Source organism: Alnus glutinosa, chromosome 11 (assembly GCF_958979055.1).
Source record: "Alnus glutinosa chromosome 11, dhAlnGlut1.1, whole genome shotgun sequence".
In the NCBI taxonomy this organism is placed as follows: Eukaryota; Viridiplantae; Streptophyta; class Magnoliopsida; order Fagales; family Betulaceae; genus Alnus; species Alnus glutinosa.
The window spans coordinates 9,321,213-9,385,970 of NC_084896.1; the positions used below are offsets into that span (position 1 = coordinate 9,321,213).

Below are 64,758 nucleotides of genomic sequence, written 5' to 3' on the forward strand. Positions count from 1 at the left end.
GAAGTTCTAGGTGAAAATCACCCAAGAAGCCTAAAAAAAAAAAAGAAAACGGTGCCTAGGGCGCTCTCCAAGCGGCCTCTCCAGAAAGAAATGAGAAAGAGGGGTATTTGTAGAGCTAGCTAGGGTTTTTGCATATCCAGGTCAGCATAAGTGCGCTCGATCGCACTTTAGGTGTGCTCAAGCACACTCAGGCATTCGTCAGGGCGCTGATGGCTGTTGTAGGCGCGTGCGCTCGAGCTCAACATGGATGTGCTCGAGCTCATTTGGGTGAAAGGCGTTGTTGTGGGCACATGCGCTCGAGCTCATTTCTAGAAAATTCAAATTTTCAGTCTTTTTGCCTAAAAACCTCAATTTTTCTCTCAATGTCCTGTAAAACACTAAAACTAGCAAAAAAATCAGAAAATAACAAAACTAAGGGTTTAACGAATGCAAATTAAGGGGTCTAAATAAACAATATTTGTGACTCATCAAATACCTCCAAACTTACATTTTTCTAGTCCTTTAGCGAAACAAATTGAAAAACAAAATCAAAGCATGAAATATAAGTCCTCTTTCGTGGGAGAGACGGTTGCATTTAGCATATGCAACAAGCCTTGTAAACCCTTAGAACTCCCTAGTGGATGTGTGAAGTCTCGTGAGGGTTTGTCAGAAATGATACCCACAAACATTGAAACACTATGTTGTCAACAAGAAAGAGTTTTCACACAAACCATGGTTTATACATCATTAGCATGCTTAAAAAGACAAACACCATCACCAACATCAACAGGGGATTCAACATTGAATCACTCATAAATGGACAATTAAGACGTCACATGTTCTCAAAAGTTTAGAGTGAAATTAACATACAATCATGAGGTTTCATCTTAATCTCAAGATAAGTACTGGTAGCCGACTTGACTACGTGGATTTTAAATTTATATATTGAACCACTTGGCAATAGTACGAATCAATTGTACTATAGTAAGGGTTATCGAACCACAGAGATTTGAGGTTGTTTTGCATAACGGGATATTCGAGGGAGTGTACTTAACTTAACTTAACAATAAAACTAAACTCAAGGTTGTAGAATTTAAGCTACAACGAAGAAGTAAGAAAAGCGGAAAATGAAACAAACTTAAAGAAACTTAGGGAAATGATCTTATCCAATCCTCAACCAACGGAATGCTTAACGTCTATATGAATCTTCTTAAGATGCATGAAATGAGGCGTAATGGGTGTCAACCATTACGACGATCTCGACATGAAAATACTTTGGTTAAAACATAATGTAAAGCACCTAGTTTTACATTAAACAACCCCACGTAAAGATTAATCTATAATTAAAAATGTTTACACTACAAAAGGTGTGGGGTGATTAATGTTCCCTAGCTTACTACTTTATAAGACATCCTAATAAGCATACACAATACATGAAAACCCTAATTAGGTCACAATGATAAGGTATCTAGTTTCACACCGATCATATCACGTAAAAGTTACACTATAATTGAAAAACGATTTAGACTACCAAAGGTGTGAAACGACTGGTGTTCCCTAGCATACCCTATAAGGTGACTCTAATAGGTAAACATGCATCATGCCAAATAGAATCATTGCACAAGACATCATTCTCTTTCAAAAATGTTAGTTTTATTCATGAATCTAAGAAAACTCATAGACAAGCATAACTCTTTTTCATGAATAATTAGATTAGAATATTGATAACAAAACCTTTTAGCATGAGTTTTGATATCCTCTAGTCTTATACAATCATCAAATATTTATCAAGAAAATCCTAAGAACATCAAGAACACTCTATGGTTTTTGGAAAAGATTTTGATCAAAACCCTAAGGAACAGTTTAGCTATGCATAATTGAATCTAATCTAAGCATGAAATCTAAGGAAAACAGTAAAGAAACAAGAAGAAAATGAATAAAAAACAACTTTATTAAACTAAGGAAATTCGGACTACAAAGAAAATAAAAACCAAGAACAAACCTAAATTACACTTGAAATTTAAAGAAGAAATGCAGAGGAGATAAGCTCTCTAGAATTAAGCCCAGAAAACGTACATCAAAGTAAACTAAAACACAAGAAATTAAAGTGATAAACCTGAGAAAATCCGAAACCCCCAAAAGGTGCATAAACTAAACCTAAATCCGAATTCTATATATATAGGAAATTGGATTTACAAAAAGACTACAAGAGTTAATTCTAGCCAAGTATTCAGAGCTGGTCGCCGTCCATTTCTGTCCATAGAACTCAACTTTTGATTTGGATCGTACAAAGATTTGGAAATATCTAAACCTTCTGGAAGATGCGAAGTCGATTGATCGAATATATTACTTCGATCGATCGAGTGTATGATGTTCTGAGAATCGATCGATCGCATCTAGATCGATCGAAGTTGGGTCGACTGAAAGTCGATCGATCGAATTATTGGCTATACAAATAATCGATCGATCGAAATGCCTTGGACGATTTTCATCTTTTCAAGATCAACCTCGAACTCTGAAAATGACCAAATTGCCCTTGATGTATTTTTAGGTCTAATTCAAATGTTTTGAACTAGATTTTTACTAATATCTGAAAATAAGACATAACACAAAACTACAACAAAACGTTATATATACAACACAAACTAGGTCTAACAAATGCAAATTAAGGGGTCTTGAATCGAATAATTCAAGACTTATCAAGTACCTCAAAAATCGTTGGAATCCCTATCAAATGAAACAACCAAGGCAAGATATGCAAATTATTTTATTTAATTTTGTTTATATTTTTTTTTTTTGTTTTTTATGTAGGCTGTGCAATGCTCGGCTCCCTTAAGCTTTCTAATTGACCTATGTAACGAGTGTTGGGCCAGTGACTCCCAAACCAAATGGTTTTAGGGCACTAGATGTAGAAACATCCCTAAGGGCTTAATTACTCAAGTCAAAAAGGCTACGAAGCCAAACTAGCCATATAATAATCTAAATTGAAATTCTCATCTTTTTACGCGAACACTCAATGCTTAGTGAGGTAAGAGGCCCGGTTACTCAATGAGAACTCAAATTGAAGATTTTTTATTTTATTTTTATTATATATATATATATATATCTTGCAAGCCAAGGTTATTTGTCAATAGGTCATCCAACAACTTTCAAAATACACAATTAAGCGCAAATTCATACCCCATAGATTACATGCTAATGTGCTCGTGATAATTCAACTCGAAACAAGTGAAGTCTCACTAGCCTAAAAATAAGTCAAAAGACTCAGATTCCTAATGACATGATGTGTTCAAAACTTTAAGCAAGCCAATGAAATGTAAACCAAAGTTACAGTATAACTCAAACTTGACAACCACATAACACAATTTTTTTTTTAAAAAAAAAAAAAAATTTCTAGAACAAAAAAAAAAAAAAAAAAACAAACAGACATGGTGTTTTTTCATAAAATACCCCCAAACTTGAATTACACATTATCCTCAATGTGTAGTGTAGAAATACGTTACTAGAAGGGAAGGAAAATCCGAGCTGTGAAAAAGGCCAGGGAGTCCCCAAAACTTAAACATCAAACACCTGTCAACAAAACTAACAGTAACATTTTCTCATAGAAACAAACATCAAAAGGTTAATTATTGCCATAACTAAAAATTAAATAACAAGAAATTAAATGAAAAATGAAAGAAATTAAATGTGCGGAAAGTAAAATGGAAAACAAAATTTACAGCGCCTTCCCTGATCTTGTGGATGTCCAACAAATCCCTTCCACCCTTTCTTCTTTAAAATTTGATATCCTTCTGGTAGAATGGGTTGCCTTCTTAGGTTGACAACTTGCTTGATTTGAAAGATCTTCTTAGGATGACGATTCCTAGATTTTTGACCTTGTGTGCATGGATCCTTGACAGTTTTGGCACAAGATGGCTCTTTGAGACATTGAAGAATTGAAGCTTGGGGCTCATGAAGTGTCTCAAGAGGGATTGTGATGAAGGAATGAGCTTCAGTACTCATTTCCTTGTCGTTGGACGAATTTGGATTTGACGGGGGCGCTGTGTGCTCCAGGTGCTCAACAGACTATAAGTGCTCTCATTTCTCTTCCTCCTCAGCTACTCAAGAAGATGTGTTGGGGAATGATATCTCAGTGGTGTCCCCATTCTCAGGTCGTATCTCAGAAGTGGAATCCAATAAGGCCTCATCTTGCTTAGTGTTAGTTTTTGTGTTGGCTGCATTCTGTTGGACAAAATCACTTCTATGTAATGTTGCTGCTTTCACAGGGATGCTGTTTTATCCAGAGTCTACTCTTCAGCTATGTTCTTCGAGAAGATTCTGTGACATTTTCAAGGATTTATTTCGGTTCCTTGCTAGGCGTCCGAACAACGTGATATACCGTCCGGACGCCCAATAATCCACAGCATCATCCGTCCGGACGACGAGAACTTTCCATCCGGACGCCCGTCAGTGTCTAGAAACTTCGAACAGTTCAAGATTGCATCCTTCCGGACGTAATGGTAAAGCGTCTGGACGCTCTTCAGAGTTCGAGAAGATCCCAGTGTTCAAGTGCATCCATTCGGATGACGTGGCAATACCGTCCGGACGCCATTCAGTGTTTGACAAGCATTAGGGTTTCTGTCTCAAGACACAGTTATGGGAAGGCGGCTGAAACCATTCGGAAGATGTGTGATCCTGTCCGGACGATGTCCTCTATAAGACAAGACTTGCATACAAAGTTCAACCGTCCGGACATCAGTCTTCATGTTCCGGACGATCAAGCTTCAAATATGGAAATTACGTGCACCAGTTCAACCGTCTGGACATCAACCTTCAGGGTCCGGAGTTCCTAGCCTTATTATGGTAATTACGTATAGCCGAAGTGCAACCGTCCAGACGCGGCCTTGTTATGGAAGCTTTCAGTGTTGTTTTGAAAAGGCGATTGTAGTTAACCGTCCGAACTCTCGGTCAAGCAGTCCAGATGCCCTCCGGTATTTTGATCATAACATTTTACTCAAATATTGGATTGGGACGAAATCGGCGTCATTGGAAAGCTAACGAAATTTTCTGTAAATTGATTGTTTGGACCGCCAATAGAAGCATCCAGAAGAAAACATATTGCGTCCGGACGGCCCTGCGAAAATTCTAGAATTACTTTTTGGACAAGGAAAAAGTTGCCCGTTCGGACTGCCATGGCTCTCGTCTAGACGCGCGTGCCAAAGACTCCATTTTTTATGCAATTTAGAGCTTCCTAAGCCTATAAATAAGGGGTTTTGGGCATGCATTCAACACAGAATTCGGTGGTGAATTCTCTACAGCTTAGAGAGCGTGTTTATGGAGATATTGAAGATCTGCTAGCTCTCTAGCTTTGCCAGTGTGTGATTTGATCAGCTGTGAAGTCTATCTTATGGGTTGGCCCTAAGGTAAAGGATTCCATTGAAGACCCCTTCAGGTAGGAGACTTGGTTGGGAAGCGTTCGTGTTGGGTTACACGTTAGAGAGCAAGGTACGACCACTGCATCGGGTATATGTGAGTATTACAATCTTGTATCTAGCTTTGTCTTCTGAATAGTGGATATCCTGGGTTTGGCTGCCCCGAAGTGATTTTTCTCTTAATTGAGTTTCCACTTCATCAACAAAATATTTGTCTCCTTTAATTTCGCATTTAATATTTTGTTGCACACTGTTCACACACACTTGATAAAATTAGAAGTCCATTTAATTTTTCACTTAGGTACCAAGTCAAGGTTGAATTCGAATTGATCACAGCTCTCTCCAAAAAGACCATTCAGACTTGGCTCATCAACAGTTTCCTCAAAAACTACCTCACTCCCAAGTGTGGCAGTGGCTTGGACATGCTCATGATGAAGATTGCTGGAATCATCCTCATCAATCATGTAGTGCCCGTCAGACATCAACTGACCCTGAAGCTCTTCTTCCTCTATTTTGGTGACTTCAGCAACCAGATATTCCATCTATCCTTTTATCCTGGCAATCGCTTGAGTGTTTTCCACAGTAGCATTCTTCATGTCACTAATAGCTTGGCCTGTGAGATGCATGAAGGCCTTGAGAGTGTTTTCCAATGATGACTGTGGTGCTGGTTGATTGAAGGATGAAGGATGGGAAGATTATGTATCGAACTGCGGATATTCAGGATGGTGCAGTTCCTGAAATTGGGGTGCATAATTTCCCATGGCTTGATCTTGCCACAAGAAATCAGGATGGTTGCTCCAGTCCGGGTTGCAAATATTGGAATTAAAATCAAACCCCGAGCTAGAGAAAGTGGTGTTCATTTACTCAAATGAAAGATTGCAGAATTGTCCCCAGGAAGGACAATTACAAGCACTATGATAAGGATCGGAGCAATATGAACATGATCCATATGGTTAGAAATTGTGAGGGTAGTAGGTTGGAGCCGGTGTCCTACCACTAGGCGAAGCATGTTGTACAGAAAAATCACTATAATTATCAAAATAAAAATTCATACTTCACTCACGCCCTATAGCATGCAAATATCCCACCAAAGAAATGAACCAAGTTTATTTTTTATTTTTTTTATATTTTTTTAATTTTTAAAAGAAAACTAAAATAAACTAAAAGAATAAAAATAAACAATAAAATAAGGTAAAACAGAAACAAAATATTAACAAAACAAACAGAAAAAGAAAACTAATTTTTTTTTTTTTTTTTTTTTTTTTTTTTTTTTTTTTTTTTTTTTTTTTTTTTTTAACTAAGTAGCTTCAAAGTTGTCGCTGCCCACAGATGTGCACTCGATCGCAGTACAGAGGGCACTCGAGCGCAGTCACAGAGACTCGGATTCTACAGACATAGAAAGTGCAGAAACAGAATAAGAACAAGACCAATTTTTTTTTTCCTTCTGTTTTTCTTCTTCTTCTTTTTTTTTTTTTTTTGGAACACAAAACATAAACAAAATAACAACTATATGAAACACAAATCTTCCTAAACTAGTAGAAAAATAAAATCAATTCAAACAAAAGTTAATTTTCACAAACAAAACAATTCCCCGGCAACGGCGCCAAAAACTTGTTGTGCAAATTTATTTAACTCGCAAGTGCACTGATCGTTTGCAATATAGCGTTTTGCAAGTGCGAAGTTTGTGTTGCGAAAATTAATCTCTATTCAAACTAATCCTATTTTAACCTAATTCCAAATTTAGGGTTTTGAAACAAAATAAAACTTAAACTTAACAAATCAAAAGATAGGGTTCTAAGGTTTTAGAATCCACACCCACCAATTCATAGCAACATATTCTCATGCTCATCAACACATATTTGAAGTTCACACATACAAATCTTAGGTATGCTCTACTTTGCTTCAAAAATCATTTGAATCATTCAATGAATCCGTTCTTTACACAAATCACAAAAGATACCCGGTGTTCCCCAAATCATCCATTGTACCCATTCAAAGAACAAATCACAATGGATATCTGATTTTTCACCAAATCATCAAATGTACCCGTTGAATGAAACACAATGAATACCCAATGTTTTGATAAATAAAACCCAAGCAATCAATTAAATGAGATAACCTCAAATTATCACTTGCATCCGGAAATCACAAGAGATACCTAAAAATCATCTCAAAAATCGAATAGAAGTAGAACAATTAGAAATCAAAAGCTCATAAACTCAAATAGCATAAACAAGCATGTAAACATAGTTTCTCTTCAATAGTGAAGCTTCATCCTCAACCCTAGATGAGAGTTTAGCTATACATGACTAAGGAAAGCATAAATAAACAACAATAATCCATTAAAAATCAAAGGAACTTACAAAATATGAAAGTTCTAGGTGAAAATCACCCAAGAACCTTAAAAAACAGAGAAAACGGCGCCTAAGGCGCTCTCCAAGCGGCCTCTCCCAAAAGAAATGAGAAAGAGGGGTATTTATAGAGCTAGCTAGGGTTTTTGTATATCCAGGTCAGCAGTGCACTCGAGCACACTACTAAAAAAATAGAGAAAACGGCGCCTAGGGCGCTCTCCAAGCGGCCTCTCTCGAAAGAAATGAGAAAGAGGGGTATTTATAGAGCTAGCTAGGGTTTCTGCATATCCAGGTCAGCATAAGTGTGCTCGATCACACTTTAGGTGTGCTCGAGCGCACTCGGGCATTCGTTAGGGCGCTGATGGCTGTTGTGGGCGCGTGCACTCGAGCTCAACAGGGGTGCGCTCGAGCCCACTCGGGTGAAAGGTTGCTGAGGGCTATTGCAGGCGCGTGAGCTCGAGCTCAACATGGATGCGCTTGTGCTCATTCGGGTGAAAGGCGCTGTTGTGGGCACGTGTGCTCGAGCTCAATAGGGCTGTGCTCGAGCCCATTTCCAGAAAATCTGAATTTTCAGCCTTTTTGCCTCAAAACCTTAATTTCTCTCTCAATGATCTGCAAAACACTAAAACTAACCAAAAAAATCAGAAAATAACAAAACTAAGGGTTTAATAAATGCAAATTAAGGGGTCCAAATATACAATATTTGTGACTCATCATAATTAAATACTAACTTGTGACAAGTCATGAGATGACAAGTGTCGCAAGGCTATTAGGAGTTTTTTTTTTTTTTTTTTTTCCCGTTAGGTCAATCTCCAAGTTTATGTAAATTAACCATTAACAGGCTTGTATTTATTGGGTTGCTTATTTGAAGTTGTTAAAACATTGGGCTACAAAGAGAGTGCATAGAAATGCATAATAGGTAATTGGTCTTAGGATAAAATCCAAGCCAAAGACATTGGAATAGGCACCTAGGCTGGGAGTAATTTCCTAGCCCATGCCGTGCACTACAAAGGGTGTGAAGGCTAGGGTTTTTCCTAACCATAGCTGTCCCCTATAATAGTCCCACATTTCCAATATTTTTTACCTCTCCAAGTATTCAAAGCCTATAAATAGAGGTTTCTGCAACCTTCACAATTAAGTTGTTACATTTTAGTCAATAGAGACATGATGCTATTAATATTATTCTTGAGCACGCTCAAGAATAGAAATTGTGAGAGCACTTTGAGAGCCACCCTCTTGGTTATAATCAGTCATTGGGGGAGAATATTTGAAGTTCTCAACAAATCCCAAGGCAGGTCGTGTTCTTCAGTGGAGAAGCAAGAGAAGAAATTTTTGCCCATAGCAAGTGTCTGTACAACCAAGTAGGTGGTTCTTGCTTTGTTTTGATTTAAAAATAGTATGTTCTTTCAATGCATGTTCTTTATAAAGTTTGATCTTGTTTTTGGGATGGTTTTCTGCTGCACATAATTTTATGCACATTATCCCCAACACTCTTTGTTGTTCTGTGGCATTTGTGTGCATCATGGCTTATTCCGTGTTTGCCGTGTTTCAGTGTCTTTTAATAATTTGTACCTTTGAAAGGCCGCTTTGGTGCCCCGTAATCATGGGCCCATGGATTGAATCTTCCCCTTGTTCTTGATTCGGATGTGGGCCTTTTGAAATTGGTCCTAACAAGCTTAAACTAGAATATTTTAATCTAGTAATACAATAAAATATTTAAGGACAATGGAAGTGTTAGGAGGAAAATGAAGTAACAGATGATAAGGTTAAATTTTGGACTTAACCCTAATTTTGAAAGAATTGAGAAATGCTACATGAGGATGGAAAGGAGAATGATGGATTAACAGAGACTGTTGGGTTGCTAACCGTTTGGTCATTAGGTTATTGTTGGGTAGGGTTACGACAAATGTGAGAAATTTAGTTAAAGAAAGTCAGGAAATAGCATTTCCTTAGTTAAAGAAAGTAAGGAACAACAATGGAGTTAATGAGGTCCTTTGGGATGCGCCAACCTTAAATTGTAAGGGGGTAATAGTACGAGCACGGCAAATGAGGAATGTTAAGTAGGATTTTAAAAATGTTTAAATTGATTTCCATGATGTTTAATGACATGAAACATGATTATGAAATTTTTACAAAAATTCTATGATGTCACGAATATGTTTATAATGATTCATGAAAATGCACATGCAAATGTTATGCACAAAGATTATAAGCTCTATGATGTATATGCGTTTATGAACTCAATGATGTTATGACCAGTACCGGGTATGTTATGAGCTCACTATGATGATGTTTGTGTTGTATGGATAGCATGGCAACCACACTGTATTGTACGTGTGAACTATCAGTTATAGTGGCCTTCTCCTAGAGAAGCTCTCACTCTAGTAGCTCTCTTGTGGCCACAGGATTGAGCTCATTGCAGTTCTTCGGGACAAGCTAACCTGTACCACTGAGGATTTAAGAATTGCGAAAATGGCCCAATGGTGTAAATATGTTACACGAGATAACAGTGTTTATGAAAAATGAAGAGAAGTTTGTTCATGAAAATCTGAATGAAAGATTTGATTCATTTACAAGTCATAATGATTAAAAATAATTATGAAATTATGTTTCCAAGTTCAAGCTCTTATTATTTAAAGTAATGATTTTACATGAACTATTATGACTTGTAATAAGGATATTTTGAGAATCAATGTTTTAGCACCATGTTTTGTGTTTACTTACTGAATTGTAAAACTTGCCTTTTTTTTTTAGTATTTTTTTTTTCCAGATATTATTGAAAATGATCCCCTACATCACCATTTAGCTTGTCCAAGGTTTAGAATGACAGTGACCTCCCTACATGGAGTATAGTTTCTTCAGGGCTCTTAGATATTTTTTGATGTATAGAGTAATGAAGCTCCGAATCATAGTATTAAAGTTTAGGGAAATGCCGACATACCTCCCTCAAACTATCACACAATTGACAATGTCTCCTCTAAACTTTCAATTGGGACAATGTCTTCCATAAACTACCAAAAAATTGTCAATTTCCCAAGACCAACAAAAAAACAAAAATGACACTACAAGTTTTTCAATAAGATAAAAATACCTCTATAAATTCGAAAAAAAATAATAATTTTAAAAAATGCAAAAGAAATTATTTTAAAAAATTAATTTTTATTTTTTAAAAAAATTAAAATAAAATTGGCCACCACTAGTTTTTTATGTTTTTTTTTTTTTTTTAATATTTAGTTTTTTTTTTAATATATATTTTTTTGTTTTATTTTAGTAAGGGTATTTTCCTCATTGGGTGAACATTGACAATATTTGGTAGTTTGAGAGGGACAGTCCCAATTAAAAGTTTGGAAGGATATTGTCAATTGAGTGGTAGTTTAAGAGGAGTATGTAGACTTTTCCCTAAATTTTATGATCAATAAAAAGTTTCAAATTTTCTTGCTGTAATTTTTATTTCCTTGGGAATATTTATGTAAAGTTTTATACTCTCATTATGAACGCTTGAGTTTTGTACCCTGTTGATTTACCCAAATTTGGAGCGAGACAGATGTGATATTATTATATTATGATATTGTTGTATATACTTAAGGTTGAATGTAATGATGTTTACGCTTTAGAGCTTTGGTGTTATTTTTTTTTATAATGGTTATGGTTTATATGTAAGTTAATGGTAAATTTCTCCAACATGCATGTATACTATTTGCACCCAATCATGTGTAGACAACAAGAGTAAAAGAGTAAAACAGACATGTTTCCAATTTCTCTTACAATGGGGAATTTGGGGGCTTGACAAACACAATATTTAGTAAGAATAACAAGTATTTATATAAAATGTTGTCTACAAAAGCATATTATTTTTTGGGTCTCAATACATCAACTGATAACTCTAAATTCTCCAGCCATAAAACAAGATATACAAATCCCATATAAAACTCAACTCCCAAATGACATAGTTTTGGGTCCAAAATGGTCCAATATAGAAACTTAAAAACAAAATGGTATCAAATCAAGTGGTAAAACGTCCTTAATTAACATTATTCTGCAACTCATAAAAATATTATTTGAAACGAGGTACAATTGAGAACTATTATCTACGAAGTCTTGCCCCTGTGCATTCCTTAAGAAGCCTCCACATGAATCTGTAATCATAACGAGCTTTATGTGTGAAATGTAGATTAATAAATAAATTAGAGAAGAACATGGAAAAACATGATTTGAGTTCATTTAGTATAAGGGTCAATTAGATAAAAATTATGGGTAATGCACAAATGACAAGCAAAAAAAGTGAAAGCTTATTACGCTTGTGGTACATTTAGACATGGCTACTAAATAGCCAAAGCCATTAAGTAATCATCATCTCACTTGTCCACTTCGACCATTAGATCTATTTTGCTTAATGTGACGTTTCTTTATATAGTAGCATATATTTAAGACCAATATTCTCTATATTGATGCCAAAATTGTTTGAGAATGTTGCAATACGATTGACATAACAAGATATGTGACTTATATGTTTCCCATAAATGAGAAACCTTAAATTTCACTTTAATATGCAACACAAGGACGTTTAGTGTGGATATCAAAAACAAAAAATCTAAATTTAATTAGAATATTCAACAAAGGGAAAGGGATAAAGTGTTATGCCCTAAGAAAGAATGTTGATGTTGGTGAGGAGCAAGGGAAATACTGATAAAGACAAGCTCATGGAAATCATAAAAAATAAAGTGAAATGATCTTTTACTTATTAAAGGTGAGATGAGACGGTAGTTGTTGGAATAGGTAGAGATAAAATGACTTGTGCAACACATTCTTTACAAAAAGTTCAGGTAAATGAAAAAGATTAATTTTTTAAGAGAAAACTTCACTTAATCCTCATGAACTTTCATCGCTTTTGCAACCTCCTCCCAAAATTCAAAAACTCTCAATTTAGTATGTCAAACTTTAAAAAATTTGCAATCGCAACCCTCTCATTAGGGTTTGGGGTTAAATTAGATGGTCTAATGATAAAATATCGTCATACCTTAGTAAACTTTATGAAATTAAAAAACTACTCTTAAATTACAAAAAGTGAAATCGAAAAAAGAAAAATAAAGAAACTAGGGAAAATACAAAGGTGTTTTGGGAATTTCTCAACCCCTCTGTTAGGATTTAACAGAAAATACTAACAAAGGGGTGAGATTGCAAAAGTTATGAAAATTCAAGGGGGTTAAGTGAAGTTTTTCCTTTTTTAAAACAAAAATCTTGGTACTATACTTTCTTTCTTTTTCTTTTTTTTTTTTCTTTTTTTTTTCTACTTACGTTTTTTCTTTTTCTTTTTCTTTTTAATAAAAAGGAAATCGGTGGAGCTAGTACCAAAGAAATGACTTTTGTCATCATAATTACAATCATATATTTTCATTTTTCAAAACCTTATACAAGGTGATTCACAATATTCAAGACTTCTATCGTTGTAATTCACTAAATTAAGATTTTTAGTGCTATAATCAAATTAAATTACTCTATTTGGTAATCACTTGGAAATCTATGCATGTTTACCATAGAAAACATGATAAATACAAAATTATAAGAACATTTTTTTGGTAAGTAGATAAAAAAAAAAAAGAAAAAAAAGAAAAAAGAAAAAGAAGTGATAATTAATGGTATGATAATGTTAAAATTTTGGGAAAAGTACACATAACCCCCCTCAAATTACCACCTTATTATCAATGTCCCCCTGAAACTATCAAACTTGTCAATGCCCCCCTAAGGCCAACAAAAAGACAAATTTAATCTCTTTTTTTAAAAAAAAAAAAAAATTATGAAAGGTATTTAAGTCATTGTGAGGAGCGAGCGTGTGCGGGGGGTGGGGGGCATTGAAAATGGGGCGGCCAATGGTAGAGTTAGAATTTTGGTTCACTCTCGGTATGATTAAACAAAAAAGTTGAACAAAAATTGATCAATATATATATAACTAATGAAATAAATAATTAATCTAACCAAATTTATTTATTGTTTAAAGCCTATTAATATAACTTACAATTTATTTTTTCACACTTAACGTTAGCCTACCTCAACACGAGCTTGTTTAGAATTTGATTGGGACTTAATAGAAACGTTGTGGCTCTCCCTAATCTTAGATAACTACAATTATATATTTAGAAAAGACAATTAAAAAATAAAAAATAAAAAAAGCCCCCTGAACTAACAGCTAATCTTAAAATAGTCCTCTGAATTTTCAAGTGTGCTAAAGTGACCCATCAAACTACCAAAGTATGCCAAAAATACTATTTTTTTTTAGTATATTCCTATAATACCCTTGCCACGTATTATATATTTCATTAAAAAATAATAAAAATTTAAAATTTTTAGAAAAGGAAAATATAAAATAATAATAATAATAATAATAAATATGAACGAGCCACCCCTTTGGGCCAGTGGGGGTGCCTGGCTACACCCATTTTGATCCTTATGAGTGGTTCGACCACCCCTAAATGGCAACATGCGGGTGGCCAAACTGGCAGTGCCACCCCCGTTTGGCTTGGAGGAGGTTTCGGCCACCCCCTACAGCCGATTTGGGGGTGGCTGAACCACCCCCATGGCCTCGACTACCCCTAATGAGCCAAAAAGAAAATAATAAAAGTTGGTGTTTAGCCCCTTGGGGTTGCTGAACCATGGGCCATGGGGGTGGTTTTGGTCACCCCCTCTGGCCAAACCCCAACTTTTTCTCTTTTCTTTTTGGCTCATTAGGGGTGGCCAAACAACCCGGTAGGAGGGGATGGCCGAAACTACTCCTAGGCCAAACGGGGGTGGTCGCGCCACCCCCAAGGCCCTTAGGGGTGGTTTCGGCCACCCTCATTTTGCCATTTGGGGTTGGTTGAACCACCCGTGCCACCTCTGTTTTGCCTAGGGGTGGCTAAAACCATCCCCAAGGGCCCTAGGTGGTGGTTCAGCCACCCCCAAAATGGCAAAATAGGGGTGGTCAAAACAACCTCGAATGAACTTGGGGGTGGTAGGGCCACCCCTGTTTGGCCAGGAGGAGGTTTTGGCCACCCCTTACGGTAGATTTGGGGGTGGCGAAACCACCCCCATGGCCCATGAAGTTGTTCGGCCACCCCCAAGGAGCCAAAAAGAAAATAAAAAAAAGTGGGGGTTTGGCCCATTGAGATTGTCTAACCACCCCCATGGGCCATGAGGGTGGTTTCGGCCGCCCTCTCCAGCAGAACCCCAACTCTTTTTCTTTTCTTTTTAGTACCTTAAGGGTGGTTTTGGCCACCCTCTCTAGCCAAACCCCAACTTTTTTTTCTTTTCTTTTTGGCACCTTGGGGGTAGTTGAACCACCCGGCTGGAGGGGGTGGCCGAAACTATCCCCAGGCCAAACGGAAGTAGTCGCACCACCCTTAAGGCCCTTGAGGGTGGTTTCGGCTTCCCCATTTTGCCATTCGGGGGTGGTTCGGCCCTGGGGTGGCTTGAACTACCCCTTCAGATTTTGTATTTTTTTTCCTTGATTTTTAAATTTAATTTTTTATGTAAAAGAAAATTAATATTTAATTATTTTTTAATAAGATATATGACACGTGGAAAGGGTTTTATAGGGAATATCATAAAAAAGAAAAATTAAAAAAAGTGGCCTTTTTGGCACACTTTGACAGTTTAATCGGTCAAGTTTAGCACATTTGAAAACTGAGGTGACTATTTTAAAATTAATTGTTAGTTCATGGGGCTTTTTTATATTTGTCCCTATATATTTCAAGCAACTAAAAAATGTAACAACATAAATATATATATATATATATATATATATATATATATATATATATATATATATATATATATATTAATTATCAATAATTAATTCAAAAGAGTAATTTAAATATTAAATTTACGTAAATAATTTTATTATTTAATAACAAATATAAAATTAATTAGTGTAAAAAATTGATTATACCTTAAGTTTTAAAAAATTGCTAATTTTGATTTCTTTATTTACTTTTTTTTTTCCAGAAAATATGGGGTTTTTTTGGTAGAATGACAAAAAAAAATGGCTTAATTGCAACAAAATTGTAGTTTGATACATTCTTAAGTGTAATTCTTGTTAGTACATGATATTTTTTTTTTTTAAAATGACGGATACTTCAGAAAATTAAGTGTGTTTAACCCTTTTTTTTTTCTAGGAAAAAAATAGTTACTTGATATATAAATATGCATGGCTTTTTAAGCGAGTTTGAAGAGAGACTTACTGTAAGTGTTGTAATTGTGTGACAGTATGATTACTTTTTTAAGGCAACGTTTGAGTTTGACGGTACATTGGTTTCATAAATCAGAACTTCACTAGGGTGAAACGATAACGTGTTCATTTATTCTATCAAAGAGATGCTGTAATTAATCAAACTAGTGTTTAATAGGTTAAAAAAAATAATAAAATAAATAAAATAAAAGTTGTTTTCAACCTTCATATTCTTCAACTTTCGTCTAACCTAATTACAGTACCGTGAAAGAAAGAAAATCGCGTCAGCATGAGACGTGAATTTCTGTTTTCTTGGAAAAGTTGCCCTCGATGAATGATTGAGGGTGAGCAAACAGGACATCTGGAGAAATTCTATCGGAATAGAAAGAAATTTTGGGAGGTGATGGGGGACATTTGACCCCTTTCGATCCCTTTTTTTTCCTCCGCCCTTAGGTTGGTAGTTTAAGGAGGAAATATATACTTTTCTTTAAATTTTCATTGAGATCACTTTAGGTATTGAAGTTAATTATTAAATGCTCCTCGTAAGTTCGAAAATACTTAGAGATGTCAAGTTTTAATACACGTTAAAGAAGAAACAATGTTCAACATTTTGTAGATAGAGAATGGAAATAAATAATTGATAATAAACAATCTATTAATCGATGTACTACAAATATATATATAACAATTGAAAAGTTCCTTTTTGAACGTAAGAATATTGATAAGCATTCTAAACAAAACAAGCCACGAGATGCATGGCTTCTGTATTTGCATTAATATAGGCAATCAATTTTGGTTGTAGAAAGGGAGAAAGTAGTTAATATATTCTTATCAAACCTTAGGCTAGGAATTCTGCGTATAAACGGCATCATTCTGAGTGCTCCTTAAAATGTTTATCACAACATTCTAAGTAACAAGGCGCAAGAGCGACTCGAGCGCTTCGATTGTTTATGCAGTCTGCTATGCACTGGTAAGACGTTTTAGTATGTCTTAGGCCATTCACTCTGACACATGTCCAATGACCTTCAATGATACAAATTTCAAACAGATATTTGGATGGTAGGTTTTTTTCTTCACAAGATTCAATTAAATCTGGAATGCATTTACGCCATTTTTTTTTAACTTCATCAAGTTTAAAGGAGTACTGACGATAGGGGATGGGCAATGAAGAGGGAGACAAATAGGTAGAGGCAAGATCGTTAGAATAAGCTTTATCAAGTTCGGAGAAATGAGGAAGTAGGATGGGAGGTGGAGAGGGACGGAAAGAAATATGGGCATGGTAATTTGCTTGAACTTTTAGGAGAATAAGAATAAGCGACTCCACCACTACCATAAGTTTTTTAATACATTTGCTAGCCATGGATTTTCTTTCCCTGTAAAAACTTTTTATTTTGATGTATAATCAAAATGATGAGTATGGCTTAGCCCTTATATATTATATGAAAATAATATATACTTAAAGTAATTTAATTCAAGTAATTATTTTTTAGTAGTTGTGGCTTTTGGAAGCATGATTGCTTTTCAGTAAAGTGGCTTTTGGGTTAAGTGATATCTTTTTGCTAGGATTTCAAGATTTTGGAATGGCTTTTAGCCAAACATTTGTACTAGTAAGAACATAATTAGATTCAAACAGACAAGTGAAGGGAATGATCCCCTAGTCATGATATATTACATGAACACTCTCATACAAAAGCTTTAAGAAAATTTTGATTTGAAAGCATGATAAATTGATAAGTACTGAATGTTACACATTCAAGCCCACATACGTTAATCTCTTAGTTTTGTTATACTTTTATGTTTTGTATTATTTTTGTGTTTTCTTGTATTTTACAGGTTTTGGAAGAAAATCTATCAAATTCTAATAGGAAATGCTTAGTGTCCCACTCCCATCCCACTCCTTTTTCACCATTGTCTACGTAGACCAATGATGTAAGAGATAGTAGAGAGATTGTTGTTAGATTGTTGTGGACCCTGATTTTTTTAATCATATCATTGGTCTATGTAGACAATGGTGGGATAGGAGTTGGATGAGAGTGGGACATCAAGTATTTCTCATTCTAATATTAGAACGGAGTCGGCAAACTCACTTTTGGAAAGATTCAACTCCAAATCAATTTTGAATTTAAGAAAAGAGAAGCCTGCAAAATCTGTTATTTTTAAAAAGAATCTAGAATCAGCACGTCTTTGTATTTTAATCATAACTTTCTTCTCAAGTTTTGGATTGCGGTGAAATTAGCGGCGTTGGAAAGCTGATACAAAAAGCAACAAATATGTCTAAACTAAGTTTTTCCTAAGTCTAACGTTTACTATGCCAAAATCGTCCCGCAATAAATGACCGCAAATTTGGACGAATTTGGAATCTTTTTCCTTCTTGGATTGGATTTTCAATCTCCTACACTTCCAAATTTCTGAGATTACTAGGGTTTTTAAGATTATCCTAATCCCTATAAATTTTTATCAACCTAGGTTCATTCTATATTTTATTTTTCCTTGCGCTTAATTGTTTTATCTTCCGACTAGAAGAGTTGATTCTCTACCTAGTTGAGAAAAGAAAAATATGTCTCAAGAATACGTAATAGATTGTTAGGTAGATCCATGAAGCCTTAGTATTTTCTATTAATTTCCTCAAATCTCACTTTTATTAATCTAGTTTAGTTAATTTAATTTTAGTTTATCATCTCTCTATTGCTACGCTCTTTAGTGGAAAAAAAAAAATAAAAACAAAAACAAAAAAAAACTCAATTTACTTTTCTACACGATAATAAAAAATTTACTTAGCATCTACCATTCTCTGTGGATCGACCTCATACTTACCAATAATTTATTACTTGTGAAAGCCTGCACTTGGGTTTGCACTCTTTTTGACACAGCACCCCCAAAATTTTCAAGTGTGCTAAAGTGACCCATCAAAATATCAAAGTATGCCAAAAATGTAACTCTTATAGTATATTCCTATATCTTGTCACGAATCATATATTTTATTAAAATATATATGAATTTTAGAAAAGATGAAATTTAGAAGAAAGAAATAAAGAAAATAAAGTTTTTGTAAGTAATGAGGAGGCATTTGAACAAAATATATTAAATCAACTTGATCAAGGACGGTAATAAATGTATTGATTCAGTACATAATACAATGCAAAATACCATGTTCCTAGACATTGCATGAAGAAAGTTTATTTAAATGGAAAGTTATTTAAAAAAAAAAACGTTTGAGAGGGTAAGAGAGATTATAAGTTTTTCTTCTTCTTTTTTTGAAAATAAGATAGATTATAAGTTAACTTGTGATATTGTCCCATGGTTTGGGTTATGAGATTTCAAAATAGATTTTGTTTATTTAAGGAAAAATTACAGTTTAGCCCTCCAAACTATCAGCCGTTTTGGAAGTAGCCTCTCGAACTACAAACAATTGGACTCTAGCCCCAAACTACCAAAAAAATTCAAAAAAATCCATTTTGTTGAAATATGCCAATAATACCCTTGCCACGGGATTTTTCAATTAAAAATTAAAAATTAAAAAAAAATTAAAAACTAAAACTTTATTTTATTTTATTTTAAAATAAATAAGAAAATTGGTGTTTGGGGGTGGCTTTTGGGGCACCTCAAAATGGATCTAGGGGTGGCCCGTAAGCCACCCCCAGGGGTTAGGGGGTGGGTAGCGACCACCCCCAGGTGCCAAGGGTGGCTGTGCGGTCACCCCGAGAGCCTCAAAAAGGCCACCCTGAAATGGATTTAGGGGTGGCCCGAAAGCCATGGTTCGGGGGTAGCCTTCAGGCCACCCTAAAATGGATCTAAGGGTGGCCCAAAAGCCACCCCTCTAAGGTAGCCTCACGCCCACCCGAAATGAATTTAGGGGTGGCATGTCATCCCCTCCCCTCAAACACCCATTTTCTTTTTAAAAAATAAAAAATAAAATTTTAGTTTTTTTAATTTTTTTAATTTTTTGACTTTTTTTTTTTTAGTTTTTTTTTTTTAAATTTAATTTTTAGTTTTTTTTTAATTGAAAAATGACACATTGCAGGAGTATTATAGGCATATTTCAACAAAATGGGCCTTTTTGAAACTTTTTGGTAGTTTGAGGGGCCAGAGTCCAAGCGTTGATAGTTCAGGAGGCTACTTCCAAACGGCTAGCAGTTTGGGGGACTAAATTGTAATTTTTCCTTTATTTAATAAGTAACTTGTATGAAAAATCACCTACTCTTGAAAGGTTTATGTTTGTATGATCAAGTGAAAAGCCTATTGAAAGGCCACAATACATCAAATGAATGAAAATTGAAAGAACTAGGAACCGAGTTCTACCCCCAACAAAAGTACACAAACAATAAATAAACAATAAACCAATAGCAATAATTAACAACAAAACATAACAACCACAACACAAATATTTTGGCTAAGAAGTAGAAAACCTTTTGAATGCATTAAAAGTAAAAAACACTTTGAAATAGCCAAACCCAAGAAATCAATATCATGAAAGAAGATACAAAATATGAACATAGACACTGACAACCCTTTGTAAAGCTAAGACTTCGCATGACAACAAGCTTGCTGCTTGGCTCCGCTGTAGCTCACCACTAACTAATCTTCTTCGAGTGCATTTCCTTACTGAGCCACCATTAGACTTCTTTTCGGTTCAAGGAGGTATATGGTATGGTTTTATGAGAAACAAAACCCAAGTGAGAGAAAGCTTCAAGCCTTTTAGGAAACCTTACTTGGATCAACTATGGTGAAGGAAGGGAAACATCTAAAAGGGTTCTAGGTAAATGGATGATAAAATCTTTCTTACCAAGGTAAATGGACGTTCTTTAATTTTGAGAGACAAGGGAAGAAGTGTCACCAAAAGAAAGAAAGGTCTGATTTTTATCGTCAAAAAATTCTAGCAGCGTCATGAGGATAATTTTACCTTCATGATGGAACTAGGGTTTCATCGTTAATTTTCTCACACTTGACAAGTTTTGTTAGGTAACGTCATGACAGTATTCTGACGAAATCAACATAGGCTTTTATGAGCTTTAACTTCATGACGACATTCTGACATGCTTCTGACGTTATTAGACAGAGGCTATCAAAGCTTCATCGTCATGACGACTTTCAAATGTGGTTATGACATTATCAAACAATGGCCTTCTGAGCTTTCATTATCATGACGGCTTTTTGACGTGGTTCTAACGTAATCAGGCAATGGCCTTTTGAGCTTACATCGTCAAAATGGCCTTCTGACATGCTTCTAACGAAACCACACAGAATCACTTTTAAAACCTTCAGACACGTGACATCAGTACGTACTTTTGATGTGCTTCAGATGAAAAGAACAAAACCCCTAGAAACACCATCTTTTTCACACCAAACTATTGGGATATGAAAAGATTTGCGACAATAGTTTTGAACACCGAATGAGGCCGATTTCTAAGACCTAACAATGTCCCCCTTTGGCCATCCATTGAAAAAACTAACACAACTGAGACTCAACAATAATTATAGGGAAAAAAAAAAACAATAATTACAATCCCACCCCAGCCTAATAAACCATTACTAGACTAAAGAAGATCGAATGTGCAATATATCTGTTCTCTGGTGACAATAACCTCATTACAAGCATTGAGATTTGAAAAATATAATCAGCATGAATATTGTGTGACAAAGATACTATAATCCATGCATGAGTTTACACAAGGATATCATAATCCATACATGAGTTTGTACCACAAAATCTAACCACAAAAATTAACAACTAGAGAGTCACTAGATAAAAAAAATTAATAACACAGTTGTCTATGGAGCAAAAATAGCAGCTCAAACTAAGAGTAAAAAAAATATCATAACAAGAGTAAGAACATAACAACTCCCCTTCAAATGGACAAACTCCCTAAGAGAACGATAGAGGACCTTAAAGTATTTTAGCACATTGCAAATGACACCACCATAATCAAGAGAGAGTTTATTGATTCGAAAAATTGTGTAAATAAAGTCAATGATGATGGAGAAAATATCAATCTGCCGACTGGACACCAAGGCATGCAAGAAAAATGCCCTATCAAGGGTGAAATCTGTGTGCTGTTGAAAATGCCTCAAGTTACATATGATCATGTAAAACCCAAAAAGTTAAATAGCTCATATTCATTTATACAACTTAGTGATAATGTTGATACAACAATATTATTAAGCTTTTATATTTGTTTTAAAAATATTCTTGAAATTTAGGAACTTTCTAATTAAGTTTTAACCATTTTAAAGTCTATGTTGACTTTTTGAGCTTAAAACTTTAACTGGACTAAACCTGAGTCAAATGGACTTAGATTAAGTCAAACTAAAGTCCATTGTGCTTGTATTTGAATTCTCTACCTTTTTGTATAATTTCAATGAAAGTTAATTTGTTGACTTTTCTAACAAGTAATAGACTATTCATCCGCCTAGAACAATGCTTTTTAACTATCGCTTTACTTCTATATTTGGGGTTGACAAATATGTTTGGACATATATGAATCAAATTTATCAAGTAATTGACTTCTATTTGAGTCCAGTGAAGTCAGAATTCAATTCAAAGATAGCTGACTTTTTGGACTAAAAATCGGGTCTTAAATCTTCCAACTCCCGACAAAAGTTAAAAACTGTCTAAAAATTAACCCCATGACCAGCCACCTCACTTTTATAGACTTCTTGGACTTTAAATTATCAAATATCACAAGATTAATTATGAAAAGAAAGAAAAAACAGTAAAGCAAGTGTGAATGCAAAAAGTAGTTTGAAGTCTTTTTTTGCAACAACTTGTCAAGTAAATTGAAACTTTTGGCAGGTCAAAACCGGGACAAACAAACTCAAAATGAGTCGAACCAAAAAGAAACATTGTTCATATCGAAGTCCTCTATCTACCCTTGAAATTTAATGTCCATCAGAGTATGTTTGAGCATTTAAAATTGGCTCGGAGTATACTGCCCCTAACTTGGACTTTGGTTAACTTATCAAGGAAGTTTCAACTTTTCCAAGCCTATAAACCACCCTATGGCCGGAAATTAGCACCCATTTTCTCTCAAATTCTTCTAAGAATAGATCCTAAGCTTTGGAGGCAAGAACTCTCAGCTTTTTTTCTCAAGTTTTCATTTGGTTTTTCTCTTTCTTTCTCTCCTTGCAACTACACGGCTACCCATGGAGTTTTTGTGGTTGTTATTCTCCTTTGCTCTGAAAACCACACGACCACATAGGGAGGAAGTAGATACTAGTTTTCCACAATCATCTTCGTAAGTAATTCATGCATGAAGTCGTTTCTTGAATATTCCCGAGAAAGCGTTTAAAACCACTTTTATCGTATTGAGTTCTAGAACTCTCTAAATATGGTTTGAAAGTGAGCTTTTGAGAAAATATTATATGATTCACTTAGCATCTCTCTATGCTATTTTGATTGTGTTCTATTACGTTAAAAGTTGTTTAAAGACCTAATAAGGTTAAGAGATAAAAGAAGTAAGGTCAAAAGTGATGTAAATTGTCTTTACTTTTATTGTCATTATGATTGATCTTATGACTTTCATTAGTGATCGTATTTACATTTCATTGTCCTTATAATTGATCTTATGACTTTCGTAAGTGATTGTATTTATATTTCAATATCTTTATATTGTGTTCTTAGTTTAGAATTTATATGTAAACATTATATCACCAAGGTTTTATGCTTGCTTTGGTGTTTAAACATAAATCTTTGTTTTAAATTCTTACATTTTGTCCTCATGAATATCATGAATGATCGTATTTACATATTTTCCTCATGAATAGCATGAGTGATCGTCTTTACTTTTATTATCCTCTAATCATCCTTAAGATTTTTATGAATTGATCATATTTACTTTTTGTCCTCATGAATACCATAAGTAAAAGAGATATAAACCGCTTTACATTCTTGTCTTTACTTCTAGTCCTCTGATTGTCTATGAGACTTTTATCGAGTGACTTTGTTCTCATTGAATATCATGAGTCCTCTAATTGTCTATAAGACTTTCATCGACTTTGTCCTCACTTATCTTATATCTTGATCCTCAAGGTTCATATTTGATCGTATTGGTCATATAGCATCATCATCAAGTCATAAACCAAGGTTTTAAGATTAAGATAAGTGATCGTCTCAAGATAATGAAGTAATGAATATAAAGATATGAGAGTTTATAAACAATGATTTATTTGAAAAAGAACTAATATATGTATTATTTTTATGAATATGATTTATATACAAAAAAGAAGTTGAGGTTCCTTTTTTGAGAGTGTAAGTACGGAGTACTTACTAAGACATGATATTGATTTTAATAAATATATTGCTTGTTGTGTTATTTTACAACGGCTTTTTAAATATGAGCAGTAATTATGGAAATAGTTATTGAGGAATGATACTGGTTTTAATAATATAATATTTGCTGATTTTTAAAAATCGATTTGATTATATGCACATGAATATGATATTGCATATTGTCATATTTTTATTTCAAACAAATAATAAAAGACATTAATGCATTTTTTGGGTTCTAGTCCCCCCAGATTAATGGTTGGAGTCCCTAGTATTGAAAGTTAATAATATTGTAATTCTAGTCCTCGGGCTGGTGGTTAGAGTCCCCAATGCTACTAATAAAGTGAGAATGTGGGGTTAGAGTCCTCTATTATCTCTAAGCATGGGGTTGGAGTCCTCTATTAGCCGAGAGGTTTGAGTCTTCTAGAGTGATGTATTGCATGAATAATATAGAAATTACATGACTGTCACTATTCATAACATAATAATCATTAACTTTTATACTTATTGAAACAGTGGAACTCATTTGTTTACCTATGGAAACATAATGACGTCATATTTACATAGACCTTGATGCAAATCTCGAGGTTGAGTGCAGGTCCCTTTGCTAGCTTTGATGGTTACTAGACCATCTGTTGTGTGCTTGTTGCTAGTATCTGATGAGCTATCTTTATCAATTTGGGTAAACATGACTCTAATTTAGTTATATTTAGTTGTATATTTATGGATGATTATGTGCCGTCTGTGGCACTTATTTGATACACCTAGTGTGTATGTATGTAACTAAAAATATGGTTATCTTAATACTATGCCAAGGTGTTTCAGTAAGCTCTTATGTTTATGTGAGGAATTTCTAGTGTTTCAGAAAGAAAGAAATATATATATATATATATATATATATATATATATCCACTGCGAGATTACATATCTGATGTCGTAACGTCACGTTAATTCAATTATGTTTAGCCATTATAATTTTCTGTGCAATTAATAAATAGAGATAAATATGTAAATCAACAACCATAAAAACCTAACTTCCTGATCTTGGTGACAAACACGTCAATTTTTTTCAAATAAAAGATTATGATAAACACAAGGATCGTGTTCCACCCCTAGAGATAATCAACACAAGTAAAACAAATGTAAACTAAATTTGTAAAGCTGAATTTAAATCATCACAATCATAACACTAAAATTGGTTACGAAGTGGAAAAACTTTTGAGCACCTTAAAAGTAAAAACCACTTCGGGCAACCGATCCGGGAAATCACTATATGAAGAACGAGATTACAGATAGTAGAAAATACTTACAAACCCCTTGCAAGTTTTAGACTCTGTAAGATAACAAGCTCCCCGCTTGCGTCCTTGCTCAAATATCTTCGTGGAGTGCATTTCCTCACCGACTCATTGGTAGGCATCTTTTGTAAATTTGTAGAGTATGACAAGTCACCACATCAAGGGAGGGATAGCTCAAAGTGTTTTCACTTCCTCTCTCAATACCAACAATGATGGAGTATATAGCTTCAAGGAATGAATATCTCACCATCTTTCTTCACTAAAAGACTCACTTAAACTTTCAAAAATAATATCAAAAAGATTACTTGAAACAAACCCATATGAGATAATATATACAGGAGAAGACTCTACTCTTCGTGTCTTAATGAGAAGTAATTCTTGTTAAGACGGGAAAAAGAAAATATCACAGATCTGATATTTTGTAAATTTCGTATCTTAATGGAAATAAGATTGCGTCCAGACATGAAGAGTAAAACTTAACATTCACACCATGTCAATCATCCAATGCAACATCAAACAAGGAAGGTAAAAGCTTCGTGTTATGTTCCCGTCTTAACTTGCCATCCAACGAGAAAGGCAGTAACTCTGCGTCACATTCCCGCATTGACGTGCCATCCAACCGAAAAGACAGAAACTTCCTGTTATGTTCCCGTCTTGATGTTGCCATCCATCGGGGAAGACATAAACTTCCCGTCACGTTCTCATCTTGATGTGCCATCCAAGGGGGACTTCAAAGAACACTCAAAACATCCTCATTACTTGCCTGTCTTAACGAAATGTCCAACTGGACTTTCTTTTTCCATTTTCACTTGCAATCAAACACCAAGACCCTTGTGGAAAATAAAACCAACCCACTTAAAAGTTTTATACATTGAATAAGGCTAAAATAAAACCTAACAAGATCAAAGAGAAATTCAAAACAACCATGAAATCCAATTAGCCTTATGCCCCGTTTGTTTCGGTGTAAAATGATTTCTGGAAAATGGTTTCGGTATTTTTCGGTGTTTAGTAGGGGCGAAAATAATGGTCAATCGGAAAATGATTTCCATTTGACAAAAAATGCTTAATAAATTTCAGAAAATGATTTACGCTTTTTAAAAGTGTAAATCATTTTCCGTAAATAGTAGATGCAGTCGATTCTTTTTTAAACAACGCAGTCAACCTTTACGTTCAAGCAGTTGATTATTGCTGAATTTCGACAAGTCAGATTCCGACTCCAGTCGGTGCTGGAATTCGACAAATTAAGCCGGAATCCGGCGACGTCCGGCAGAATTCGCCGGATTCCGACCGTCTAGCCGGGATACTGCCCGGAGAGGCCGGATCCGGCTGTTCTGGTTGAATCTCCGGCCAGCTGGCCGGAAACTGGCCAGGACGGCCGGTTTGTGCTGGATTCCGGCAAAGTTCGCCGGAATCCGGCGATAATGGCCGGATTCCGGCAATTTTGTCGGAATTTGTATATGCCAAATTTAAAAAAAATATTTTTATATTAATATTTTTTATTTTGTGAATAAAATTTAATTTTTTTAAATTAATATGATTAAATTAAAATATAAAAAATATTTGTAATTTTCTGTACGCGCCAAACACCGAAAAATGATTTCGACGGAAAATATTTTTCTGAAAAATGACTTCCCTGAAACTATTTTACGACAGAAACCATTTTACACCGAAACAAACAGAGCATTAGATTCCAAGAAACACACCTACCCAAATTTGTGACCAAGATTGAAGCCAAGAATCAACTAAAACCCAATTCAAAAAGCAAAGCACCTAAAACCTAATTCAAGATTTGTGACCAAAACGGAGAATTAAGATACACCTAAAACCCTATTCATTCAGAGAAATGATTGTTGTACAACTCTTGACACAACTTTTGTATTACTTTAACAACTTTTTTTTTTTTCAAACTAACCATTTGATCTGTTTTCCTACATGTGAATCCTACACATCTAATGGTTCAACTTAAAAAAAGTTGTTAAAATTGTAAACGTATCATATCTCATTCAAGAAACACCAAAAACTCAATTCAAGAAAATACCAACCGTAATTTGTGATCAAGGTGGAGAATTCAAGAAACACCTAAAAAAGAAACATTAAAAACCAATTGAAGAAAACATGAACCGTAATTTGTAACAAACATGGAGAATTCAAGAAACACACCAACCCCAAAATCACCAGATTAGAAAGAAATAGAAATAATTAAAGAAAACGAAAGGAAAGGGTTTTTCTTACTGCTGAGGCAGGTTTGGATACAATCCTCCAGAAGAGCAAAATCCTTAAGTCAAAGCCTCCAAGATTTCCGAAGACCTCTCAGCTAATAAAACTATCAGAGCGACAGAGAGAGACCCAAATTCCAGAGAGAGAGAGAGAGAGAGAGACCTCTTCCTTTTAAATAAAAATATATGTAAAAATCACATATAATAAACTGGCTTGGGTTTCCAATCCGAATCAACCGGAAACAAGAAAAAAGAAGACAAACATCTGGTGAAATGTGCAATATTTAATTTGCTGTTATTTATGAATCTAGATACTATTTAGTATTTACATATTCATTCAATTAGTCTGCATACCGCATAATACTACATACATATACTTACCATAAAAACATAGAAGAGAGCATTCATTCAATTAGTCTGCATACTATATTTACATCTTGTTCTTTTACATCCAACAATTGCGCATAATACTACATACATATACTTACACATGTACAGCTACACACACTAGTATGTACAAGTGTGTATTATTATTTTCTTCTGCACTAGTACAAATATGCTTTTTCATCTTTCAACTGCCCTCACATACTAGCAGTCAGATGTGTATACCATGCCCCATGAACACTAACCGACACTGTGGCAGCCACGACTAAAACTTCGGCAGCTTCCACCACCCTCTCTGTCAGCACAGCAGCTCCTACTCGCCGCAATGCCATTTCCGCTAATTTCTTTCCATGAGGCCCGCTCCCTCCCAGCACTACTCCTCTAGCAGCCACATAAACAGCACGAGACACCTTTTCAAACACGGGATCCCCAGCTTGCAAGCTCTTTGCTAGCATCCTCGCCATGACCGCCCTCCGCAACTGAACCTTCTCGGTGTCTACCATTTCATCACCATCTCTTGGGAACTCGCTGATTATTTCGACAATTTCTTTGATACCTGCATCTTTGTCTCGATCCAATACATCTGAAAGTCGCTCTACGCACTTCGACAATATGCTTCCCATGTCTGCAGGGCTTGTTATTACTGCCTCACTCACAAGGGTCTGCTGGCAAACTAAAATGCTGCATTTTACATAACTTCAAATTAGTAAGCAGCTCATTCAAGAATTGAACATGTCTGTTGTTTTAGCATATATAAACAATCAAAACAAATATTCCCATATGATGTCACTTAAGCCATTTTACCTTGTTGAAATTACAATGATCTTCTGAATTTGAGCCTGAACGGACCTCAGCCTAGAGAGGTTAAGCATTAAAGTTTCAGGCAGAGCCTCTTGCCTTAGACCTTCTACCCCACTTACTAACTTCAACAAGCCTAGTCTCACCAGTAAGTCAACTTTTTCCCCCTTGCATTCTGGTTGTTGATCACCTGATGCAAGGACAAAACAAAGTGTGTAAAAAATGTGGATTTTCACAACTGTAATTAACATATTTTTCTTCTCAATTTCATTATGGAGTCTATATTTTCCAATTAAAAAAATAAGCTGAATCCAAAATCATACCAGTACTTGTAGGAGGAGGATAAGGAGTCATTGGGCTTCCATTTGTTTTGAGCAGAAAACTTCCACCAGTTCTAAGGCTGGTGGAAGGAAGAAACCCTTGTGTTGAATTTTCACTGCTCGTCATAGGGAAGAGAAAATTTGTGTGTTCTTCCCATTCCTGATCTTTGCAATCCAAAATGCAAGAAAGCCACTGCACCGTCAATGGCAGAGAGGTATCAGCATCAGATGGAGATCCATGACGGTTGGCAAACGCATTTCTTAGGTACTCCAAACCAGTAGGACCCTTCAACAAAGGCTCCATAATTCTTAGTCGTGCTTTGCTTATCTCCTGCTTAAGCACCTGTCAGAAAGGTCCACATCATAAGAAATAAGGTGGTATTTGCAGACTGTAGCACACCAAAAGAAACCAGACACTCTTTGGATACTATCTCTACACAAGCACATAATATATAAACTTAAATCTGCATATGAGGACAAATCGTGCAGTTCAAATACTTTGCTGACCTCATTTTGAAGATCACAGAACTGCCAGAGCATGATTTAATTAGATATTCCAGAGCATGAGCACTACATATAATACCTAGTGTGGTAGGTAGTCAACACTCCTGGGTCAAACATTCACTTTACCAAACCTTGGCCAAAGAAGATAAAGTATAATGGCACCTAAAACAGTGTATTATAGTGCTGAAAAGAAGAAGATTGCTTTAAACAGCCAGGCTACAGAAGTTAAGATAAAATATAAACGCATTAACCATAAAAATAAGGAAATGGCCATGAACAATCAGAAAAAGATGATCAAGGACATCATATTGTAACTCATAAGCTGTTTTGTTGTACTAATCAAAATATTGGCAAAAGCATTAAAACTAAAACTAGTAATATAAGCCCTCCAATTTTTTGGCTACCGGTGTGATAACTTTGCATCTCAGAGCAAGTACAACTAAAACAACAGAAACAAAATTATAATCCAGAAAGTAAGCTCCTCTATCATATGCCTCTGCCCAAGAAGCATTAATGTTGATATATGTGCCGAACATGGAAGAAAAGGAAAATCCCATTTTAATTTTTCAACATTTTAAAAGCATGTGTATATTATAAATAATTTTTTTTATTAACATATTATAAATATGTTTAAGCAACATATAATTATGACAACGCAATTTTTTTTCTTTCAGGCTAAGCTGAGAAGAAAACACACCTGAATCTGCCCTAGGACAAAACGCAGACCCTTGATCATTGCAATTACACATGAATATTTTGACTCATCACTGGCTTGACAAATCTCAGATAACTCATTCAATAACTTCTGGTGATTAGCCTTTAATTCATCATCATTAGCTGGAGCGGAAAGCTTCTGCAAAGTGACCAATGCAAACTCTAGAATCCTTCCAAGGTAATCAATATCCAGGTTACCTGACTTTAGCACCTTCAGGAGGGTAAAAAAGAAGAGTTAATGTTGATATATGATAACAGTACTATTGATTACTGGCTGCAGCAATAAAAGCAGGCTCACTACCTGAGAGAGAACGTCTATATCAATAGCATCAGTAATCTCTTGTTTCCAGCTCTGTGGAGCTATCTCGCAAATTTCATCCCTCACCTCCGTCATGAGTTGAACAACCCGGTCATAGTCAGGATCATCCTGTTTCATAGATTCCATGATGCCATCCCAGAAAGCCTTCTCCATTGTTGCTCTTATCTTCGGCACAATAACAAAACAAGAAAAAGTATTAGTCAGTTTTTTTTTTTAATCATCAACAATGTTGTGTATACTTCGTGTTTTTGCACATTGACAACAGGAAAAAAGTCCGCACTTCTTTCTAAGATATCTACAAGATTACCATATTATAAACATGAAAACATAAAAGGGTCATGGGCTTCTGGCATGTTTCAGCCACTATTGATGGGTATCGAGTATGTGGGTATGGCAGGCAATAAGTTAGTCAACTTCAGAGCCCTAAAAAAAAGAAAAAAAATTTCTATGATGTGCAAAATCTCTACACTCAATACTCACATAAAGCAGAGGAAGAAGAGTAATCAGTGTACAGAGACAACCATAATTCTCTTAACAAATATGGAAGAAAGGAATCAAATTAATTACTAACCTTAATCTTTTCATCTCCATCAGTGACACTCAAGCTAACAGAAGAAGAATGGCGCTGCTCATGAATGAATTCATTTACAATCAGCTCATTCTCTGTGATCAATTTTTTATCTGACGAACCCAGCTGACTGTCCAAACTGCTTCTGTTTGCAGAGAAACCAAATCCTCTCGCCAGGGAAGTACTATCTTCTTTAAATAACGAGCGAACTACACGGCTTGGCCTCTCAATGCCCTCAGCCAGATTACTACTTTTCTCCGAACTAGCAACAGAAGAAGGGCCACTCGAGGAGCTAGGTGGGCTTGGAGATATGAACTGTGTAATCGGTGAATCTACAGGGCTTCCACTTTCCTTTGCTTGGAAGTATTTAAATCGGGTTTCAGATAGAGCAGATTCCATACGCTCAATCCCAGCATCTCCACCCAAGTGTTTAACCTTTTCCCTCAAAAGTTTTTGGTCTTCTGTAACCTGCAGTTCAAAAAATCCAAACATAACAATTAGCACAATGTATAAACATAATTAAAACTATCAAAAAGAACAGTTGGATATTGATGCCTGTAACAAGACTTTGCTAAATTAGCCTGCTTCAGGCAAACTTCACTTGAAAAAGAAATGTGGAGAAGCCCAAAAATCAATTTCCAATTCCAAATCACACCCCCAACTCTTAGGTATACTTGGCTATATTACCACATCTTTAATTGCATGTTTGGTGATTTCCGCAGAAAAGATTATAAAAAAAAGGGCTAAGGGCAAGACCTGTTTCTGAATAGCCTTCATATCATGGGTAAGAGCAACACTCTCTCCTCCTGGAGTTAGCTTGCAAGTTTGAATCATAGAGAGCTCGAGCTGGCAAGCTGCCCTCACCAAATCCTTCTCCAATAATTGAGCATCCTTAACCTTCCACATCACAAAGCAATTTAAGTAGGAGCACCATGATTTATCAAATGCTGCAAGCTGAGACCTGAAGGTCCAACGATTTTGCAATTTGAAGTCAGGCTCTTCGTCAAAACTTTGTATGGGCCCCTCTAGTATAATCTTTATCAAAAACTCATACTCTCGAATAAATTCCTCCGCAGACTTGGCCAGAGCAATTTCACGCTCTCCTTGGCCACTGAAAACTGCATCTGGATGACCCAATATCATGTAGGCACAAAGAACCACTCTCACTGGATACCTTGATAATTTATCTGGACTTCTGGCTGCCTCTCTGACAAAACCTACTTCCTTTACATCTCTGTTCCTCATAGAAGTCCTGGGAGTAGCCCTTCTCTTCGGGGAAGCAACTCGTTTGAGAAGGTGGTCAATGTTATCCAAAATGGATGCATGATTAGCAGCAGAAACAGCCCTGAAGACCTTCAAGCGGCTCTCGATCCTGTCAAGTAATGCTTTCGTTGTCTGAAGGGTAGCAGATGATTCAATCAGAACAGCAAGCTGCTCAAATGGCAATGATTTCACAGACAGCTCATTAATTTTCAAGCCATCATAAGCTTTTGCCAACGCTAAGGTAGTTCTCCTCAGCCCAAGGAACCGCCTCCAGCACCTATAGTAAAGCAACAGAATTAGAATAAGAATATGTGTTTTCATCCAAGAAAGAAGAATTGCTGCCAATTAGGATAAGAAATATTTCTTTTTGTCCAAGAAAGAAAAAATCTTGGATATGTTTAATATCCAAACTTCTAAAATTACAAAAAATAAATAAATAAAAATAAAAATTGACCACCTAATTCAACACTAACATTAGGCTGTTGAATATGTTTTTAACTTCATCTCCAACCAACAAAAATTGCAATAATATTACAAAATGCATGGCATAGTCCAATCTTATAAATAATTCCTTCTTTAGCAAAGCAAATTAAGTAGCATTATTGTCCTTCTGAAAAAACAAAAAGTTCATAAAATTTAATTCTTTTCATCCAGATGAATATGAAAATCTGCAAGGCTATTAAAGATATCGTCACGAACTCGCTAATCACTCACAGAAAAGACATGCAGCACTATATCCCATCAAGATCACATACAAGTAAACAAGACTTGCAACTAGTGCCAGAGAGAGCTAAAGACTTAACCCCAGCTCAATGATACTTTTATTAAAAATTATCAACTATGCTTTAAAACTTGGAAGTGGTTTTTTTCTTTTTCTTTTTTATAAGTAAAAAGTCTGTAGTAGTAACGACGGGTTGTATACCTTGCCAATTTTCTGGAAAGATGATCAGCCTGTTTATTCCACTTTGCTTGAACAGAACTATGTAGCCTTCCTCTCTGCCTCAAATATTCTGCTCTTTGTCTCTTCGCCTGCGTATCATGAAATATTTTCCAGAGAATTATTAATTACCAAAACAAATTATGAGGGGAAAAAAAAAAAAATCAATCCTCATGATGGCCACACCAAGCAAAAAGTAAATAAATAGCACATGGTAAATGGTATAATTTAACTTCAGAAAACATGCATACCCTCTGAAGTCGATCTTCCAACTGGTCTCTCATTCTCCTTCTCTCAACCTCGCGTTGATGAGAGACAGACTTAGCCACCCGCCGCACTTGCAACATCCGAGCACGTGCCCTCTTTTTCTCTGCTTCTAGCAAACCCAGTCGCTTCATCTCAGCAGCTGCACGCTTTTGTTGAATTGCAGCACGAACACGCTCCTTATGTTTGCTATCCCGAGCCATCCTTCGCAATAACGTCTGAGATGACCTCTCCTTTAGTGTGGCTCTCCTTTGCCTGTAAGCCTTAAGCATAAGCATTCTATTTGCTGCTGCCTGCTGAACCCGTGATTCAACTTTTGAGCCAAGCTTCTCACGTTCCTTCTCATGACGCATTTGTACCCCACTTTTAGCAGCTTGCCGCAACTCATCCAACCTAGCTAGGCGCATCTGGGCCTTTGCCAAAATGCTCAGCCTGTTGGTTCAATAATAAGTGACTTTAAAAGCACAAATTATCTAGAACTTCAACAAGAAAAATAAATTTGGTGCTTGTCAGTATAAGCAAAATGTTCTTTGTTTACCTACCAAAAACATAAAGATAGTATCACAGCAATCACAGAGGCCAAAATTTATTAGTCTTTACAGGAACTTAGTTCAACTTCATACCCAATAATCAGCAGTCATCGATCTCTTTATGAGTTTCACACCTTTTTTTTTTTCAATTTAGTTCCATAATTAACAAATGTGTGCAAGTTTCTCTCGAATTTGATAGGGAAAAAAAAATTAAAAAGCAAAGCAAGTGCATGGACAGGCAAAATAAGTTGAAAAGTCACAAGCAGGAGTATTACACACACCAATAGTTATATGAATAAGAACGCAAAATTCTACCAGTGTTTTGAAATTATGCACCTCAAAGTGACGCTAAATACCATACATGCAAAAGTATTCTCCATTAACAGGTATAGCATACATTCCCGTGTAGTTTTTCTCTCGTCTTTTTTCTGTTTCTTTTTCTGGCTGAGATGCTCTTCTGGAACTGAAATTTGGTACTCGTGGTAGAGATGTTATATGGAATAGCTATTAAGATCACTGACGAGTGACAAAGTTATGAGGCAGAAACTTAGGGACGAGGATATTGGAAACAAACCACAACTACAAATAAGTATTGGGAATAACATGTAGAAAATCAAAATGAGATGCACAAAAAATCGATGCAACAATGCCATAGCTTGATGTGCAAGTACTCCATCATGAACATATATATAGAAGAATGTAAAATTGAAATACATATTATTCTCAGACAAAGTTGTGCAATACAAAGATATTACCTCTTCTGCTCAGCAGCTTGTAGCTTCGCTTCAAGGCGCTGACCAAGATCTTCCTCGCTAGACGAAGACCGTGACGGGCTTCTCGGCTTCGGTCTAGCCTTGCTTGACAACTTCTCGTAGTATTGCTGCACTCAAAACAAAATGGCTCTGTAAAGCTCGTGTAGGATTCAGAGAGATTAATTCATGGGGAAACAAAAAAAAGTTATAAGAAAATTTCATGAAGGGGGGCGCAAACCAAAACCAATGAACCAAAAGATTCAAAAAACGAAAAAAAAAATAGAACAAGGAATATCACAGGGACAAAGGAATAAATAATGGTTCTAGAGAGAAGAATCAGCGTAACATAGCCCAGCGAGCATTATCTTAAATAGAAGGTTTAACAAGTTTTGAAATCAAAAAAAAAATTTAACGATACTAAATTTCTTATATATATGTACTAAGAGGTAATTTTAATTCAATTTCAACAAGAAATCAAGTGACAGAAAAAGAAATATAGAAAATATTTCAAGACTTCGTCACATTCTAAAATCGAAACGCACAAACAGAGAGAGGCCACCATGTGACCGAGGGAGAAAAACAGAAGAGCACCCATCCTTACCTAACACAAGCAACGACCCCCCCCAAAAAAAAAAAATTATTGAAGTAAAATATATATACTAAAAAAAAAAAATTATATGCCATAGTTCTTCGAACTTCGGGGAGAGATATTAACCATCTTATTGGCGTGTTTGATTGCCGAAAAATTTATGAAAATTTCAAAATTTTGATCTGCTTCCTGAGAAAATTATGGACTCAACTAAAGTTTTTCAAAAAATAAAAAAGATTAATTTGTTTTAGGCGTAACTTCCTCAGTATCCAAATGATGTGAAAAAAGAAAATAAAAACAATAATCACAGAGACGAGAGTATATCTTACAATAAATTATAAACAGGTATATGATTTATCACACCGATTGGTCGCCGAAATTCTCGTGGAAAATATATGAATTAGAAATTGAAATTCTTAAGATATATTTAACCAAGTTTTAATCCACCGAATTAATTAGCTCAGTAAAGTTCAAGTAATTTCACAAACCAAGAAAACAAGAAAGAAAGAAAAAATCAAAGATCACTTCTTTCCCTTAATTCTCTCCGTACACAAACGGAAAAGGAAAAAAAAATAGAAATGGTTAAAACTGGGAAAAATAAAAAATAAAAATTTCCTTCCACTGTTTTTCTCAAGAAACAAAATTGAGAGTAGAGACCTGGCGACGAAGATCGGCGTCGCGAAGCTTGGCTTGGATATCTTCGACAGTACTCTTGGGAGAAGTCTTACACTCCAAGAGCCTCCGGCGAAGCCTTCGAGGCAATCTGGGCGAAGAGTTCGAAAACGACGCCGCATCGTCGAAGGGGAAGTCCATCGCGGCCCCGACCACCCTTCCCTCCTCCGCCGACGACTCCACTCCCACAGCCATCACATCTAATGAAAAAAAAACCCCTCTCAACTACGTCGTATCAGTCGGTACACGTATGTATTGTAGGTGCGCGAATGATGACGAGAATCGAAGAAGAGAAGAGAAGAGAAGAAGAAATGGTGGAAAAGTCGCGAGGAGTCTGGTTTGAAAGGATTTTTGGTTTTGGGAGATGGAAAGAAAGAAGAAAGAAGAAAGCGTGTTTATATAATAATATGTGTAAAATCTTCTATCTGATGAGTAGAGAAGAAGAGAAGAGAGAGATTATGGGGATGGTCTATGTGCCACGTAGGCGGAGGCCCCAACGGCACTCTTTCTGTTACCTTTCCTTAATTCCTTCGGCTTGCTTTCCTCGATTGCTTTCTTCAGTTGTGGTTTTTTTGCGGACTCCGGATGCCCCTGGGCCTACCCTTTTTGACCGCTCTGCCTTCTTTTATTTTACCATTTTCTCCCCAACCGACTTTTCTCAATTCCCCACTTTTTTATTTAAAAAACTCTGATTTTTTATCATTTTTATAATTATACTCTTAAACTTTTAAAAAAATATTAATTTAATGTATTTATCTTTTAATTTTTGTAAATTTTACCTATCTGTTAAAAATTCTCAAAATATCACTCTTTTTTTAATATATATATAATATATATATATAAAAAATTTTAAAGATTCAAGCATCGATACTTTTGCAAATTCTAATAAATCTTGACCGAACACCTAAATTTTTGTAAATTTTTTATTTTTGTCCTCAAAAAGAAAAATGATGAGTATTTTATGAATTTTGACACCTCCTCCGTTAAGATTTAACGAAAATTTCTAATGGATGGATGTAATTGAAAGATCGATAGACTAAATTGACAAATTTTAAAGTTTAAAGGTATAATTTGTAAAAGTAATGAAAATCAGCGCTATTAAGTAAAGTTTTCCTTTTATTTTTAGTTTTTATTTTTTATAAGCAACGATGATATAACAGTTTTATCCAATCCTTCTATCGGTTCTTATTTTAAAATAATATATATATCAAAAAATATTGTGAAATATTATTGGATAAAAATATAATTTTGTAGCATTACTTTTCTTTTTGTTATGGTGAGCCATTCGAAATTTCATGGGATTGGTTTTTGTCCCATTGAATTTTAGGAGAAAAAAAATGTTGGGATATTATAGCTTTCCTTACAATTTTATTAGAAACCCATGTGGCAGTATTTTAGTGATGAAAAAATAAGTAATAAAATTTGATAAGTAAATTTAATAGTTCAGTGCTTAACGTGATAAGTGACACATGAACAACCACGTTAGTTTGTAAAGAATTTGTAATAAAAATTCTAGAGTAATGTCAGATACTACATTCTCACCCCATTAGGCTGACGTGACAATGTCCATCAATTATTCTTTTAAAAAAAAAAAAATCTAACCGATGCTTAAAATTGTAACATTTCTCAAAATTGTAATATCCCTCTTAGTAGCATTCTCTTAAGAATGACCACAAAATGGGTTGGAGAAAATTCTTCCAACACAGTTTATTAAGTTGACGTGTGTCCTTAAAAGACGTGAATTAAAAATGCACGTACATTATATAAAGACGCATATCAATTTACTAGATCAAACTCAATCCGAAGAAAAACTTTGTCCTAATTCACAATGTTTATAAAAACCCGGGTTATCATTTGAAGTTAATGCTTAATTGTTACTTATAGCCTTAATTTGAATTAGGTCATAGGTCATGTTGTTCTTCCCCTCTCCCTCCATGTCCTTTTTTCTTTTTGGGGCTCCCTTGCAGGCCACTTAATTCCCTTGTATTTTGTGGTTCTTAGCTTAATTCACATATGTAGTTGAAACTTTCTGAAGAAACCTTTGTGGTAGAACAAAATCTTTAGATTACTTGTGAATTGAATACAGCAATTATTCCCTCGTTAAGTAATCCATCTATACAAGGGACACATATCACTTTTAAAAATTGATTTGTAAAAAATTTATGTTCTTAAATCTATGACCTGCTCTCACGTCATTATAGCTCAGTATTCCAAGTGTATGGAAAATATTGGGCTATTTTGGTATATAACACTTTTTAAAATGGGAAGATACACATATTCACAAATGTTCAGTCTTAATTGTTCCCTCCAAAACATGATAGTGAAAATTATTATTAAATGCTACATGTACTTTCATTTGTTATTTCGTCAAATTGTGACTTTTACTGTCACGTTAGGAGTGAGTATTTTTTTTTTTTTTTTACATGTCCACTCAAGAGGGGAGAAATGGGATTCGAACTAGTGACATCCGCTTTATGAAGCGTGGTCCTCAGCCGATTGAGCTACCCCTTGGGGAAGTCAGGAGTGAGTACTTAAGAGTATGTGTAACACCCCTCTTTTAAGACAGCTTTTTGTAAAAATAATAACAAACAATTCAAAACACAAACTATTTTTACCTTTATATCGTTATCATAACTAAAAAAAAAAAAAACACTTTAAAGTGTTTTACCAAACTAGTAGTTGTTAGGTAACGTTTTACCAGAATTGTATAATTAGCATTGAATTAGATAGTTTCGAAGATTTTACCAATAATTGAATAAGGAATTGAGTGTGGTAAAAAAAAATTCCCTTTTTTTATTATTATTTTTTTACCGCCAAATCCAACTAAAAAAACTCATGGATGTATACTTTGAATTTCTTTTTTTATTTTTTAACAAAAAATTAAAATATTTAATTGATCAAATATCAAAATCATAAAATTCTTCCATCACAAAGTATAAAATTCTACAAAATCATAGGCATATGCCATGAGGTTCCATAGTTATAGATACAAACAAAATTCTTACAATAAAGTGTTACTTTTAACTTTCATCTTCTGTTAATTCATGCACAAAAAGTTAAAGAATAAATCTGTTCCGAGCAGACTAGATTAAGACAAGGGTAGTCAAATATCTTAAAAATTTATTTAAAATGACTGTGAGAGATAACTCTCATACCGAACTATCCAAGCCGTGAGAGATAACTCATCGCACTTAACTAACCTTCATCCTATAGATCGCTCATAAGGGCAAATCTAAAGAGAAGAAAACTCTTATTCAAAGTAAAAACGCAACTAACAAATAGCAGTAGCGGCTAGGGAGTAGATGAATGGCACAACAAGGAGGTAGATAGACGGATGCATAGCAGAGACGTTAAAATCGCTGATATGGTCAAAAAATACCTACAAACAAAAGAATAAAACATAATGAAAGGAAGAAAGAAAGAAAAAGCGAAGAGTAAAAAAAGAGAAAAGGGAAATATTAATTAATGAGAAATGGGGGCAGTCATGGTCCCATAATCATTATTGTGAATGTCAATAATCAATATTAACATCCTTTCCAAAAGCAAACATGTTATCGACATAAACACATGTAATAAACTGTATAATCAAGACAAGAAGTGTTGATAGAACCTAATGATTATATATGCCTTTTTCACATTCTTTCAAATGGGTTCAAGGTTAAAACTGTGAAAATAAAGGAGACACTTTTTGCTTTTTATTCATTTGTACCTTGCGTACACGAAATTTATTCCCAAAATATTACCATTTCAAGAATTTAACAAAAAAGAAAAAAATTAAAAAAACCAAAAAGATGTGGCCCTTTTCATTAGGCTTGGCAATTTTGACACGACCCGCGAATCCGACACGAATATATAGGGCTTGGGTTTAGGCTATAACCCATTTATGACCCGTCAACCCGTTTATGACCTGTTTATGACCCATCAACCTGTTTATGATACGTTTATGACCCGTTTATGACTCATCAATCCGTTTATAACATATTTATGACGTGATAATTACATATTGTTTACCAAATTAGTTAAATGGGTTGACACGACACCCGAATTGCCAAGCCTACTTTTCATATTAGCCACCTTCAATTTTTTTCCAAATTTATTTTTTATTTCAAGAGTATTTTTAAAAGAAAAATACAAATGTACCTAATTTGATTCGTAGTGGTAGTTTAGAGGATTTCGATGTTACTTTTTAAAATTTAGAGGCATAAATAAAAATGTAGTGGTAATTCATGAGGATAAAGTATATTTTCTCCTTATTTTTAAAATTTGAGTTTAATAGATTTATATTATAACAAAGTTATTATTATTCTTTATTAGTTTTTTTTCAAAAATTTGTACTCTATATATAGAGAAATTTTGAAGCAGGAAAAAAAAAACATAACTTTAGACAGATAAAGTGCACCATTAGCAAAATCAAATTTAACTCAAACCATATGGGAGTTAATTAATATAATTAGCCATAAAAGAAAAATTCATGTGACCAATCATATGTTGTAATGTTACAATAATGTTACAAGCAATCTTGAATTGCTTTAAAAGTTTTTATTGTTTGACATTGACTTAATCAAGTGTTTTTATGAAAAAAAATTAGTTACATACATTCTTTATTACGTAACCGTTATTTGCTATTATTTTAAATGCTTTTTATTATTTGAGATATTATATACTCCGAGAGACACAAATCAATATTAAGCACAATGCTCTTGCATTATGAGATATTTCTATATTCCACTTTTAATCTCTTGTATTTTATTTATTTTATTGTTAATTTTCATATTGATATTATTTTATTTCAACAAAAATTGTGTGCACCATCCAAAATTATTTCCAACATCATAGGCAATCTTTAAGGACAACATGCAAATATTTTATTTTAAACAATAATATCTACAATGAAGTCGAGAAGATATAGTGAAATCAAGTGAGATAGTGGTTTGATTATTCCCACTCACTAAGCACTTTGGTTCTATAATTTTCTTCCTCCTATTTGAAAACTAGTTGGAATTTGGACGTGCATACCACATCATGAATAGTTAAGCATTCTTTGGAAACCAAGTAGTGGGAGATTCTTGAAGCTCTGAATTATTATTTATTATAATTCCTTCAGTTTGGCATTTTTCTATCAACCATATCCAAAATAAATGGGTGAGAGATGCCCATGCCAAGGCCAGTTTACTATTGATTTTCTTTTCAAAAAGTTATGGTAAATTGTGCAATGAGCACCGATTATTGCAAAGAGACGTTATGATGGTACCAAATTTCTTTTATAATTGAAACAAATTCTGCTTAAAGTTCCATGATTGGAGAATCTTGGGATGGGGCTTCTGACTTGTTACTTGTTTTCTTTTGGATTGGTTTATAAGAAATGTTTAATTAAAAATATACCCAAAAATTGCATGCTTTATTAAAAATTTATGTGAGAGTTACTTGCATTTTAGACACATATTATCTTTATTTATAGGATTGTCATTGATATGGTAAGTGTACTTGATATGGCAAGGGCCGAAAGTCAATGGACCAATATGGAAAGTAGCATATTCTCATAAATTGTTTTCCTTCAAAATATGCTTCAACGACTCTTTCCCTTGCTGACTCGAGTTTAAATCGGCAAAATTGTTAATAGGGGATACCATTCCATCTATGGGTCCCCTTACCACGTGTCTATCGGGCAGGTGATTGTCGGTCGGCTATTCCCTCCAGGGAAGGCTAACCTGCCAAGAACAACCCAGCCTGAGGGCGAATAAAACCTTTATGGGCCTAAAGGATTACAGGCTATACTGAGATTAAGTAAGCCTTGCAGGGCTCAATGGGGCCTCTAGTAAATGGTATCACCAGTTGCCCTCCCCGCCCCCCTTCCCCCCCCCCCCCCCCCCCCCCCCCCCCCAATTCCCACACTCAGTTCGTATTTCGAACCGAGTGATGAATTTCATTTCCATGCCTTGCAACTTTTATCTTTTTTAAGCAAACCATCAAATTCTACATGGGCATTGAACCTTCCAACGAATATCAGCCATCTCCGATCAAAGGGCCACTAAATCGTCACCACATAGCAATGGTGGCAAGTGGTTTTGATTGTCAAACGAGTCTATTTTACCATCAAATGAATCTTTTAGGGTAGAGGGACTAAAGGGGAATAATTATGAGACCATCAATTGTTTCAATTTCCAAGGGAAGCATCAACCGAGTGTTTAAGGTGTCACGTTTCTCGAGGTGAATGTGCCCCCTCGGATTGCTCCTTTCATGCCACATGGCAAGGGAAAAGGCCAGGCGAATGGTGCATTAAACATACTTTATTGTTTGGCTCACTTCCCGAGGATCAAAAATAGGCGCCTTCAATGATGGGCCGTCAAATCATTTTGGTTTTCGAGGGGGCAATGATTTGACATCTAAGGCATCACATTGCATGGCGCATGCGCTCTTCAAGCGGCTTTCATGTTGCTCTTCTCTTCTCACCAAAGCTCTATCCCTTTCCTCCGTTAATCGTCACCTCATTGGAGTTCTTTCCCCTTTCCTTTACTAATTGTCACTTGAGTTCCCATTTCCTAGTCATTTGTGACGTCCCACATCACCTGGGTATGGGAATGAGTATGTACTTATATGTATATTCGCACTCTTCTTGACACAATGCGTTTTAAAGCCATGAAGGCCATGAATCTATTAGAACTCTGCAGTTAAGCATGCTTCTGCAAGAGTAGTACTAGGATGGGTGACCTCCTGTGAAGTCTGGTTTGAGGGATTCAAAAGCTGACAATTTTGTATCGTTGGGGGTGGGTTGTTACAAATGGTATCAGAGCCATTGCCCAACCTAAGATAGGTGGAGCATGCACAACCTATGAGGGTCTCTAACGGGCATTCGTTGGGATGCCAAGAGTTGGCTGATCCCATAAGGATCGCCAACGGGAACGCTAGGTCCCAAGAGGGGGTGATTGTGACGTCCCACATCGCCTGGGTAAGGAAATGGATATGTGCTTGTATGTATATTCACACCCTTTTTGACACAAAGCGTTTTAAAGTTGTGATGACCATGAACCTATCAGAACTCCGCAGTTAAGTGTACTTCTACAAGAGTAGTACCAAGATGGGTGACCTCCTGGGAAGTCTAGTTTGGAGAAGTCAAAATCAGACAATATTGTGTCGTTGGGGTATGTCGGTACACCATTCCCTCTTTGTCATGCCCATCAATATCCTCATCATGACTACCTTTGGTGGTGCGGCGGCCTCCTAGCATTCGAAAGTAAAGGTAGTGACTTAGAATTTTTCGGCGGTTGTATAGTATTCTGGAGTTCGTCGTTCTTCAGGTGCTTGGCAAAGAAGAGAGGCCCATCGTGTTGTCGAGGTTGACAAGGTATGCATCAACGAGGAGATCCTTAATGTAACGCCTTAGAAATTCGACCACATAAAGTAATAGAAAACGTGTTCAAAATGCATGAAATCAGTTACAAAAATACTTAGTTATAAGGTACTATAATACCCTAGAAAAATGGGATCAAACGGGATTCAAAAAAATTATGAAATTGGACCAAGTCTGAAATATAAAGGTAGAGGATAACTTAAATACGGGATTTTAAAGGCCAACATGATGGATTTTGAGCTCGATAATAAGCTTTTTGAGCTTTAGCTAGGTCACCACAACATGCGCACGGAAAATGGCTTTTCGGTTTAAGGTCGTTTGCACAATTTAGACACTCATAGCAAAAGTTATGACCAAATTACTAACAAGTGCTCAGACTTAGAAGGGAAAGGAAATCAGAGAATGACGTCTGGACATGAAGAGGTCATGTGTAGACATGAAGGTCAAATGTGGAGACCAAGTTTGACCAGGCATCAAACTTGAGAACAAAGTGAGCCATGTCCGAACACTAGGGGTACCCACACAAATGGGTTTTGTGGTCCCCAGCGTGCCACATGGCACAATGACTTTGGGGGGGAGCAAGTTAATGCGTGCTAACTCACTAACAAGTGTAGTACAATTGATGAATTGACATGTTGAAAACTTGTCCGAACAGGAAACAATCCTGTCCGGACATGGGTGAACAGTAACTACACCTTCAACTATAAATATGTAAAGCCCCGAGAAGTTCATTAACTGGTAATTAACTTCACAGTTTGTCTCCTAATCCCATTCCACAAGGAATAAGACTTAGGGATCTCTACTCCAAAAGAGAATAATGCGCATTGAAAATATATGATATTCTATCAACAATAATTACAACTAGAGCATCTACTAAAAGTCATCACACTAACTGAAATCACTATACAGATCATCGATATAAAATATCCAAAATAAATTTTAATACACAATGGAGCCTCAAATGATATGCCTACAACATCACCCAAAAGTACTAATTACCATGAGCGGCATTTAAAATCCTGCAATCAGTCCTCAAGCATTAATTGGATTGATATCACTATGCCCAACACCGCATCTGCTTTGAGGTCCATCTCGAATCCAACATCTAAAAGTAGCCCCAACTATAAAACAACATATGTTTCATAGGTGGAAAAGATACAAGCGTAAGTCCACAACTTAATAAGTAATAATAAACATGATGTACACATTTTCATGTAGTGAACTCAGTTATTTATAAATCATATGCAGCAATGCAATGTTACAATTTATCATTTGACAATGTAATCATGGATATAATATAGATATAATATATATTGTATTAAAATAATCATGTCATTGCTCAACATCATATGGTCTACCTAGCATGTTAACCCATTCTCGGTGGGTTGGCGTTGTCCTAAGGGATATGTAATATAATACTGGCGCCCCGCATATTGTACACTACTTTCCATCATTAGCAGCCCGACCGAGTCCGACCTTAAATGGCTCATGCCGCTAATAAAGTCCGTTTGTAGTGACCATTAAGCAAACATGGTTGCGCCAGTTACAAAAACTATTGGGATCCAAGACCAAACATAAAAATAAACATTTGATCATAGGGTTAACTTGTATATTATGCCCATAACCATTATCCCACACGTACCAGTGTACCATGCCATACGATACAATTATTCTTCACTGTCTTTTATATGCATGCATTTAGAAAACATCATTTTCATTATCTTATTAATTCATTACTTATTTTCACAAAGTAGAGTTCACATTTGTCTAAAAGGTATTTCATTTAAGTTATAGACATGCACGTTTGATATATATAAAATAATCATACTTACACGAAAAATATAATAACAAGTATCTGTGTGAGTTTTTACTCGCTTGTATAGTAAGGCTCCTCCGCAAAATCCTCCTAAGACTCCATAACCTCGAAATCTGTTAAAAGACTTATCATTAGTCCTAATCTCAGGCTAAAACAAGTATTAACCCCTAATAAGCTAAAAATAGCTTTTTGCTTGACCTTTGAACGTTCGAACAGAGGTTCAAACGTTCAACCGCGATATCAAATATTCATCCAGGAAAGGTCAAATGTTCGGTCCTGGACAGAAGCCCATTTTCGAACCTAAAACCACCAAACCCTCTTCTAGGAAAGTCTTAAGGCTGTATCATGATCCCTAACAAAAGTCTTAAATCACAATAACACATCAATGCAGAAGAAACTACATCCCATATTATTATTATGTTAAACCAAGATTAAGGCCAACAAAGCTATGTAAGGTCTAAAACCCACAAGTATGCTAGGAAAACAAACTAAACAGCAAAACAACAATTTAAGAAACGAGCTAGGCTAGGAACGTTACCTCATTTGAATAACAAGAACCAAGAGAGCTCATTCTCTCTCCAACACACACTCTATCTCTCACTCTAGGAATGTCAAGCAGTGGAGGGGCGAAATGGAGGTGAGAGAACCAAGGGGAGGGGTATTTATAAAAGAGAAAAGTTCTAAGGATAAAGATGATCTGATTTTTGCAAAACTGCCACTTGTCAAACGTTCAAGTACTATTAGGGTTCCCGCGAATGTTCCGTGTATGATTTGAAATACATACCAAAGACATGGGTTGTACTTTCTGATATACGGTCGACTGTACCATACGACAAACATTCGAACATTCGGGCATCCAACATCGAAAGTTCGGCATTAGGGTTTGACTCGAACGTTCGGCCATGAACAAAAGTCAAAATTCGTCCTTCCAACAATCCCTAATGAACCTTATCAAACCCATTCCCCATTCCAAAGCTCAATTAAACCTATATAATAAGTAGGGTATTACAAAATAAGACCTGATTCTTGAAGGAAAAACTCACCAAACTCAATATCTCTCTCTTCTATGCAGTTTTAGTAAGTTTTTAGTGATAGTTATTGATAGTAAGGCGCTACAAGAAGGAAATCTTGGTCTTAAAAGTCTCGAGTATTCCAAAAGCAGAGTTGATGGGTATGGTCTTTATACCCTAGCTTTTAATTATTATTTGTTTAGAAATTTAAGTACGTAGTTATAATGCCTAAATAGTTTTGAATAGTTAGTTAAATATAAGGAAGAATACATTTAACCCTCTCAAAGTTTGACCACTTTTTTCACTTTGGCCGGCCTCCGATGTTTTAAAGGTAGCAATGTACCCCAACAAAATTTATGAATTTTTCAATGTAAGCACTCGATTAGCCATTTCCATATTCTTTGACAGAAAATGGCTCACTTGCACCACAAGTGCATTTTTTGGTACAAAATTTTCAAAATTGCTCCATATACACGTTTTAATTCCCAAAATGCCCTCATTTAAACAAAAAAAATAAAAAATAAAACAGAACAGAGGGGGTGGCCCATTCAGGTCAAATGGGGGTGGATCGGCCACCCCCATTCCAGTCAGATACGAGTAGCTAGGCCACCCCTTTATTTATTTATTTAGTTTTTTAGAAAATGCAAAATCAGTCCCTGTAATTGGTCTAATTTACGAATCGCTACAAGTGGTATAAAAAATAATTCAGAGGTCCCCGTAGTAGCCGAAATAACAACTTACTCATTGAAGTCAATTTCCATCCACTAACTTAATAGAATCTGTTTGGTTGTCACGTCAAGTCCAATAAAAGCCTGACACGTGTTATATTTTATTTATGACTTTTGGTAAACACAACTTGGCTTTTCCACGTCATGGTAGTAAGCCATCTAGGACACTCACGTCAACTATAAATCCACGTCATGTGCAACAAATTTCACCTAACCCTATCGCCCAAACTTTACAACGTCCAAACCTCATCGTGGTCGATGATATCTCCAAGCTTTGGACCACGAGGGTCGGCTCCAGAACGATCGGAGCATCGAAGTACTGCCACACCAACTTCACGAAGTACTTAATAGGGAACTTTAGGTCTAATTGGCGACTCTCCGACGCGTTCAATGGTCGAAAGCCGTGCTACTTCAACACCAGCGTGATGGTGATAGATCTGCTGTGATGGAAGCAGGTTGGCTACATGAGTCAGATCGAGCGGTGGATGGAGATCCATAAGAGCAACTGGATCTACGAGATCGGGTCTCTCACACCGTTCCTTCTGGTGTTCATAGGACACGTGGCGCACATTGAGCACCGGTGAAACTAGCATGGCTTAGGTGGAGATAACATGAGGGGCAGTTTTCGTGACCCCCACCCTGGTCTGGTTAGCCTCCTGCATTGGTTCGGTAATGGCAAAGCTTGGTTGGGACTTACCAAGTTTGGATGTGGTAAAATTTGTGGGATAGGGTTAGGTGAAATTTATTGTTTGCAGATGACGTGGATTTGCAGCTGGAGTGTGTGTCCTAGATGGCTTGCTAAAATGACGTGGAAAAGCTAAGTTATTTTTACTAAAAGTCATAATAAAATATAACATGTGTCGCACTTTTATTAGGTCTGACATGGCAAGCAAACGAATTCTATTAAGTTAGTGGACGAAAATTGACTTCAGGGAGTGAGTTATTATTTTCGCCAACCACAGGGTCCTTTGAATTATTTTTATACCACAATGAGTGATTTCTAAATTAGGCCAACTACAATGACCAATTTTATAATTTTTTCTCCTTTTTTTTTTTTTTTTTTTCTTATTTCTTATTTTTTTTTTAAAAAAAAAAGAAGAAGAAAAAAGTTAAGGCCATTTTGGCCTTTTCAATAATTTATGTTAAAGAAGACAGAAATAATTAATGGATTACTTACATTGAAAAATTTGAAAACTTTGTTGGAGTACATTGCCACATTTTAAACATCGGAGGCAAAAGTGAAAAAGTTGTCAAACTTTTTCGGAGGTAAAATATATTTTTCCCTTAAATAGATTTATAGTGCGGTTATAATGCCTAAATACTTTTAAAGTAAAGGTTAAATGTTATAATTGCGTCATTGTAATACCTAAACAAGTTTAGGTAATATTATAATAGCGCCGTTGTAATGCTCAAATATGTTTTATACAAATTGATAAATATTATACTAATGTCGTAGTAATGCTCGTATAAAGTTATACATGATGGAAAATTTAATTGTCGTTATAATGATCAGGTAGCGTTATAATATTTTTATTAGTAAGATTGTACCATTAATATGATTCTAACATTATGATAACTACATAGGTAATATTAAAATATTTAGTGTGGTAAAATAGTATTTTAAGTATTATTTTCATATAAACCACGTAAAAATGGGCAGTCATGCGATTTGGTTACCCACATAAACACGTCGTTATGCTAGCTGAGTTTCTTGAAGATAAATGCATAGAATATGAATAGTATTTCTTGAAGTATTTGAGGATCCTAGGATTTAAATAAGGCTTAGGATTTTGAAATAAAGATTAAAGGCTAATTAATAGATACGTTATAAATGCAAAGATAGATCAAGATTGATAGATACTTTCCAAGAATTTAAGTCAAATCTGTAAGTATATACATACTTACTATACTACATTGTCTTAGAAAAGTATGAGATATTGTTTTAATTGAGCCCTACTATTTTGCATATGAATATGATTACACTTTTGATGATTTTTATGTGTTGAACGAAATGATTTATGTAAAAGGTTGAGCTTTTGAAGAAAAACTAAATTTGCGAAAATGTCATATTATTGCATATTGTTGAAAATAAATAAAGAATGATATTGCATGTGAAAAAAAAAGATAATGTTATGTGAAAAAGCATTAATGGGTACCCATAGGCTAAATATGGTTATACATTTAGCACCTTCAATATTATAGGAGGGAGAAACATGTAGCAACTCGTCGTTTATATGAGGGAATACATATAGCACCTCCAAGTTACACGAGTGAGAAACGAGTAGTAACCCGGCGATTAAGTTGGGGCATTTGCTTAACAAACTCCGTCGGTCAAGTGGGTGAAGCAATACTTGGCAAGAGAAAAGGAAAGGTATAAGACTAGAAAAGAAAGAGAAAGAGAAAATAATGTTGCATTTACATATTCATTTATATCATGAGATTTATGCTTTATATGATTAAAAAAAAAAAAAAAAAAACCAATAGTTGTTATTAAAACATTTGTTAGAGGTATTTTCTAAAAATTGGTTCATATTATAAAATGGACAGTTTTGATTAAACTTAGGGTTGTAAACTCACATGTCCATCAATAAAATTGTCGTAATTTTACAGATACTGCAAATGATAAGGAGGATGAAGACACTTATGCATGTTTGGGGTTTTGTGCTTGAGGTTGAGTAGAAGCCTAAGTATTTTAAGATAGGTTGAATTACGTTAGTCAATTAATATATATTTGATGTGCCCTTTGTGATACCTTTTGATAAATGATATTTGGAGATATGTATATATTAAAGTTTGTAATTAGCAATGTTAATATTTATTTAAATTGAAGTTTATATAGAAGTTATTGTATATCTATTGAGATGAGTTTAAGATGTCAAAAGAAAATAAAAATTTATTAGTGATTATATTTCGTTATGAGATTTCTAATATATATATATATATATATATTTCGCTTACAACATGTTCTAAAAGCCAAAGCGTTGCACTTAAGGCCGGTCTCTAGTTCTCTTTCCTGAACCCTATTCAGGAGGTGTTGTTAAGGCTTCGCCTTGCCACCAATAGTTGACGCCCAATGGCTGGTGGATCCTATTGTCGTGCCCCATCCTATGGCCAAAGCTATTCAATGGCTTTCAATTGACGACAAAGGAGTTTCTATTCTTTTACAGCCCATAGCCTCAAGCCAACAATACATAGAGCTTCCATTCCCACAAAGATCGTTCAATTGTGTCCATGCTGGGACGATTCTCAAGGAATAAGAGGTAAAAGTGGTCTTTCTTTTTCATCTTGGAGAGCGGATGGGAATTTTGCTGCTAGGACGACGTTACCCCCAGTCGGTATGTTCATCAAGCCCGACTTGACCGCCGACGAAGAAATGCGAATTGAGAAAGCCTTCGAGTGGGCCCATGAGGCTAAGGCGTCTCTTGACAATTTCAATGCTTGCTATAAGTTGGTTATGATGAAGAGCTTGGAGGATTACCTTTTGGTACACTCGATTTTAGACGACTCCGTACGTGGATTTTAAATTTATATATTGAACTACTTTCACAATAGTATGAATCAATTGTACTATAGTGAGGGTTATTGAACTACAGAGATTGAGGGTTGTGTTTGCGTAACGGGAGATTCAAAGAGCGTATTCAATCTAACTTTGGAAATTAACACAAAGCAAAGTTGTAGAATTGAAGCTACAACGAATCAAGTGATAAAAACAAGAAAATGAAAGCAAACTTAAAAGAAAACTTAGGGTAATGATCTTATCAAATCCTCAACCAATGGAATGCTTAAAGTCTAAATGGATCTTCTTAACATGCATGATATGAGCGCGTAATGGACGTCAACCATTACGACGACCTCGACATGAAAATACTTTAGTTAAGACGTAATGATAAAGCACCTAGTTTCACATCAATCACTTACCACGTAAAGAATTAAACTACAATAAAAAATCAATTATACTATCAAAGGTGTGGGGAATTGATGCTCCCTATCTTACTACTCTATAAAACATTATAATAAGCATACGCAATACATGAACACCCTAGTTAGGCCACAATGATAAGGTATCTTAGTTTCACACCAATCTATTCCATAAAAAGATTAAACTATAATGGAAAAACGTTTTACACTACCAAAGGTATGAAATGACCAGTGCTCCCTGGCATACCCTATAAGGTAACTCTAATAAGTAAACACATATCATGTCAAATAGAATCATTGCAAAAGACATCGTTCTCTTTCAAGAACATTGGTTTTATTCAAGAAATCAAGAAAACTCATAGACAAGTATAACTCTTTTTCATGAATAAATGGATTGGAATATTGAAGACAAAACTTTTTAGCATGAGTTTTGAAATCCTCTAGCTTTACACAATCATCAAACATATCAAAAAAAAAAACTCAAGAACATCAAGAACACTCCATAGCTTTTGGAAAAGATTTGATAAAAACTCTAAGAAAGGGTTTAGCTAGACATGAAGTAAACTAATCTAAGCATGAAATTAAAGGAAAACAGTAAGAAAATAAGATTTAAATAAACTAAGAACACTATATTAATCTAAGAGAATTCGGATTACAAAAGGAAATGAAAAACATTAAAATTAACTAAGATACACCTGAGAAAATTAAAGCTCCCAAAAGATGCGTGATAATAACTCTCTCTATAGTCTCCTATTTATAAAGAAGAGAGTTTACAAATATCTAAGGAAGATATAAGATAAGAGATAAGATTAAAAATAAGATAAGATAAGAGATATTTTGGAAATATCTAAAAATATCTAGGAAATATCTAAGAAACATCTAAAAAATATCTAAAAAATATATAAAAATATCTAGGATATTTAAAATATCAAGGAAGAGTGACTGTCAACATTGTTCCAGATTGTTCCGAAAATATCCAAATTCGATTGATCGATTATAAAGTCGATCGATCGCATTCGTGGTTGCCCTGTCTCGATCGATCGCATCTCGCATGATCGATTTTTCTTCGACTGATGATTTGATCGATCGATTATAAAGTCGATCGATCGATTTGCCTTAGCCAATTCTTCACTTGGCAGGAGCAACTTTGAACTCTGAAAATGACCAAATCGCCCTTAATATATTTTCAGGTCTAATTCGGGTGGTTTGAACGAGATTTCATTTAAGACCTGAAAATAAGACAAAACACAAAACTACAACAAAACGTTATATTTACAACACAAACTAGGTATAACATATGTAAATTAAGGGGTCTTGAATAGAATATTTCAATACTTATCACATTTAATACGAGGGTCTAGTGATGGTAGGTGATTTCTTGTGCACCGACAACAAGGGTGTGTGATAGCCTTCAGGGCCAGCGAAGGGTTCGAAGAAAGACAAGGGCAGTCCTTTAGGGGGACAATAATTTGAAAAATCTTAGGAAGAGAATCAAGGGTTGATTGTTAGCTGGTAAGTGCCAATAATGGGTCTGAGCAAATCCATTTACATCGAGCACCCGGGCACGGATACTAGTACTAAGGAGGAGCGTCCCAACAAAAGGGTGAGGATCAACGGCCCTTTGGCTCATTTCTTTGCCATGATAATTAAGTATAGGGATAGTCTAGTGGCCCTACCTAAACTGGGTCTTGGCATGTCCATGTTGATGGCGACGGTGGAGGTCTGAGAGGCCATTGTCAAGGAGGTTCTATAGACAGGCAACGAAGAGGACCTCAAAGTGAAGCCCCTTAAATTACCTTGAAAGTTCGTGTTAGACAAAAAGGAAAGCACCCATTGATTTCTTTCCCAAGGGGTCCACTCCCCAAGGGCTTACATGCTTACGACTACTTAAAATACTCCTGGGTTTACTTACATACTCTAAGATAGAAGGTTAACCACGCAAATCTAACAAGATATTAAGACCTAAAGTGTAAACCATCCATGCAATATCCATTTACCAAAGTAGCATATAAACCCTAGATGATAGATCTACAATTTAGGAGATTAGACTAACGAAATGAAGCTAAATAGTAACTAACCAAAGGCAATACATGCTAATAATAGGACTAAAAACGAGATGGAACTAAAGGATTACCTCTCCTTGAATACAAGGTAACAAGAGAGCTCATTCTCTCTCAAAAACTCACTCTCTAGGCTACCTCAATTGAAAGACGACAAAAATGAAAGCTAAGGGTGTAGAATTGGTATTTAAAGCAACCCATGCACGTTCATGAGGGCTGAGGTGGCAAAAATTAAATGCTCTTAGACTAACATTGAACATTCGGGATCTAATTTCAAATGTTCGCCATCGAGCATTCGAGATCCAACTTCGAATGTTCAGTCACGAAGAAAGATTCTTAAAAGTTAAAAATTCCACATCCTACTACTTGGAACCAATCCTAACATCTCATATCACTTATTAAGGCATCCTTAATCTAAGTTAATATTTTGGGGTGTTACAAAAGGTCTTACTCCTAAATGAATCAAAATAACTTACACTTATATATATGAGTTTACAGCATTCTTAGAATTTAGAGCAACTTTTATAAGTAATCGTAAGTGTATGTTGTTCTTATGAAATTGTTAATAAAGAATGATGAATCAAATGGCTCGTTCAGTGCATTACATTTGCTTCCGCACTAATACATCAAGTCGAAGTCTTTATTCACATGATTAAGAGAGATTTTCACGGTTGATGCGTTAAAGTCTTATTCAATAGAATAGCCAGTTCCATTTTCGTCTACGAACAATATTTTATAAGATAAAAGAAATACAATAACATTCAGGGTAAGATCAATAGGTAGGCTACTTAGGCCATTACCTAATGCCCTCAAATGGAAGAGGGAAATAAAAAAATTAAAAAAAAAATTAAAAAAAATTAAAAAAAAAAAAGGGCCTCAAGAAGAAGGAGGCCATAACTATTAGCCAATGAAAATTGTGAATGCATTTTGTCTCTACTCTTGTAGGAGTTTCAACACTTCATAGCTTGTGTATTCTCTCTCTATGACAATGTTGTATTCTGGTCATTCATTTCTATACGTATGGAAGATCTAGAGTCTATAACAATAGAACCAAACAAAAACTTAATTAGTAAAAATAGCCTATAACAATGAATAAATTTAGAATTTATTCAACCCAAACTTTATCTATGATACATAAAATAACCTATTAGTTATGATATGACGGTTGTATTCGTATTCTTCTTGACTTGTTCAATTCTTCATAATCTTAATTGCCTTAACTCAGATTTGATTCAATTCATAATAGGTCTAAAATTGCTCCAATTAGTACATGTTGTGTGAAATGACTTTTAGGTGACTATTGCTTTTAGGTGTAATCCATATTCATTACAAAAAGGCATATATGAAATGGCTCATTAATGCAATAGATCGGTATCACATCACATAGTCAAATATATTTTAGAATCACAATAAAATATTCTGTCGTCATACATTCCAATTCAAACCACATATCCTTACTTTACAAGAGTAAATAAATTTAAAAATAAAATAAAACCTCCACTTTTTTTCTTTTAGCTATGTGTCACCTCAGGATTTAAACTGAAAGGAACTCTTTCTCACATTTTTCAACTCTAAAAGCATGTAGGTTTCAAGGGCCTTTTAAACCTCCACTTTGTGAATTTATATATATTGCTGGACTTGACTTAGTCAATTGAAAAATGCAAACCAAACACGACTTTATTACACTTAATCACTGGCCCCCACCCAATAAAAGTTATAGAGAACAAATTAAAATAGAATAAGGCACCATCGATTAATGTGCAATGAAAATACCAAATTACCCATCTACCGATGACAAAACCCCAAAAAAGTCAAACCATAAACAATTCTTAATAAACATTCTCATTGGGTTAACCAAAAGTTACGTGTATATATATATATATATATATATATATATATTAATAGATATGTGTTGGCATAATGAATATATATACATATTATTTATTAGATAAGGAAAAAATATAAAAATTTCATTAAATTAACAGTCAATTTAGAATAATGTTTTAAATTTTTAAGTATATTAATGTAACTTATTAAATACGAAAGTGTGCCGTAAAGGTAACTTTTGAAGAAATATTCTTTTAATACTATTATTCTCTTAAAAATTAAAATAAAACTATTTTAAAAAAAATGAATAAATTTTAAAAAGCTATTAATATAAAATTTAAAAGTTAAAGAAATTTAAAACTTAATTTTTTTTTAAAAAAAGAATAAAAGGGTGGCTGCCAAAAAAATTTTAATTTTTTAACTTTTTAATTATATATATATATATATATAATTTTTTTGTTAACAATGACGTATTCGTCATTTTCTTGATGTTAACATGAAACACTAATAGAATCCGTCATAGGTTTTGACGGAATTTGACTACCAAACAATCATCTTTAAACTATACTAACAATCTTTTTTTTTTTTTTACTTTATTGTTCATTTTATTATAAATTCAAATCATTTGCTTTGTAATTTAGGTTAATCTCAAAAACTAATAATACAATTATCACTATTTTTTAATTGTTTTGTTGTTACTATTGCATCTAGTCCGATCTCAATGGTCACGAAAATGCCTCAAATAAATGAACAATAAATTATAATTAATCATTTTGAAGCATCTCTATGTTATTATAATTTATTATTAAAAAAAGGATAAAAAAAAAAATGCTATGGGATAGAAGAGGGTAATTAATAGAATTGTAGGGGTAATGTCGTAATTTCAGTAATTAATTATTCAAATTTCTCATTGGCTTCCGGAGGCCACCGATAAAGATGTGACGCTTCGCTGCGACGTTACACGTCCTTTCAGCATACGATTGCCACGTCATCAAAAGGACGTCCCTTTTCAGCCCGTAATAATAGGGAATTCGAACTCCACGCGCTGTAAGCACAAAAAGTTGAGGAACTCGCTCTGTCCAACACTCACCTGTCCATCAGTCTACTTCAGCACCGAAATAATGCAATCTACTTACTTGTCAATAGCCTAGTGGACCGAGCAGCCGAGCTACTGTGGTTGGTGAAGCAGCCGATTTCGACCTGAAATTAGCTAGTGCCACGTAAGCATATGGAGTTTGCCACGTGCTCAGACAGGAAGACACGTGCAGTAAAACGTTTTGAATAACATTTCCCTTGAATAAATTAAATAAACTGACGTGGCTGCTAGGGTTCAGTGGACCCACTGTTGAAATGGTGTCACCTAATCTGAAACCAATGAGCCACTTTTGCCCTTTTGCTGTTTTATTGCGTGCCATGGTAATTTTTATGTTCTAATGGCTACTAATTTGACCATTAGTGGCTGTCGTTAAGGGATTTCGAGAAAAATCTGGCGAGATTAGGCAAGTATTAAGGATGAGATCAAATTTCATAATGAAAATTACTCATTTTTTATTAGTATTAGGTAGGATTGATAAAACGGGTTGTCATGTCGGGTTTGGATTCGGGTTGACCTGTCAATTCAGACCCGACATGTTTAGTTAAATGGATCAAACAATTAAACCCAAATACAACATGTTAATTTGTCGAATAACTTGACACGACTCGATCCGATCCGGTTTTTTATTAATGAAAAATAAATTATAAATTAGACAAACACCGAATCTTGATAGTTTAGTTTTTATTATGTAACATGCATTTTCATGTCAGTGTGAATTTAGTTCCTGTATTTGGCTTGGTTTTTGTTATGCATCATTTTGATTGCGGCGTGAATCTAATAAAAATTTCCAAAGACTCCCAAATGCAATTTTAGTCCATTTCTCCGTTAGCAAGAGAAAGACCGATGGTCCAAACTCCAAAGGGAGTGTAAAAACACTAGTTAATTAGTGCTTGATAGGGAGAGTGAGCACAACGGAGAGATCGAGAGGCACTGGTAGAGGTGTAAAAGAACGTACAAAGCTAATTGTGACTTTCCCCGAAATTGGTTTGATAAAGTTCGGCTCGTGCGCAATTCGCTTATTAAAATAGCATTTTATGGACGCAAAACTATACTCGATTATTAAACGATACATACTCGTTTAAAATTCGACTTGCTCGTTTAAAGTTCGTGAACAAACTCGTATAAGCTAAGCTCAGCTCGCTTATTAGCGCGACTTGTATATATTTATTAATATATATTGATAAAAAAAACTTATTTAGTATATCACTTATTAATTAACAATAATTAATTATTGCTATATGAAAAATAAAGACTCCTAATTAACGTGTGTGTGTGTGTGATCAATTGTGCAATAAAATATTGAATGAGGAATTTAAAAAATACAATATTTTGTTGACGAAGTGAAAATTCTTAATAAGAGAAAAACTACTACGGGGCAGCCAAACCTAGAAAATCTACTATTTATAAGACAAAGCTAGTTACAATGTAGTAGTACTCACATAATTCGATGCAGTAGTCGTACCTCTAACTCTGACACGTACCTATACTTGAACGCTTCCCAACCAAACCTCCTGTCTTAAGGGATCTTCAATGGACTCCTTTAACTTAGGGCTCCTCCCTAAACTAGACGTTAATTGATCAAATCACACAACATAAAAACACTCTAAAAGAGCTAGCAAATCAAACAATCTTTGCCTAAACACTATCTCTCAACACAATGGAGTTTAAATAGGGTTTAGAAATCCTAATTCTACACAAACTTGGATTTGCATAGGCAGCGTCCGGACTTGGTCTTTGACATTTGAACCTGCAACTAAAACTTCGAGTAAACATTGAAGCGCGTCCGAGCATGTGTTGTGAAAATTTTAATATACTCGCAAGTGCACGAATCGTTTGCAATATAGTGTTATGCAAGTGCGAGGTCGATCCCACAGGGAATTGTGTTGTGAAAATTAATCTCTATTCAAATTAATCTTATTTTAACCTAGTTCCAAATTTAGGGATTTTTAACAAAAGAAAACATAGACAAAATTAATGAAAATAAAGGGGTTTGGGGTTTTGGAATCTACACTCACCAAATTATAGCAACCTATTCTCATGCTCATCACACATATTTAAAGTTTTCACATGCAAAACTTAGGTATGCTCTACTTTGCTTCAAAAGTTGTTTAAATCATTCGATGAATCCATACTTGCACAAATCACAAAAGATATCTAGTTTTGACTAAATCATCAAATGTATCCATGGAATGAAACACAATGAATATCCAATATTTTGATAAGTGAAAACCCAAGCCATCAATTTAATGAAATTATATCAAATCATCACTTGTATCCGGAAATCACAAGAGATATCCAACAATAATCTCAATAATTGAAGTAGAACAATGAGAAATCAAAACCCATAAACTCAAATAGTATAAACAAGCATGGAAATTCAGTTTCTCTTCAATGGTGAGGTTTTATCCTCAACCCTAGACGAAATTTCAGCTACACATAACTAAAGAAAGCATAAATAAACAACAAGAATGTATTAAAATCAAAGAAACTTACAAATGATTGAAGTTCTAGGTCAAAATCAAACCAAGAAAACCTAAACTACAGTGAGAACGGCGCCTAGGGCGCTCCCAAGCGACCTCCTCTCGTAAAAATGAGAAAAGAATGGTATTTATAGAGTTAGCTAGGGTTTCTGAAATTCCAGCTCCGCATAAATTCGATCGATCTATTTTATAATTGATAGATCGACTTCGGGCAATTTTCGATCGATCGACTTGAGATTCGATCGATCGACTTCCCAGCAATTCCGAATTTCTAGCTTTTTATGTATTTTCACTTGAAAATTACCATTTTTCTCTTAATATCCTGCAAAAACACCAAAACTAACCAAAACATCAGAAAATAACAAAGTTAAAGATTTAACTAATGTAAATTAAGGGGTCCAAATATACAATATTTGACACTCATCAAATACCCTCAAACTTACATTTTGCTAGTCCCTTAGTAAAACAAAATGAAAAACAAAATCAAAGCATGAAACATAAGTCATATTTCGTGGGAGACACGATTGCATTTAGCATATGCAACAAGCCTTTTAAACCCTTAAGACTCCCTAATGGACGAATGAAGTCTCGTGAGGGTTTGTCAGAAATGATACCCACAAACATTGAAACACTATGTTGTTAATAAAAAAGAATTTTTACGCAAACCATGGTTCATACGTCATTGGCATGCTTAAAAAGACAAACCCCATCATCAATATCAACAGGGGATCCAACATCAAATCACTCATAAATGGACAATTAAGACATCATATTTTCTCAAAAGTGTGGAGTGAAATTAACATGCAATCATGAGGTTTCATTTTAATCTCAAGATAAGTACCTCAAAAATCATTGGACTCCCTATCAAATGAAACAACCAAGGCAAGATTTGCAACTTATTTAATTTATATATATATATATATATATATATATATTTTTGTGTAGGCTGTGCAATGCTCGGCTCTCTTAAGCTTTCTAATTGACCCATGTAACGAGTGTTGGGCCAGTGACTCCCAAACTTGATGGTCTTAGGGCACTAGATGTAGAAACATCTCTAAAGGCTTAATTACTCAAGGCAAAATGGTTACGAAGCCAAACTAGCCATAAAATTAACCAAATTGAGATTCTCACATTTTGACGCGAACACTCAATGCTTAGTAAGGCAAGAGGCCTGGTTACTCAGTGAAAAACTCAAAATGATCTTATTTTATTTCTTTTTCTCTCTTTTTATTTTTTTATTTTTTTTATTTTATATATATATCTTGCAAACCAAGGTTATTTATCAATAGGTTATCTAACAACTCTCAAAATACACAATTAAGCACAAATTCATACCCCACAGATTACATGCTAATGTGCTCGTGATAATTCAACTCAAAATAAGTGAAGTCTCTCTAGCCCAAAAATAAGTCAAAAGACTCAGATTCTTAATGACATGATGTGTTTAAAACTTTAAGCAAGCCAATGAAATGCAAACCACAGCTATGGCTTAACTCAAACTTGACAACAATTTTTTTTTTTTTTTTTTTTTTTTTTTTTTTTTTCTTTTTTAGAACAAAAAGACAACTAAAAACAACTAAACAAACAGAAAAAAAAAAAAAAAAAATGAACAAACATACAGACAAGTGTTTTTTCATACTCCCAAACTTGAATTACACATTGTCCTCAATGTGTAGTGTAGAAATACATTACCTGAAGTAAGGAAAAATCAATGTGTGAAACAGGTCAATGCGTCCCCCAAACTTAAACACCAAAACACCTGCCGAAAAAAACTAATAGCAATATTTTCTCACAAGAAACACACATCAAAAGGTTAATTGCTGTCAGAAGTAAAAATAAAATAACAAGAAATTAAATGAAAAATGAAAGAAATTAAATATACATAAAGTAAAAAGGGAAAAGAAAATTTACAGCGCCTTCCCCGATCATGTGGATGTCCAACCAATCCCTTCCACCCTTTCCTCTTGAAAATTTGGTATCCCTCTGGTGGAATGTTTTGCCATTTTATGTAGCCAACTTGCTTGCTTCGAAGGATCTTCTTAGGACGATGATGCTTAGATTTGCGCGGTTGTGTGCACAGATCCTTGACAGTTTTGGCATAAGATGGCTCTTTGAGACATTTAAGAATTGAAGCTTGGGGCTCATGAAATGTCTCAAGAGGGATGGTGATGAAGGAATGAGATTCAGTACTCATTTCCTTGTCATTGGACGTATTTGGATTTGGCGGGGGCATTGTGTGCTCCAGGTGCTCCTCCTTTTCTTCCTCTTGGTTGCTATCCACAATTTCCTCACTTTCAAATATGGTGATGGCGGGGACATGCTCATGATAAGAATTGCTGAAATCATCCTCATCAATCATGTAGTGCCCTGTAGCCATCAGCAGACTTTGAAACTCTTCTTCCTCTATTCCTGTGACTTCAGCAACCAGATATTCAAACTGTCATTCTATCCTGGCAATCGCCTGAGTGTTTTCCATAACAGCATTCTTCATGTCACTAATAGCCTGGCCTCTGAGCTCCATGAAGACCTTGAGAGTGTCTTCCAAAGTGAATTGTGAAGAAGAGGCTGGATAATTGTAGGATGAAGGATGGGAAGATTGGTTATCGAACTGTGGATAATCAGGATGGTGCAGTTCTTGAGATTGGGGAGCATAATTTCCCATGGCTTGAGCTTGCCACGAGAAATCAGGATGGTCGCTCCAGTCCGGGTTGTAAAAATTAGAATTTGAATCAAATCCCGGGCTGGAGAAAGTGGTGTTCATTTGCTCATAAGAAAGATTGCAAAATTGTCTCCACGATGGACAATTACTAGCACTATGATAAGGATCAGAGCAATATAAACATGGTTCATGTGGGTAGAAATTGTGAGGGTAGCTGGTTGGAGCGGGTGTCCTACCACTAGGCGAAACATGTTGTGCAGAAAAATCACAATAATTATCAAAATAAGAATCCATGCTTCACTTGCACCCTATAGCATGCAAATATCCCACAAAAGAACCAAACAAAGTTTTTTTTTTTTTTTTTTTTTTTTTTTGAAAATTAAAATAAACTAACAAAGAAAAACAAACAATAAAATAAGGTAAACAGAAACAAAATATTAACAAAATAAACCAGAAACAGTACTAAAAAAAAGAAAAACTAATATAGGTTCTGATTGCTGCATGCTGCAGAAATTTCGCTTGATTGATTTTAAGTTCGATCGATCGAATTTATTTTCGATCGATCTACTTTACAGGGCACTCGAAAATTGCAGCAGCTACAGAAACAGAACCAAAAAAACAAACAACAATTTATTTATTTTTTTTTTATTTTTTTATTTTTTTTTTAAGATCATCAAACAGAAACAAACAGCAAATATACAAAACAAAAATCTACCTAAACTAGTAGAAAAATAAAATCAATTCAAACAAAAATCAATTTCCACAAACAAAACAATTCCCTGGCAACGGCGCCAAAAACTTGTTGTGAAAATTTTAATGTACTCGCAAGTGCATGAATCGTTTGCAATATAGTGTTATGCAAGTGCGAGGTCGATCCCACAGGGAATTGTGTTGCGAAAATTAATCTCTATTCAAACTAATCTTATTTTAACCTAGTTCCAAATTTAGGAATTTTTAACAAAAGAAAACATAGACAAAATTAATGAAAATAAAGGGGTACCTTCATTCCATGGCTTGGACCTTGAAAATTCTTATAGCCATGTGAAGAAATTCAAAGACATTTGTGCGACATTTAAATTTCAAAATTTTTCTGAAGAGTCTGTGCACCTTAGGCTAGTTCCTTTCTCACTTCATGATAGAGCCAAGGCATGACTGGATTCAAACATGCCTAGGTCCTTCACATTTTGGGAAAACTTGCTTAACAAGTTTTACAATAAATTTTTTCCAATGTCTAAAGTGAATAAGTGTAGGAAGGAAATAAGTTCTTTTACTCAAGAGGAGGATGAGAAATTTTCTAAGAGTTAGGAAAGGTTTCAAGAGATGTTGATCAGGTGCCCTCCACATAGATACGAGAAGTGGAGACTCGTGCAATTCTTCTACCAATGATTGACTCAATCCAACCGTAGTATGATCAAATCAATGAATGGATGCGCATTTCTGAGTTTGACGGGAGAGGAAGCATATAGGACCTTAGATCAATTGTCCAACAATTCCCAGCCGTGTGATTTTTCAAGTTGTCGTGATTAAGCTGCTCGCATCCAAAAGAAATGAGGCATCTATGAGGTGAAGGAAGATATTGAGCTGAAGATGAAGATAGATGCCTTCACTAAGAAGGTCGATGCTCTCGTTATAGGGAAGTCCATCAATCCTGCAAACCCATTCTACGTTGATTGTTGTTCCATCTGTGCTAGTCCCATGCACTTAGCACAAACTTGTCCATCTTTGCTGACTTTTGTCAAGTCACCAATGGAACAAGTAAACGCTTTCAACGACTTTAGGAAGAAATTCAATGGACCCTTCTCGGAGACTTACAATCCTAGGTGGTGATGTAAATTTTAATTGTACTTGTAAGTGCACAAATCGTTTGCAGTTAATGGATTGCAAGTGCGAGGTCGATCCAACAGGAAATTGTGTTTTTGAAAACAAATTTATAACTAAATTAATCAAATCCTAACCTAGTTCCGAAAATTGAGAGATTATTTTTGTGAATAAAAATTAAAAGCATAAACAAAATTAAAGTGAATGTAATCAAGTAAAAAATGGCACTAAGATAACAAATTCATAGCAACATATTCCCATGATCAATAATATTTCCCAAAGTTCTTACAATAAAATCTTAAGTATGTTTTACTTTTGCTTCAAGTATTTAATCCAAACCATATCATGTATCTATTCTTTACACAAATCACAAAAGAAATCCAATTTAATCAAAACATCAATTGTATCCGTAGAATAAATCACAATGGATATCTAACTTTTTAAACAAAGAAAACCAAGCACAAACAATTTTATGAAACTATCTTAAATCATCAAATGTATCATTAAATCACAAAAGATATTAAAGAATCATTTCACAAAATTGATTTGAAGTAAAACTATTGGAAAATCAATACTCATTAAAATTAGAAAATATTACATCACATGAGAATAATGTTGATAAACATAAGTGAGGCTTTATCCTCAACCGTAGTTGAGGGTTTAGCCTCTCATGGCTAAAAAAAAATACTAACATTAATTAAAAACATCAAAATAAAAACTTACAAAAAGAAAACGTTGCAAGAAAAACGAATACTCACGAACTACACGAAAATTTGCTCTCTTGCTTCACACCCTTTTTACTAGACAAGAAAGACATATTTATAGGCCAAGTCTCGGGTTGCTAAGCCTTATTAAGGAGAGAAAAAAATGATATTCGGTGCTTGGAAAACTTGGACAGAATCTTGTCTACTGCTCCTTAAAATCCCGCGTATCTTGGTGGTGTGTTAAGGAAATAAATCAAGAGCTGCCCTCTTTTGGAAAGAATCATGTCCATGCATGGTTCGGGTTTAGTCCTGCCTTGTTATGGAAAGAACTGCTATAGGTTTCGGTGCTTCCCAGTATCACGTTGTTGCCTCTTCCACACGTCTTGCATGTAAACAAAAGAAATCTGACTTGGGGCTTCCACTTTCACGTGCATGGTTCGGTCCAGCTTAGGAAAGAATTACATGTGATCTTTGTTCGGTGCTGCTTGGCTAGAGAAACGTGTCCTTGGTTGCTGCTTGCTTTGGAGAAAATTGAGTCCATGCATGGTTCGGTCTTCTAGTCATGTACGTGCTCCTTTTGTGCTGCTTAACCTGCTCGTTATGGAAAGCACGTAAGTTGGTGCTAGCTGTTCTATTTGGAAAGAAATCTTGTGAATCATCTAGTGTCTCTCCTCGTGCGCGTAGATTTGGTGCAAGCCAATTACGTGTAGAGCTGCCGCTACAGGGTCCCCACGTTGCGCCAGGAATTGGAAAGGATTGCACGGCTTAATGTTTCCAGTTCACGTATATAAAGAGCACATGCACGGCTGCTGCAAAAACTTCCTAAAATGAAAACTTGTGCTGCCAAGTCAGGAATGGTCTCATGTATTTCCTTTTTAATTCGGTTCAGCTCCCGTCAAGGAAAGATGTGTCTTGGTCCTTCAGATGTCGGTGATATTCCAGCTAGCTAAGAGGAACAAGAATCA

The 64,758-nt window shown here is 35.0% G+C and overlaps 1 protein-coding gene and 1 long non-coding RNA gene across 2 annotated transcripts; both read right to left on the reverse strand.

Moving 5' to 3' along the window:
- Positions 1-11,539: 11,539 nt before the first annotated feature.
- Positions 11,540-17,341, reverse strand: LOC133882844 (uncharacterized). The gene is made up of 2 exons (XR_009902740.1): positions 16,779-17,341; positions 11,540-11,877 (listed from the first exon to the last, which is right to left on the reverse strand). It is a non-coding gene; the product is annotated as an uncharacterized LOC133882844 (long non-coding RNA).
- Positions 17,342-28,092: 10,751 nt separating this feature from the next.
- Positions 28,093-36,712, reverse strand: LOC133880892 (uncharacterized). The gene is made up of 11 exons (XM_062319848.1): positions 36,315-36,712; positions 35,072-35,196; positions 33,774-34,218; positions 33,508-33,614; positions 32,079-32,862; positions 31,326-31,790; positions 30,737-30,919; positions 30,419-30,646; positions 29,221-29,560; positions 28,904-29,087; positions 28,093-28,780 (listed from the first exon to the last, which is right to left on the reverse strand). Exons 1-11 carry the CDS (start codon positions 36,522-36,524, stop codon positions 28,297-28,299), a joined length of 3,555 nt encoding a protein of 1,184 aa, XP_062175832.1. The 5' UTR covers positions 36,525-36,712; the 3' UTR covers positions 28,093-28,296.
- Positions 36,713-64,758: the final 28,046 nt, after the last annotated feature.

Coding starts and splice junctions, on each gene's coding strand:
- LOC133880892 (XM_062319848.1), bottom strand. CDS start 36,524: ATGGCTGTGGGAGTGGAGTCGTCGGCGGAGGAGGGAAGGGTGGTCGGG. Junction 33,615..33,773: donor TGGAAGATCGACTTCAGAGG/GTATGCATGTTT, acceptor CATGATACGCAG/GCGAAGAGACAAAGAGCAGA. Junction 30,920..31,325: donor ATGGAGATGAAAAGATTAAG/GTTAGTAATTAA, acceptor ATTGTGCCGAAG/ATAAGAGCAACAATGGAGAA.